General features: G+C 33.5%; 1 protein-coding gene and 1 long non-coding RNA gene across 4 annotated transcripts; one reads left to right on the top strand and one right to left on the bottom strand.

Moving 5' to 3' along the window:
* Positions 1 to 23,990: 23,990 nt before the first annotated feature.
* On the top strand, positions 23,991 to 26,823 carry LOC107901057 (guanine nucleotide-binding protein subunit gamma 3). Of its 2 annotated transcripts, none has more exons than XM_016826899.2 (5): positions 23,991 to 24,921; positions 25,727 to 25,779; positions 25,906 to 25,950; positions 26,055 to 26,096; positions 26,281 to 26,823. In XM_016826899.2, exons 1-5 carry the CDS (start codon positions 24,775 to 24,777, stop codon positions 26,666 to 26,668), a joined length of 675 nt encoding a protein of 224 aa, XP_016682388.1. In that variant the 5' UTR covers positions 23,991 to 24,774; the 3' UTR covers positions 26,669 to 26,823. The 2 variants fall into 2 exon arrangements, with proteins under 2 accessions (XP_016682388.1, XP_016682389.1); XM_016826900.2 differs by having other exon boundaries at positions 24,005 to 24,921; positions 26,058 to 26,096.
* Positions 26,824 to 53,404: 26,581 nt separating this feature from the next.
* LOC107901058 (uncharacterized) lies at positions 53,405 to 59,353 on the bottom strand. 2 transcript variants are annotated; one of them, XR_005914802.1, is made up of 6 exons: positions 59,147 to 59,350; positions 58,849 to 59,000; positions 58,678 to 58,722; positions 55,891 to 58,570; positions 54,595 to 54,654; positions 53,405 to 53,775 (listed from the first exon to the last, which is right to left on the bottom strand). It is a non-coding gene; the product is annotated as an uncharacterized lncRNA (long non-coding RNA). The 2 variants fall into 2 exon arrangements; XR_001685107.2 differs by having other exon boundaries at positions 53,478 to 53,775; positions 58,504 to 58,570; positions 59,147 to 59,353.
* Between the last annotated feature and the right edge of the window lie 3,509 nt (positions 59,354 to 62,862).

Below are 62,862 nucleotides of genomic sequence, written 5' to 3'. Positions count from 1 at the left end.
ATAGGATTCCCGAATTGGTTGTGGTCCTGCATGTGTTGCGAGCACATCACAGCTCAAAAGGGCGTCCCGTTATTTTCTCTCATGAGCATCCCAATATTTGGCTCTCACGAGTTTCCTATTTTATGGTTCTTGCGAGCTTCTCATTTATGGCTCTTCGGAGCTTCTCGATAATAAAGGTTCTTTCATGAGCTTCCCAATTAATGGCTCTTCGAAGGTTCCTAATATTTGCTCATTTGAACTTCCCGATTACAGCTTTTATGAGCTTCTCGTTGTATAGCTCGAAAGAGAGCTTCCCATTTAAGTGCTCGTATGAGTATTCCGAAATATGAATTGATAGATTACAGATTTGTACACTTCGTGTGTACTACCCGTTATTTTCTCTCATGAGCATCTCGATATTTTGCTCTCACGAGCTTCCTGTTATATGGTTCTTGCGAGCTTCTCGATAATAAAGCTCTTTCATGAGCTTCCCGATTAATGGCTCTTCGGAGCTTCTAGACATTGGCTCGCTTGAACTTCCCGATTACAGCTCTTATGAGCTTTCCGTTACATGGCTCACATGGACTTCTTGTTACATGGCTCACATGAGATTCCCGTTATATAGCTCGAAAGAGAGCTTCCCGTTTAAGTGCTCGTATGAGCATTCTTGAATATGAATTGATAGATTACAGATTTGTACACTTCGTCTGTACTACCCGTGTATCCATCGATATTTTAAATAATTCAATGGGCAAAGTTTTGACATGAGATAATATGAAATTGAAATGAATTATACCAGTATATACCTGAAATATATGGAATTGATGTATGAACACAAGATGTGGAAAGTTTATGAACATGGAAATTTGATATTTGATGAACTCATATATGTTTCTTGAAATTCATGTGAAATACATGACTAATATGTTTGATGAAGATATGTGTATAGGCTATTAGTCAAATTGCTTTGGATGAATTTTGTATGCTTAACTTAAATGTAAATGAATGGTAAGTTAGTTTCCCGTTATACGAACTTACTAGGCTTTAAAGCTTACTCTGTTTTATTTTCCTCTTTTCTATAGTAATTCAGAAGCTCGTTGGGTTGGAAGCTTGGTGAAGATATCATCACACTATCCATCGACTCATTTCGGTACATATAGAAAACTAATTTTGGTTATAATGACATGTATAGGGTAAATTGGCCAATGTTGGCTTAATAACATTTTGTTGTAAATAGTCATTGGAATGACTTAAGTTGAACATATTTTGATATATATATGTGTGTGTGTGTGTGTGTGTGTGTGTGTGTGTATGTGGCTTTATCATGTTGTCGTTTTTGATATGGTTGAGTGATGAATGGTTTGAGATAACATGGATGGTAAAATATGCATATATGTTATATGGTCAATTAGGTAAGGTTGAATACTTGGACATATGGGGTATATTGACATGTATTGAACTTGAGTTTGGCTTGAATTAAAGATTTTATTGTGACTTGTGATTGTGCAAATTGTTGTGTTTGGGTTGATACCAAAATAGGGTGAGAAATAAGACTTGAGAATAGCCTATTTTGTTCACACGGGTAGAGACATGGGCATGTGTCTAAGCCGTGTGTGACACACGGACGTGTGTCTCAGCCGTCTAAACCGTCTGTGACACACGGCCTAGCACATGGGCATGTGGTTTAGCCATGTGTCCTCTGCATCTTTAAAATTTCAAAACAGAATGCCCAAGTATTTTCACACGGCCTAGCACACGGGCGTGTGCCTTGACCGTGTGACCCCTGCTCCTATGTATTGCAAGTTAGTATGTTCACACGGTCTAGCACACGGGTGTGTGGCTTGGTCGTGTGACCCAAGTCAATGAACACATTTGGACACGAGCTGGGACTCGATCGTGTGTCCCTATTTTGAATTCCCACATGGCTTGAGACACGGGCGTGTCTCTTGTCCATGTGAGACATACAGCTTGGCCACATGGGCATGTGTCCCCTACACCATGGAATAAATTTTGAAATTTTACGAAAACTTCTCTGAGTACCTGGTTTTTCCCCGACTTGTTTCTAATGCATATTTTGGGCCTTGAAGGCTCATATAAGGGATAATATGATTAAATATGCTTGATTTCTTATATAAATGTTAAATAGCATGAAATATCTGTATTTGATCTGTAAATTTTGGTAATGCCCTGTAACCTTTTTTTGGCGACGGTTATGGGTTAAGGGTGTTACATTTATTTGTATCAGAGTTACAGTTTAGCCAATTCTCGGGCTAATGTAGCAAGTACGAGTCTAGCTATACATGCCATTATATAACCTGTGATAGTGTGATACCTCTTAACCATTTTAAAACATGTTTTTCATATAGTAATGTCGTCCCACCGAGCTGAATACAAAGAAGCTGAGAACAATGCTTAAGCTTCAATTCAAAGATCAGCCTCAAATAGTAAAAAGCCCGTATTTGAGGACCAGGAGGAGAGGCTAAAGAAGCCTTCTTCCAAATGATAAATAAATGGTTTACAAAATTCGTAAGAACAAATCTGGTTGTACAACAACCTCCACCCCTTTCTTTTTCTCAATCGGTTCCTGATATGCCACAAGGTAAAAAACTTGTTAGAACTGGTAAGCCTCCTGTAGATAAAATACGTAAATATAGGGTAGAAGAATTCAGAGCAACAGCCGAAGATGATACCTTGAAATGGCTGAATTTTGGTTAGAAAAAACTATTAGAGTTCTTGATGAACTATCATGCACACTGGCTAAATGTTTAAAAAGTGCGGTGTCTCTGTTAAAAGACTCAGCTTATCAATGGTGGAACACGCTAATTTCTGTTGTACCGAAAGAAAGGGTCTGTAACATCCTTATTTTGGACCTAGTCAGAACAGTGGTTTTGGGACCACAAATTCGATGAGAAAAAATTTATTTTTCTTATATTTTTATGGTCTATGATTTCACGGAATGATTTTGTGAAAATTTCGTTCAAAAATTTCGACGTTTGGGCACTCAATTTAGTCAAAAGGACTAAATTGTAAAAAGCGCAAAAGTTGAGTTCTACATGTTAGAGGTGTCCAATTGTTATGAAACTTTAAATTGGAGGTCCTTATATGGTAATTAGACTATTGGTTAAACTGGTAGACAAAAATGGACATGAGATAAGTGAAATAGGAAATTTTTAAGTTAGGGGCAATTTGGTAATCTAGTAATTAAAATGAATTAAAAGGGAAAAAGATGGAAAATTGTTCTCATCTTCTTCATTTGGACGAAATCAGCAAGGGGGGAAGCCATAGTTAGGGTTTTCAAGCTTCCAAGATCCATAATAAGTGATCCCAGCCCCGTTTTTAATGTTCTTTACGTTTTTGAGATCCCGGTAGCTTAATTTAGCTTATTCTAGCAATAATTTAACCTAGGGTTTATATTTGGAAAAATACCCATAGGTTAAAAGTGTTTGTTTTGATGTTTTATGATAGAATATTAAGCTAGAAATTATGTTCAACACCTTTTGCTAGCCGATTTTAAGCGAAAACGAGTAAGTTGACATAATCGGTAAAAATACCTAATGTTCATAAGTACATGTTAGAGTGAGAATTTGTTGTTGCCATAGAAGGGAAAATGTTCAGCATGTCATAAAACATAAGAATATGAGATGAAGTTTAAATTCTGAGCCTTGGGACAAAAATGTAATTATGTAAAAGTTTAGGGGCAAAATCGTAATTTTTCTAAAGTTAGAGTCGAGGGCTGTTTTGATAAATGTGAGTATTAAATAAGTTAAATTTTCTATTTTAGATCAAGAAGAACGAAACTCGAGGTTAGACAAAGGAAAGAATAAAGTTGAAGCTAAGTTGGTGAATTGGGCTATATTTGGTACCGAGGTAAGTTTACAGTAAATAAATGCAATATTTCAATAATTATTATTAATGCTGCTATTTTCCAGAAACTATGAATTTATTTCATGAATTTATTTAATGATGATCCAAGCATGAAATGATAGAGAATTAAAATTAAAAAGTCCCGTTGATACATAAGGATGGTACTGGATACGAATGTCATGACATTTGGGTAAAGGGGTCCCATGTAAGACCATGTCTGGGACATGGCGTTGGCACCGAGATGAGAGGTCCCATGTAAGACCATGTCTGGGACATGGCATTGGCACCGAGATGAGAGGTCCCCCGTAAGACCATGTCTGGGACATGGCATGGGCACCGACATAAGTACATCCCATGTAAGACCATGTCTGGGACATGGCTTTGGCATGTTATTATCAAAAGAGACACGAGTATCCTTATTATTCCAATGTAGCTCAACGGGGCTAGTAAACAAATCATGTTCATGAAAGTTCAGTTAAAAGCGTAAATGGCAAGCTCAGGTAAGTTATAAGAGTTAAGAACTTATTATATTATCAAATGATACTCAATGTTTCAGCAATGGAAGAGTAAGATATGATCACGAGTTAACTAAGTAAACAAGCAAGAGAATGAGAATGAGATTAATTAAAGAGTAAACTAGAGACCTTGACATTTGAGTATAATCATTTGTGTTAAATGTTATTTATTTGCTAGCAAACTTACTAAGCTTAATGCTTACTTCTTTTATTTTTCTTTCTCTTATAGTATTGCAAAGCTGCTTCAGGGATCCTAAAGAAGTCGGAGATCGTCTACACTATCAAGAACAACTGCTCGGTATTTTATGATGAAACACGTTTGAGTTATGGCATGTATAGGAACTTAGTTATTTTGCATGTTTGTAATTATGATTTTTCTAAAGAATGGTGTGTGAGAATTTGATGATTAATCATTATTAAAATGGTTAAGTATGAAGATGTTTGATGTTATAAAAGTCTAGGTGATAAATTATGCACGGAAATCATGAAAGGGTAAAATCTTGTAAAGAAACAGAATTCAGGCAGCACAGTGACGTGACTTTGAAAAAATCACCTAAGATGGTATAAAATTAATTAGTGGGTGAATGATATATGGAATGATAGCTTGTTGAGTCTATTTTCATGGAAAAATAACGGTTTAGCAAAAGGAAATTTATATTTTAAGATATGTAAATTTTAGTGAGACAGGGTCAGAACTGTTTTTGGAGTCCTTTGTTCTGAGTTTAGAAAATCACTAAAAATGGTAAAAAAAATAGTTATGAGTTTTATTTTATATTTATATAATCCTTATTGATTCTATTTTCTGTAGAAATAAGTGGTAACACCATATGAAAATCCCGCAATGAGAAATTTTATTTTTAGTAACAAGAGGTCAGGGCAGTCGATTGGTGAAACAGGGGATACTTTAACTAATAAACTGTACTAATCTGCTGAATGAAAAATTCTGAAAATTTTATGAGAAAAATATATATGAGTCTAGTTTCAGGAAAAATTTACAAATTTAGATTTCGAGTTCCGTAGCTCAAGTTATAAATGATTTAGTAACTGCTGCGCGAGTGGACAGTTTTGCTGTAAATGTGGAAATTGATTTCAAAAGTAACTTTTATGTCCCAAACTAGTAAGACAAGTAAAGTAATGTTTGGAGCTCGACTCCGGTAGCGGTCTCGGGTAAGGGGTGTTACAGGGTCACATGGGAAGTTTTTTCAAACTGAGATAAAAAAGAAATATATCAGTCAGAGATTCTTTGATCAGAAATAAAAGGAATTTTTAAAGCTTAAACAGGGCCATATGATAGTATCTAGGTATGAATGAGAATTTTTCCGACTGAGTAAATATGCCAGAGAGTGTATCCCAACTGAAATCGCCATGTGTAAAAGGTTTGAAGATGGTTTAAATGAAGACATAAAGGTGCTAGTTGGGATTATTGAATTAATAGAATTTGTTGTACTGGTTGATCGAGTTCATAAAGCTGAAGAGCTGAGTAAAAAAAAAGAGACAAGCTGAGATGGAAACCAGAACTTCAAGTAAAAGATTTATGGGAAAGTCATATCAATTGGCCTTAAAGAAATGAAAGAAAAATTTTGACTGTTCTACCACCTCTGTGGGGTATCCTGGGAGAGATAGAGGTATTCAACGTTCCAGTCCAAGATCCCAGGCTACATCTGTAGCAAGTGTGGGTAGTGTTAGAAGCACTAAACCCAGATACAGACACTGTAATAAATTGCATTTTGGAGAGTACTGCATGAAAAGCCGAGCCTGTTTTAGATGTGGTTCCTTTGATCACTATCTCTGAGAATTCCTGGAAAAGCCTAAAAAAGATACTGTTCAAACTTCAAGGCCGAGCAACCCTGCTACAAGAGCTAGACCTCCTAGTAATCCTTGCAATGTGAGTGGTAGCCAGGGTACAACAAAATATTCAACCGTCAAATCTAAAGCACGAGCACCAGCTAGAACATATGTTATTCATGCACATGAGGATGCTTCTGCACCTGATGTTATTACTAATGAGTTACCCAGATTATCACCGGTTAGAAAAGTTAAATTTTCTATAGATCTTTTTCCAGGAACAACACCGATATCAATAGCACCCTACAAAATGGCTCCTAAAGAATTAAAAGAGTTGAAATCACAGTTTAAGAGTTGACTGACAAGGGTTTCACTCGACCCAGTTTTTCATCTAGGGGTGCACCAGTTCTGTTTGTTAAGAAAAATGATGGATCCTTGAGATTATATATTGATTACCGGCAGCTCAATAAAGTCACAATCAAGAATAAGAATCCACTGCCTCATATTGATGACTTGATTGATCAGGTGAAAGGTGTCACTATGTTCTCAAATATAGATATTTGTTCTTGTTACTATCAGTTACGAGTGAAAGACTCGGATGTATAAAAAACAACCTTCAAAACTTGGTACGGACATTATGAATTCCTTGTGATGTCGCTTGGCTTGACAAATGCACATGCGGTATTTCTGGATTTAATAAATAGAATTTTTAGACCGTATCTGGATAGATTTGTGGTGGTATTTATTGATGATATTCTGTTATATTCCCAAGATAAAAATAAACATGTTGATCATTTGAGAATCGTTCTGTAAACTCTGCGTGAGAAACAACTGTATGCTAAATTTAGCAAATGTGAATTTTGGCTTCAGAAAGTTGGTTTTCTTGGACATATAGTATCTACTGAAAGCATTAGAGTGAATCCGAATAAAATATCAGCTATTGTTAACTGGAAACCCCTGAAAAATGTATCTAAAATTAGAAGTTTTTTGGGATTAGCTGGTTACTATCGGAGATTTGTGAAAAGGTTCTCGATGATAGCTTCGCCGCTGACACGGCTATTGCAAAAAGATGTGAAATTTGAATGGACCGACAAATGTCAACAAAGTTTTGACCGGTTGAAAGCCCAGTTGACTGAAGCACCAATTTTAGTTCAGCCTGAATCGGGTAAGAAATTTGTGATTTACAGTGATGCATCACTGAATGATTTAGGCTGTGTTTTTATGCAAGAAGGTAAAGTGATAACCTATGCTTCCAGATAGCTAAAACTACATGAAAAGAATTACCTGATACATGATTTAGAATCGACAACTATTGTTTTTGCACTGAAAATCTGGCGACACTATTTGTTCAGTGAAAAGTGTCATATATTCACTGATCATAAAAGCTTAAAGTATTTAATGTCGCAGAAAGTTTTGAATTTGAGATAGTGTATGTGGCTTAAATTGTTGAAAGATTATGATTCGGTTATCGATTATCATTCGGAAAAAGCAAAGGTGGTTACAGATGCTCTGAGTAGAAAGTCTTTGCTTGCTTTGAAAGTAATGAATACCCATTTCTTATTGTCTGATGATGGTTCAATTGTAGCCGAGTTAAATGCTAAACCAACATTTCTACAGCAGATTTGCGAAGCCCAAAAAAATGATGATGAGTTACAGGCTCAACGAGTACAATGGGAGTCGACTTCCTATTCAGAATTTCAGATTGGACCCGATGATTGTCTAATATTCTAAGGCAGAGTTTGTGTACCGAAGAAATCAGAGCTTGTACAGAAAATTTTGCATGAAACCCATAATGGTACTATGTCCGTGCATCCGGGGAGTAATAAAATGTACAATGATCTGAAACAGATGTACCGGTGGTCGGGAATGAAACGTGATATTTCTGAATTTGTATCTAAATGTTTAATATGTCAGTAAGTTAAAGCTGAACATCAGGTACCTTCAGGATTGCTACAGCCAGTCACGATACCGAAATGGAAGTGGGATAGGGTTACCATGGATTTTGGGTTAGGGCTACCTCTATCTCTGAAAAAGAAAGATGCCATTTGGGTAATCGTTGATCGTTTAACAAAGTTTGCACATTTTATTCTGGTACATATGGATTTCTCACTTGAAAGATTGGCTGAATTATATATTTTTGAGATTGTTAGGCTACATGGAGTGACAGTCTCTATTATTTCAGATAGAGATCTACAGTTCATATCCTGATTCTGGAATAAGTTACAAGCGGCACTGGGTACGTAATTACATTTCAGTACTGCATTTCATCCTCAGAGTGATGGTCAATCTGAACGTGTGATACAGATTCTAGAAGATATGCTTCGGTGTTGTGTTTTAGAATTTGAAGGCAATTGGGAGAAGTATTTGCCGTTGATCGAATTCGCATATAATAATAGCTATCAGTCAAGCATTAAAATGGCACCGTATGAAGCTTTATATGGATGTAAATGTCAAACTCCATTGTATTAGAATGAGCTCAGTGAAAAGAAGATACATGAAGTTGATTTGATCCGTGAGACTGAAGAAAAGGTGAAGGTGATCCAAAATAGCTTGAAAGCAGCTTTTGATCGTCAAAAATCCTATGCGGATATTAAATGTAAAGACATAGAGTTTCAAGTTGGTGACAAAGTATTTTTGAAAGTTTCACCTTAGAAGAAAGTTCTTCAATTTGTTCGTAAAGTAAAACTGAGTCCAAGATTTATTGGACCATATGAGATCACTGAAAAAATTAGACATGTTGCATACCGATTGGCACTACCACCAGAACTTGACAGGATTCACCGTGTCTTTCACGTGTCTATGTTACACTGATATCGGTCAGACCCTTTACATGTTATTTCTCCGACAGATGTTGAAATTCAGCCTAACATGACTTACAGTGAAGAACCAATTAGGATTCTTGCACTTGAGACAAAAGAATTGAGAAATAAAAAGGTAGCTTTAGTAAAAGTCCTCTAGCAACGACACGTTATAGAAAAAGCTACTTGGGAACCTGAGGATACCATGAGAGAACAATATTCAAACCTCTTTACTGGTAAGATTTTCGAGGACAAAATTTTTTTAAGGGAGAATGTTGTAATAGTCCATTTTTAGTGAAATCGGAGCAATAGTTTTGGGACCACAAATTTGAGTCCAGAAGAAATTTTATATTAATATTATTTTATGGTCTACTATACGACAAGAATATCGTATAAAAATTTTGCTAAGAAAATTTTACCGATTACATGCTTAATTGATAAAAGGACCAAATTGCATAACATGCAAAAGTTGAATTCTAATAGCTAAAAAAATCAAATAGCTAGGGTTTTTCCATGGATGAATATAGTTGAATTATGACGTTTTATGGTAGAAAATGAAAGGTTCTTGATAGATAAACAACTTTTGTAAAGTGAATTTTGATGAAATTATGATTTAGGGACTAAATTGTAAAGATGGAAAATTCATGGAAAAGTTCTAAATTTTATGAAATACATGGATTTTTATTGTTACATGTAAAAATTTGTTAGGCTTGGAATAAAGATTAAATTGCATGAACTTCATTTCCCAAGTCAAGGGATGAAATTGTAATTAATCAAAAGTATAGGGACAAAATGGTAATTTTACCTAAGATATGAATTTGAATTGAATATAAATTGTATTAAATTGATGTTAAATTTATTCGTATAGATTCGGATAGATCAAATACGGAGATAGATCATGGAAAAGAGAAAGTAACGGATTAATAGATTTCGCGTACATGAACACTTGTTGAGGTAAGTTCGTGTAACTAAATTGTATATTTATATATTTTGAATTGAATGTTTTGCATATGAAATATATAAGTGCCATGTATATGAAAACAGTCACATATCGGACAATATCTAACAAATATTAAGTCCCATTCTAATAAATGAAATTATGTGGATACAGGGTTCACGAATTGGTTGTGGTCCTGCATGTGTTGCGGACACATCACAGCTTGAAAGAGCGTCCCGTTATTTTCTCTCAGGAGCATCTCGATATTTTTCTCTCACGAGCTTCCCGTTATATGGTTCTTGCGAGCTTCCTGATAATAAAGGCTATTTCATGAGCTTCCCAATTAATGGCTCTTCGGAGCTTCTCAACATTGGCTCGCTTGAACTTCCCGATTACAGCTCTTATGAGCTTCCCGTTACATGGCTCACATGAGCTTCCCGTTATATGGCTCGAAAGAGAGCTTCCCATTTAAGTGCTCATATGAGCATTCCCTAATATGAATTGACGGATTACAGATTTGTACACTTCGTGTGTACTACCCGTGTATCCATCGATATTTTAAATGATTCAACAGGAAAAGTTCTGACATGAGATAACATGAAATTGAAATGAATTATACTAGTATATACCTGAAATATATGGAATTGGTGTATGAACACAAGATGTGGAAAGTTTATGAACATGGAAATTTGATATTTAATGAACTCATATGTTTCTTGAAATTCATGTGAAATACATGACTAATATGTTTGATGAAGATATGTGTATAGGCTATTGGTCAAATTGCTTGGGATGAATTTTGTATGCTTAACTTAAATGTAAATGAATGGTAAGTTAGTTTCCCGTTATACGAACTTACTAGGATTTAAAGCTTACTCTGTTTTATTTTCCTCTTTTCTATAGTAATTCAGAAGCTCGTTGGGTTGGAAGCTTGGCGAAGATATCATCACACTATCCATCGGCTCATTTCGGTACATATAGAAAACTAATTTTGGTTATAATGACATGTATAGGGTAAATTGGCCAATGTTGCCTTTATAGCATTTTGTTGTAAATAGTCATTTGAAATGGCTTGAGTTGAACATATTTTGATATATATATGTGTTTGTGTGTGTGTGTGGCTTTATCATGTTGTCGTTTTTGATATGGTTGAGTGATGAATAAATTGTGGATATGTTGATGAATGGTTTAAGATAACAAGGATGGTAAAATATGCATATATGTTATATGGTCAATTAGGTAAGATTGAATACTGGACATATAGGGTGTATTGACATGTATTGAACTTGAGTTTGACTTGAATTGAAGATTTTATCGTGACTTGTGATTGTGCAAATTGCTGTGTTTGGGCTGATACAAAAATGGGGTGAGAAATAAGGCTTGAAAATAGCCTATTTTTTATACACGAGCAGAGACACGGGCGTGTGTCTCAGCCGTGTGTGACACACAACCTAGCACATGGGTGTGTGGCTTGGTCGTGTGTCCGTTGCATCTTTAAAATTTCAAAACAAAATGCCCAAGTATTTTTACACGGCCTAACACACGGGCATGTGACTTGACCGTGTGACCCCTACACCTATTTATTGCAATTCAGCATGCTTACACGGCCTAGCACACGGGCGTGTGTCCCCTGGACCACGGAAAAATTGTAAAATTTTGTGAAAAAATCTTTGAGTACTTGGTTTAGTCCCGACTTGTTTCTAATGCATATTTTGGGCCTTGAGGGCTCATATAAGGGACAATATGATTGAATATGATTTATTTCTAATATAAATGTTAAATAGTATGAAATATCTTTATTTGATTTGTACATTCTGGTAATGCCTTGTAACCCTGTTTTGGCGACGGATATGGGTTAGGGGTGTTACACACTTAACACGTTCCGCAAGTTGGGAATCTATAAGGAAAAGGGGAAAATAATGGGGTAAGCATATCGAATGCTTAGTAAATTCATAGACATTAAACAACAACTTGCCTCAGTTTACAATTTAATACGATAAGCTACTGGCTTGACAAAGTTTGCCTAAACATGGAAACCACATATCAACAAGGTGAGTTCAACATATAATCATATCATAAAGTAATTCAAACATATAATAATATAATTCACTTATAATCAACATTACAATGCCATTCATATAATTAATCAACATTTAATCAATTCAATATCATATTCATATCACTTTCCAGATTGAATTGATTGATTCATCACGTTCTCGTATCAATCCTCTAGACTTGTATATCCAGTTTGCATAATTATTTGTATACTATTGAAATTCATGTATTATAACTATTTTTTAAGTATTATTTCACAACATTAATTCAATTGATATACCATTATCAACTTTACATTTTATATCCCCATTAACATGACTCAGACTCGAACGAATACCTGGATCCTTCACCCCGGGTTACTTGACAATGATGATGCTATATCGATAATTAATACCACATCAGATTGCCTGACATTAATGGTTTTCTCAACTCAATCAATCTATTATGCCGAGTTGCCTGAAAATGATGATTTAATACTTAATGTATACCACCCCGAATTGCCCAGCAACGATGGTTTTATTTAGTACTCTGACCCTATGACATACCAACTATATCTAATTCTACTCGAACAATTAATAGGGTAACTAATCCAATTTCATTATAAGTTCGATTCTCATTCTATCGATCTCAATATTATCAATTCCTCAATCAAGATATCATTTCATTCATAATATAGCATGATTTATCTTAATTCCAAGCCAATATTACCATTTCACCAAGTTATATTATTTTTAATTTTATTCAATTTAATCTTCTATCTCGATAATCAGTCAAATTCACACAAATATGATCCTATTAGTCATAAGTAACTATCAATTCATTAAATATATCAAGTTGCAATTAATTATAATGAATTTATCATTTTTTACGATTTAGTCCATATTTCACCTTTTGTGCCAAATTGTAAACAATTCAAATTACTATAAAATATACAAAAATTCATAATTCAAATATAAAACAATTTAAATACAATCATATCATATGAACTTACCTAGTCAAAACAGTAAACAAGTTGAATTATAATGACTAATCGATAATTTTGCCTTTTTCCCAATTATCCTCGATTTAGATCATTTCCCAATCTAAACAATAATTTAATTTAATTTAATTTAATTTAATTTATTAATTCCAAACAATTTATAATACCCTATTTTATACACATATCAGTTTAGTTTCACTTTTTGAGTGCCCCTAAAATTTTCTATTTTATTCAATTTAGTCCTTAAAACCGAAATTGTCATATCTTTCAATTTTGAGCTTTAATTTTGAAACTGATCCCAATTAAATCCTTCTATGAGCCTCTAATATCTATAATTCATAATTTTCACATCAATTTTTAAAAATTTAAACCCTTTAGTCCTTATGTTCAAAAACTAGCAATTACACTATACAATCTAGTCTTTTTTTCACATCTAAGCTTAAAGTCTAACCATTTAACATCAATTTCATCAAGAATTAATCAATGACAACTTTTAGAGACTTCAACAGTTTTACAAATTGCTACATGGACTAGCTAAATCAAGCTCCCATGATCTCAAGAACATACAAATTACAAAAAAATGACTTTAAATTGCTTACCAATTGAGGGACTAAGGTTGAAAGCTCCCAAAGGGTTTTCTTTCATCCAAAATTCAGCAAGAACAATATGAGGAAGAAGATGTCACTTTTTCTTCTTTATTTTAACTTATATACTTAGTTTAACATTTAATTAATTTAGTTTAAAATTGATTAGCTTAATTTAATCCATCATTAAGCCAACTTAGTGAAGGATGTCTTCATTATCCACCAACATTCATTATAAAATGGTTTATTTACCATTTTAAACTTTTAACTAATTAAAAATCTATAGTGATAAGACTTTTATAATTTAGCCCCTATATCTTAATTAACTGTCAAATAAACGAAATTACTAGACCAAAATTTAATATATTTCTATATTAACCCCATAAATATTAATATTTACGGGCTCGAACATCGAAAATAGAGTTTTGAAGCCACCATTTCTAACACAACTAAAAATTAGGTTGTTACACTCGAAATAGGAAGACGAGTGATTTTTGATGTTAAATTAAAGGCTTATGGGAATATAGTTGTTTCAAGTAATGAAAGAGATGAAATTATCGTTAAAGTTTCTTTAATCCCTTGCAAACCATGTTTGGAAACTAGTTGGTTATTGGGCATGCCATAGGATATAACAATATTGTGTCTTTACAGCGATTTGTTATACGGGTTACGTAGTATTTCCAGGAGTACCATACTGTTTGCACTTTGCGCATTGGTATTAGGATGGTTACAGTTTGTGCTTTGCACACCCCAAAGTACATTTTATAGACTTTATAGTTAGTGCTTTGTGCATATTTGGTATGGTGGTTAGATACCCACATATTCGACTTAGATTTGTGATAGTGTTTACTGAGGGCAAAATCAAAATAAAATATTAATTATCATACTATAATAGTTAAAATAGAATTATAATTATTTTATTCGTATAAATGACACTAGACCGTATAATATAAGGTTAATTCATTATACAAGTAGTTTTAAAGTGATCATATGTTTTACTATATTAAAGATATAGTATTGGTTTTACCGAATTACATTATTATATCGTATTGTCATCATTATAGAAATTTGTTGATACAAAGTTTCAACAAGAGAGGAGATAAGGAGGAGAAGGTATTGGAGATAGGATGGTTGGTTCACCTATGACATGCGAAAAGCTGGAGTAGGATTTTGAAAAAGGAGAGAAAGAGAAAAGGAGAAGAAAGTAAGGAGAAGGCTGGAGAAGGATACCTAGGTTTTGCTTCTTAGAGAATGAGAGGTCTTGTCTCTCATGCTCTAGGGTATATATAGGGGTAACTCTTTGTTTGTTTGTGCCACGTAACTGACAATATAGAGGGTAGGCCTACTCGTGTGATCGGTTAAATGGCAAAGTCGTTACATGTCAATTGTTGTTATATGTGGTACTATGTGGTCCTTGTCTAAATAAGGGCATAAAAAATTTAAATTTTATAATAATGAAATGATATAGTAAAGAATAGTGTAATAGATACCTTGATTCATAGCAGACATGGTTATATGTTAACATAGCTAATAGATAAAAGTATAATCGGTAAGAATCTTTTAAATTCTCTAGAGTTTGTTAATAATTTAAAGACCATGTTGTAATCATAAAATAATATCGTAAACAAATGAACAAAAAATTTTAGCTTCATAGTGAATGGTGTAATAGGCCTAATTTGCCCGGCCCGTTAGTAAAATAAAACCACTATAAAAGCAAAAATTAAAAGCCCAAATGTCCAAAATTACAGACTAAAATCAAACTTATACTAAGCCCGAATGGCCCAATTACAATGGCCCGATATCTAGCCCAATTTGCCCGGGCCCAAAAGCACAAACACAAATAATAAAAAAACACAAAGTCCATTAACAGTCCATAGTTAACCAAAACCCCTAGCCCAAACCTAACCTAAGCCTAATTAGCCCAATCTCCAAACCCGGTTACAAACCCAAATACAATCCTTAGCCCAATCGCGTTACAAGCCCAAACAGCCTATTTTTTTACATTTTCAGAAACCCTAAAGGGTTCTAGAAACTAAGCCGCCGCAAGCCTCCAGCGCCACAGCCAAGCGTCTACACGTGACGTTCGCTTCTCCCACGAGTGTCTGCCTCCTCACGCACGTAGCGCCACCACGAGCCTCCAGCTGGCCTCCGTACGGCCGTACCTGCAGCAAACAAAAACAAACACACAGCAACAACGAATAATAGAAAACAAGCAAAAAAGAGAAAATTTTTAGGATTTTCTGTATTTTTCTTTTTTATTGTTATTCTTTTATTTTTGGCTATAAAAAGCCAATTGTAAGACTGAATTTGGGGGGCTTTTACACGGATACGAAATCAATACAAAAAAAATTGAAAAGAAGGTTTTCTTCTTTCTCTTTACCGTTCTGTTCTTTTCCCGGTTGCTTTTCTTTCTTTTTCTGTTTTGCTATTAATCCTATATATAAGAATATATATATATAAATAAAAAAGAGAAAAGGGTTCAAAAACCTTACCTGGATCGATGCGTCGCCGAATCCCTCCTCCGTTCAGGCCAAGATTGAATAGGCGAGCGGGCTTTCGGTGTTGAAGCGGCACAGAGGGACAGAGGTTGGTGTCTGTTTGTTAACAGATTGGTTTTAGGGTTATGACGGGTCTTATATAGTGCGAAAAACGACACCGTTTAGGGCCTATTTCAGTGGCCCTAAAACGGTGCCGTATTGGTCTATTAACCCCAGCAACCCGCGCGGTGACCCGACCCGGGGAAGGATCCGCGTGTTTTCCAACACTTGGGTATATTGCGAAAAAGGTCCTTCTGATCTTTCAGGGTTTTTAAATTGGTCCTTTTTATTTTTTTAATTTTTTCCTTGTATTTTGATATTGTCTCATTTCGGTCCCCATCACTGTGCTACGTTTTGGGGAAGCGGGATATTTCCCAATCGGCCCTCCATGTAATTCGCGCATTGCAGTATAGTCCTCTACTTTATTTTAATTCTATTATTTCCTTGTTAATTTAGGTTTAATTGCGATTTAATCCCTTCTTTTTTACATTTGTTTTTTATTAATTTATTAATTATTAATATTGGTATATTCGGTCATATTTTCACCTATATTTTTATATATTATCTTATTATATATCATCATTTTGAGCTTTATTTATATTATTATTATAATTTTATAATGTGTTATTTTATTCTATAATATATTCTCTCTAAATTCACTCATTACATATTTTTAGATTTGTGAATATACCTTTTTATATTATGCTATTATATAATACTATTATATGTATACATATTTCATATTAAATTATTTTCATTATACATTCATAGATAATCTATTGTTAATTTCATATTATTATATAGATATTTTATTTCTTCCAAATATTTCAACATCTTTAATCTATTTCAACTTATTTCAATATTGTTAATTTATTCAAATTTATTTTAACCTTTTAATTTATATATATTATATTTATTTCTTAAATTTTTTTTAAATTTGTATATTTCATTAGTGTTATTTTTTCTTGATTTTCAATTAGTTTCCTCTTATTAGCTAATGTTGATATTTACATAATGTATGAAGTTATTATTGCTATGCTCGTTTAAATTTATTTATTGATTGTTTGTATTCATTAATGTATATTTAAATTTATGAATAATCAATTCACGTTGTACATCATCATTCTATCGCATTTTATTTACTTAAAGGGTTACGTTTCATATTATCTAAATATCAAAATCATTTTATACAAAAGTCTTTTAAAATAACGCAACACTCGGAATTTGGGATCCTCGAAAAGATTGTGTCCTAACTTATTGGATTCCAATCTTTCTTGGGATCTAAGAGACCGAATATCCTTTTTAATTAAAATATAAATAAAAATCTCATTCTCGAGAATTTGATACGTGGTGTCCTAACGCATTGGATATGACATATTGTTTTCTCGAGACGAGGATTCTTCTAACAAATGAAAATAAAGACAATATTCAATATTTAGGAATTTTGTGAAGTCGAACCCTAACTTACTGGGTTTTGATTTTCTCATTTAACCCAAATAATCAGATATCCTTCTCAAAATGCATAGGTTTTAAAAGTCAAAAGATGAACTTAATTTTGAGGATTTAAAATATTGCACTCTAACTTACTGAGTGTGACAATTTATTTCTTTGAAATGGGTGAGCCTCATCATCCAATTTATTTCATTCAAATTTCCTTTTCAAAGGATCGTATTTTAAAATCGTTTCAAATTCTCGACACTAAGACATTAAACAATCAATTCAGTACCAATTTTAGGCGTTACGAGGGTGCTAACCGTTCCTCGTGCGTAACCGACTCCCGAACCTATTTTCTCAAAATTCGTAGACCTAAAATCGTTTTCAAGGTGATCCGATCACACCTCATTAAAGATCGGTGGCGACTCCAATTTTCATTTTTAATAAGTTGATAACTAAATTTTTGTTTTCAAAAAATGGTTTCGACAAATGAGTTATACTTTATTAATATAATCAAAGACAGTAATTGATAAAGAGTTAAAAGAAACTATGAAAATTTGGTAGATACAATTACACCATGTTTGGTTCACTTGAATGGCTAAGCCATTCCGGGTGTATTCACCTCGCCATAGTGAAACAGGCGTTTGGTTGGCTGAATGACCATTCGGTGGCTGAATGACCATTCAACCGAATGGTCATTCTGGGATTAAGCAACAAAGTCCCATAAACACCATTACGCACACCTACCTCTGAATGGGTTATTCGGTGATTTCTAGAATAGATTTCCTTTTTTACCCAATTTACCCACGCAGAAAATCATCTAAAACTCTAAAATTAAACAAAGAAAATCGATCAAAAATAGCAACACATTAATTTAAACAGTGCAGCAAGTAAACCATGGCAAAAAAAATAACAAAATTTTATAACATTTATTTTTAAAAAAAGAGACTCAATCATCTCAATTTCAAACACTCAAATAAAATACAAAGAAAAGAACAACAACCCATCTACAGGAACACCTAAAGGAACCAAATTTGCTTAAATTTTTAAGTAAGTAGCTTGCATGTTTCTTCATCTTTGTTACTGTTTGGTCTTTAAGGCAGAAAAGTAAGCCACGGCTGGTTGCTCTTTGGGAATTTTGGGATCCAAAATTTCTAACCACAAGTAAATAAGAATGGAAGGATAAATATTTTATCATTTTAGATAAAATAAAAATGTTGGAATGGTGTTGCCCATCTGTTGGCTGTTGAAGGATTAAAACGAGGGATACATCAATGGCTACAAGATGGAGTTCCTGATTTTGCCAAAGAAGAAGTGGAAAAAGATCGAAAGGGGTAGGCTCTCTAAACATATGTTTTCTGATTTAAGGGAGGGGAGTCTTGGGTGGATGTAGGTTCTGAAAAGGGCATTTTTGCAGGAATGAAAGGTTGAAGAAGCTTGGGAAGGGGACTATTTAGATAACCGAAGGAAATTAATTGTTGATTGTTGCTTTTTAGGACTGTTTACTGCTTTTGTTTTCATTGGCTGAAGCATCAGTGCCTTTTAGAGCTTTTTCCTAGATTAGGTTGTTGGGCCTTAGTTTGTTCTTGTTGATGAAAAATTTGGGTGAAAGGGAAAATTAATGAGGGAAGAAAGTGATAATGCCCGGTGCATTTTAGGATTTTGGTGGGTGGGCTTGGGTATTTGGTGAGATTTTATGGGTAAATTACACTCAAGTCATTAAATTAGTAGTAAGTTTATATTTTGGTCATTCAATTCTAAAAATTTACAAAATGATCACTAAATTTAATTAAAGGATATATTTTAGTTTTATAACATTTTTAGAAAAATGAAAACAAAATTATATTAACAATGTTTAAATTATATCTTATTAAATTATATTTAATAATAATTATATTAAAATACGAGTAAATTGTTTATTATTATTTTTATTAAAATTTAATAATAATAACAATAATCATCTATTTAAAAAAAAATTCTACTAAAGGTGTTCTGGTCATTTAAGCTTTTTTCCTATGCTATTATAACCTCTGTTCCATTCAACCAAACACAAAAATACTATTACAACTATATTCCATTCTATTCAACCAAATAATTGAATTACTGATTACAGCTCAATTTTATTATAATTTTATTCCATTACAGTTATATTCTATTACAACTCTATTTCATTCTAGTGAACCAAACGTGGTGTTAGTGTAGATTCTTGGTAGTATAATACATTAGAGAAGAGTATGTCTATAAAAGAAAATTCTTTCACATTTAGAAAATTTTCAAACTCGTCCCTAGAATCGATGTCAAAAACATAATCCAACAGTTTGTCATCTTGAAAGCCAGATGTTATTACCTGCCAGTATTCTTGCCAAAGCACTCATGATCGCGTTTTCCACACCACGTCAAACATTTCAAGTCACGTGCAATGGCTATGTCAGTATCCAACTTCACATGCCAGCATTGATCTATTGCCACATGTTTTGACAACATCATCAGAATATTCTGCCACATCAGCTTCATGTGCCACGTACTTCATCATATCATGTCAGCTTCTTGTGTTAGGTATCATATTTCCCACCACGCTAATCCTTTCATTTCTCCTAATTTCCTTACTTGAAAATTCAATGTAAAGCTGTGCACTGTTCTAGGACATAAAGTCAGCGATTGTACCGCAAAGAATGGACATAATGTAAAAAGTAATTATTTCCCAGTGATTGTGCCCAAGCATAAAGTCTGAAACTTTCACTCCAAAAGATATAGTTGAATACTTTTCACACCCTAAAAAATAATAGTTGAATATTTACTTTACATCACTATTCTAACTTTTGGTTTTGTTATAAACAAATAAGGTGGATTTTAAATTATTTAGTAAATTCACATAAGGATAAGGATGACACATTATAATCTATTTTCTTTTTGAAAAATAAAATATAACACGGGCCCTCCTTTTGATTTCCAATTACTCGATAATTTCCACAAGCGCAAATTCCACTTTTTATAGGTCCAAAAATTCTTTTACAAAATAATCCATTCTTTTTCGATTTATTGGTTTTGTAATGAAAAGGATAGGACTTTGTCACCTCTCCAACGGTTTCTCCATTAGGTAAGATTTTCTTGGCCCAATCGCTTATTTGTTGGGGAGAAACTGATCCAATTCGGAGTTGTTGATGTTTATATCGGTCGATCATAGAAGAAAAATTCTGATTCATTCCTATTAAGCTTCCTTTCTATTAATCTGGAAGTTCTTCTCAAATGCAAGGAAACGATTCAGTTCTAGAGCCAAAGATTGTAATTCTCGGACGAGCAATCGAAAAGATTTTGGAGCATCTTCGGGTTTAGGTATTGTTCCTCCAATGATCGTAGTCCCAAGTACGTGTCACACACACATAATAAACTCATCATCTTACGTGATGAGATCATTGTTGAAAAGAGAAAAATTATTTTCTAAATAATTATATTATAAATCTTGGAAAATTATATTATAAAAATAGTTTATGTGTATTTTATAAAGTTATAACAAAAATTATATTATTTTAATTTTAATTTTTTTTAAATTATGGCAAAAATTTTTATTATAAAAAATAATTTATATGTTATAAAGATGTTATGATATATTTATTTATAAATTTATTATAAAAAAAGTACAAACTTAACTTATTATGTATCTATGCTATATATTATAAAAATAATATGTTAATTCATAAAAAAATTATAGTTTTTTTATCATAATTTATTTGTAAAAAAGTAACTTTCTAAAGTTATGGAAAATTTTATATTATTTATAAGAAATATTATGAAAGTTGTTGGACACTTTATAATTTATTTTTTGGTAAAGGTTATATATTATAAATGTCATATTATTATTTTTACTTAATTTACATATTATAAAAAAGTTATAACCTAGCATATTTCTTTCTCCGAATTAAGTCTATATAAGTTTTTATGATTAAAGTTATAGACTATTTGCACCGTGAACCCAAGTATTGTATGATAGATGTTAATTATGCAAATATATAAAGTTTTCTTGCATCGTATCGTGAGATATGATATCATTTGAGAGAATGGAGCTAGACGCAAGCACTAGAGATAGCTCAAGAACTCTTTAAATTGAGACATTTAAAGTTTCGAATGTGGTTGAGAGGATATTTTTTGTTCTAAAAAAATATTTCTCATACTAATAACATCACCTTAGTATAACATATAAAAGATAAAGTTGGGTTGTACGAGCATGTTGCATACTTCATAACTTCATTCATATGTACATTTGGGATGATCCATACTTTGAAAAGGATATGAAGAAAGAGATATTGATAATCTTAATGATATAGATTCAAATTCAGACAATGATGAATTCGGTTAAGGACCAATATTTGACGAAAAGGAGTTTATGCTTACTATTTTTATTAGTAAAATCAACTACTTTTTTATTATGAACCCACGTCCTCCTGTATTGACAACAATGCCCATACTGATCAAGCTAAGACTCCATCGACATATCCAAATAAACACTTAATTTACTATATTTCATAATAAACCCCACGTAATTACCATTTTTTACCTTTTCTATTTCGATTGTACGGTTTGGTTCAATTCGATTATTACCTAAACCGATTTGATTTAATATTTTATTCACAAGATACAAAAAATGCTATTATCACCGTTCAAAAACAAAATGCTATTAACCTCACTCAAACCAAATTTAATTAAATTTAGGGTAAATTGCATTAATTATCCTAAGCTTTATTTAAAAATACATTTTAGTTACTTAACTTTCAAAAATTACAGAATAGCCATTAACATTATTAAATTGTTACATTTTTCTCACTTAGTTGTTAACTTATGTTAAAAAGGTAATGTTCAGCTTAATTCAAAAGGTTAATAGCTAATTTGGTCCCTGAGCTAGAGTTAAAAAATCATTTTCATATTTTTAAACCTTTCTTAACAATAATTGTAAAAAAATTTTTAAAAAATCTTTAAAATACATAAAAACTCATATAAAAAATCAATTGTAGCAAAAAAAATCAAGAATTTTATAATTAATTTTTTCGCATCCAAACTCATAAAAACTTGCAGTCGTTGAACTTTCATAAAAAAGAACAGTAATTAAATATCCATTCACTTTTATCCAACTAGTTTTTTTATTTGATTTGTTGTTTTACACTCTCTTCATTTTCATCTTTTTTTTTTCTTTTTCTCTTTTCTCATGCAGATTGGCGTTAGCTCCACTCTTCTTAGATCATTAAAAATAAGATATTGTCTTGAAATTCGAAAGAAGAATGGTTTGGAGAAGAAGAAGAGCACTTTTGTATTATAAATTTAAAAAGTCCAAAATTTCAAAACAGAAAGTTATTAGGAAAATCCTGCAAAGAAATATTGATGGTAGAAGTTTTTACGATTCTCAAGAGTGAAAGCAGTGTTGCAAGCGTAAATTTTGTTTCTTGCAAACTTGCGCAACAATAATTGGTCAAATAGTGGAATCCAAATATTGCATTGAGAAATTGACTTTTACGGCTTGGAGAAAAAAAATAAAACAAAACAATTACTGGGTAAAACAATATGAAGTTGTTGATGTGATAAAATGTGTTCATCAACGATGGAAAACAAATGGAATTTAGGCCTTTGAGATATTTTATATAAACTTTTTAATTATTTTTAAGATTTTTTTCAACTTTTTACAATTATTGTTAATAAAATATTAAAAATATCAAAATAATTTTTTAACTATAACTCAAGGACCAAATTAGCTATTAACCCTTTAAATTAATGTGCAATGTTAATTATTTAACAGAAGTTAACAGTCGAGTGACAGAAAAATAACGATTTGATAATGTTAGTGCCTATTATCTAACTTTTAAAGTTGAGTGACTGAAATATAATTTTAAACAAAGTTTAAAGACAGTTGGTGTAGTTTACTCTTAATTTTAAAATTTTATAACTTTTTTTAATATAAAAATAAATATTTGAAAAAAATAGTGAAAAAATTATCTATTTTTTTAAATGGATGAATTAAAATGATACAAATTACTTGAATTTGATTATCTTCGTTTTTAGTTTAATTTTTTTTTAGAAAAAACTAAATATTCTTTTCAATCAGCGAATTTACTACCCTAAATTGAAGCAATTGAAAGGTGTAAAATTTCCCAAATTTCAACATCTTTAGCAAAAGGTAAATTTTCTTTCCGATGAATGAAAAAATATTAATATGATTATTTTAGGTTTGTAAATAGTGGAGTAAATTAGTTTTTGTTCCCCACTCAGTTTAAATTTTCTTTTCCAAAGTAAGGGCTGATTAGCCGTTGAAGGATGCAATAGCACAAAAAAGGACACTTCTTTTATACATTAAAAAAAGACTGAATTTCAACTCATTTCTCACTCCTACGCAGATGTCACGTGCGATCTGAGGTACAACATCGTGCTTTCCGCTTCTCTGCCTTCTGCACTTCTGCAATCCCCCCCCCCCCCTACCCACTTGAGGGACCGATCAGACCTATCTACACCAGCTGAGACATTGTTTTAAGTAATCTAACTCATTTCTTTATTTTTAATATTTTTAGCAGAAGTTATGGTAAAGCACATTTTCACCACCCCAAATCCATCCGAGAATGAAAGACTGAAACTTTAGCTTTTATAAAGAAATGGGTTCGTACCAAAAGCTGCAGGCTTTTGTCACTGCCGTCTTTACCTTTACTATTATTATTCATTACCATGCACAAAGGTTGTGTCTAGATGAAAGATCACATCTTTGTTCATCTAACAATGATGACCCCCTTTTCACCCTCTCATTATCTTTATCTCTCCCCTTTAAATCCTCATTTAATCTCTTCTTCTGCAACTTTAAATATTTCGGTTTGGGTTTTTAAAACTTAAAAGCCAACTCTCTTCACCCTCACAAGTCACCACCATAAGCCTTCATTTACATTCATTTCTTGTACAGCTTCTGCTTGGTCGTTTTAGCTCTGGGTCGTAACTATCCTTGTCAGAAACGTTAATTACTGCATCTGCATCTGCTACTGTCACTGTCACACCCCAAACAAAATAACCTTTTTTTTTCTTTCTTTCTTTTGCATTAGCTTTCACACCCAACATTACTTGCCGCTTCTTGTTCGTCTCTTATTTAACTCTTTTGCTATACATAAAATGTGACTACTTTCCTTCTTGTGTTTTACTTGCTACTTCTAGTACTACTTTGTTTTGTTTTATTGGGGAGTGAAAAAGGGGGTGGGTGATATTGTGAAAAAAAAAAAAAAACAAAGCCGACATTTTCTTTGTACTCCGGCTGTGACCGGAGAATCTGAGTTTGCACCAGGAAATTAATGGCTGCAAGGTCAGGTGGTTCTTCCTTTGTTCAGCCTCTGCATCCACCATCTCCGAAATCACCTCCAAAGTATCCGGATTTGTATGGGAAGCGAATGGAAAGGGCAAAAGTTCAGATGCTTGAGAGAGAGATTAGTTTTCTTGAGGTGTGTTTTAAAATTTAATCTGGGATTGCTCTCTGTTTAGCTCTAAATTAGTATATGCATAAATTGCTTAATATTATTGTTGTTGTAGTTGTGAATTGTTTAGGATGAAAACACGAATTTGAAATGTTATAATTTGCTAAGATTTCAACACAGAAATTAACAATCTCATTTCCAAGTTCCATAAAAAGGAAGTGTTGCACTTTGCGGGTCAATGACATTGTATATCTTTGGTTATAGTGATTAAAATTAAATTTAAAACATGAAAAAAATATAAACAAACCTAGTATAGTTGTGTTCATTCAGCTAGGAAAATGTTTTTTTCTCTAACATGGTAAATTTTGGCGGAGACTGCTGTTCCTGACAAATTAAACTGTTGGCTGAATGTTTAAGTTTAGAAAGCTACCAGGTTGAGGTCACCAATCCACTTGGATGGTGGAGCTTGCCTCTGGATCCGCACATAAATCTAGAGGATTATGTATTGGTTATTTGATAAAAACATAACATGATTGCCATCAATTTCCCTGTTTAGAAACAGAATAGTTTGATGATTCATCAAACACCCTAATCTACCAAAATGTTGCTCATGTATAAATGTTAATCTTTGAATTAGCTTAAAACTAGCAGTTTTAGATTGTTAGTTCATTTTTGATAGAAGCATAGTGGGTTGCAGCAGACCTGTGACATTTTGTCAAATAAATTTTTATCTTGGTATGTAAATAAACCCCATATATATATTTGTATATTAGCAAAATTTTCTTATGAATGTCTTTAAATTGTTGCTAATTAGGGTTTCACTTTTGAACAGGAGGAGTTAAAATCTATTGAAGGTTTCCAACCTGCTTCAAGATACTGCAAAGAGTATGCACAGTTTGCAATTACCTTGAATGGTTATCTATGCATTTTGGATATTTTGCTTAGTTATTGATAGTCTTGTGTGGTAGCCAGATAATGTATTTTATATTTATTTATTTTTTCTTTTCTCAGGGTTACAGATTTTGTAATGGCAAACTCGGATCCTCTTATACAGCTGTAACTACTAAAACCATCGTCATTTCTTAATTATGTAAGGTTTAGAAGATAATTTAAGCTTACCCTTCTTCTTCTTCTTTTTTTATATATTTTGTCCATACAAGCAGGAAGAATCAAAAATCATGTGGCTTTTGGAAATGGCTTTGGTACCAATTTCTTGTGCTTTTCTCCGTTATACATATACCTGAAAATTACATTCTATCTCCAAAGGCTTGGTTGCATGTTTATAGTTATTATATGGACATGTAATTGCATGTATATGTTTGAATCAAATTATTTTACTTTTCCTATACGTCTCGCTTAATGACATGAATTTCATTCTTTTTGCAGTGGATTACCCTGCTTTAACATGGCGTGCACCAGCTGTTGCTGTAATTCTGGGTGCTGTTGCTATCTGAAATGCCCAGAGTGCTGGAAATGTAGTCTATGTGACTGCAGCTCGTGCAACTGCATGTCCTGCAAATGCTGCACCTCATCTGATTGCAATGCATGTAAATGCAGTTCGTGCGACTGCAGCTCTTGTAACTGCGGTTCATGTTTTAGCTGCTGCAAAGTTCCAAAATGGCAGTGTTGCTGCAGAAAGATGTGCTGTTGCAATTTTCAACCCCATTCATGCACAAACTGCTGTTCTTGCAAGTGGAAATGCTATTGTCCTAAATGTCCAAAGCTATGCAATTGCTTCAGTTGTACAAAAACCTGTTGTAACCCATGTTGCTAATTGTTCTAAAATGTCATTCAATTTTCTGCAAGGAATTAATTAGTTTTTATCAAGTGATAAAGTGGTGATTTTTTTTTCTTTCAATAGTTACATTAAGAAAAGCAGATCCAAACTTGGAACCTCCTTCATTAATGGAAATATCTATCCAATCATTCCAAGAATAGTGTTTTTGTTTTTTCAAAATGGTGGACCTACTGCCTGACAGTCATGGATGCAAATAAATAAATAAATAAAAACCATTGAAACGATGCAGTTGGTGAATTTGGTTGGACTTGCAAAGATCTGATATGGGTCAACACCATGGATGTATTTGTCAGTGGTGGCTCCATGTGAGGGAATCTATTGGGCTAAGAAGGAACCATTTTTTATACCATCAAACAATGAGAGTAACAAATACTACAACGACCAAATAAGAAGACCAAGGCCCTTCTTAAAATTGGTATTATGAAATTCTATTAAAAGCAACAAGTGAAATTTGCATACTTCCAAACTTCAGAACTCCACCATTTCTTCATCCCTGAATGCACTAGGGTTTGCCGTGTGGGCTTTCCTACAATGGATGACTGCCCTTTGCACTGTCTCCGCCTGCCCACCATGGTAGTCAATACATACACTTTTGGTACCCAATCGATATAAAGTAACGTAAGTATTGTTCCATTCAAGATTTTAGTGTGTTTTGACATGTTTCGATTATTATTGATTTAAGGCAGAGCAAAACTCGATTCGATTTGAAAAAATCAAAAAAAAAATTTAAATTTCGCGTTAATCCAATCGAGTTATTCGAGTTTCGAGTTTGAATCGAGTTGAATTTTACAATTCAAATAAATCGAATAATTTAAATAACAGATTGATATAAATATCCTTTTAGTCACTGTCAAGTTTGAAAATGAGTAAATTGGTCTCTCTCTCAATAAAAGTTACAAAATAATTCAAAATAATTTTCAAAAATTAAAAATATTTATAAAAATTCCAAAATTTATATTTTTAAAAAAATTATAAAAATTTCAAAAAAACTAAAAAATATATAAAGTTAAAAAATTTAAAACTTTCTAAAATAATAATTTTGGAGACCTAAATAAGTTAATTAATAATTCAAGTTTATCATATTAAAGTATTTTTTTTATTTTACTTTTAAAAAGTTTTCAAATATGGTTTTTTAACTTTTTCAACAGGTAAGAGTCTGCTTATTAGCATGATTAGGTTTTTTTCTCTGTCTGCCCAGGTAGCACGAATTGGAGTTGTTCTCCGTTACAAAAAATTAGGGTTTCACATTAACCAAATAAGGTGAAAGTTCCAACAAAGCAAGAATAATGGAAGACGAACTAGCAAATCTCTATATTGCCGATGAGGGGGAAGAACTAGTTCAATGGCAAGAAGATGAAGATGTGAGTGGAGAAAAATACAACCTATGTCTGGTAGGAAGGGTATTAATAGACACCGTTGTCTACTTTCCATCAATGAGAAACATTCTAGCAGAATTATGGCATCCATTAGAAGGGGTCTCCATCACGGAGATTGAATAAAAAAGAATTATGTTTCGATTTTACAATGAGATAGATCTGAAAAGGTTTATGGACGAAATACCCTCGTTTTTCAACATGCACTTGATTATTTTTCACCGATTGACAAAGGGAGAGGACCTGGTACAAAATCCTCTTTTTCATGCTAATTTTTGGGTGCAAATTCATAGTTTGCCTTTGGGTTTCATGTTTGAAGGGATGGTTTCATATTCTACTCCATGAGACCTTTACAACGGTATATCATACTCTTAAAATGGTTGAGTGATGAATAAAAAATTGATGTTCAAAGTAAGTTACTTGATAATATTGTTGAGGAAAAATAAAAGATTAGATCCCACATTGGTTAAATACCAAGTGTGGGATGTGTTTATATATGTGAACTCTCTTAAAAAATGATTGAATAACTAAGTTTGTAACCTTGTCTCGTGTGCATGGGGTGCGCTTGCACGACGTGGGCTACGTGAAACGTCCGAATTGATTGGGCCAAATGGACCTGTGGATATTTTAATCCCAACACGGATTTATTTTTTCTCAGACAAAATCTGCTTATATATGGAAATTTATCTTATTGCTTTGATTCCAATAAATTTGTTTAAAATTTTAATTTAATGGCAGATTTTGAGGATATTTTTTTTCCAAAATTCCAACACTCTCCATACCTATAAAAGGCCATGATTCTAAAGGGCTTTTACACACTTTGATACTCTCTTAGAATTTCTCTTGTCGAAATTCTGTTGTTTTTCCATCATTCGTGTTTTATAAATATTCCGGTGATAGAAAAATGCATTGTTCGTTCGATTGATCGTGGTAGAAGTGCTACTACTTCGATCACCGTTTTTGTTATATCCTGGGAGACTTTCAACCAACGTTACTCCAAGTACCGTAGGAGTAGCCGAATCTGTCTTAGGAAAATCGTGTTTCACGGGCCTCAACATTTCGTAAAATCTCACTTCTCCTTTATTTCAATTGTTTATTATGGTTTTATTTGATTTTCATATTATAAATTAACTATAAATAATTCTATTCATATTTTATTTTTTATGTGTTTATTTATAATTAATTATTTTTGTTCGCTAACGTGTTTTGTCTAACAATCATAAGACATATATGCTTATTTGAAATTTTCTAATCCGACACAATACCAAGGCAAATTTTTTTTTTACATATTTTTCGAAAATCAATTTTTTTATAAAATAAATCTGTTTTAGGATTTCCCCGCCGTTTAACAAATTTCCTTTTTCCTTCTATTATTTTTTATTTTCAAATAAATATTAAAACTAATAAAATCTGTTTCGGGATTTTTCCCGCCATTTAATAAATTTCATTTGATTTTGTTTCCAAATTAAAAATAGGTAAAATCCGTTTTGGGATTGATTCCCGCTGTTTAACGGATTTTATTCCATTAATTTGATTTTATTTCCAAACGGGAAATTAAAAGTAAAATAAAAATTATTTCGGAATTGATTCTCGTTGTTCAAGATTTTATTCCAAAATTGTTTTATTTCCAAAAACGAGTAAAATAAAATTGTTTTGGGATCAATTCCCACCGTTTAACGATTTTATTCTAATTTTTTTTATTTTCAAAAACGAGTAAAATAAAATTGTTTTGGGATTGACTCCTGCCGTTCAACGTTTTTATTCCAAATTTGTTTTATTTCCAAAAACGAGTAAAATAAAATCGTTTCGGGATAGATTCCCGCCGGTCAACAATTTTATTTCAAATTTGTTTTATTTCCAAAAATGAGTAATATAAAAATCGTTTTGGGATTGATTCCCGCCATTCAACAATTTTATTCCAAATTTATTTTATTTCCAAAAATGAGTAAAATAAAAATTGTTTTAGGATTGATTCCCGCCGTTCAACGATTTCATTCCAAATTTGGTTTATTTCCAAAAATGAGAAATTAAATTAAAGAAAATCTATTTTGAGATTTATTCTGCCGTTTAACAAGATTTTATTCGATATTGTTTTATTTCCAAACAAAGACATAATCAAACAATTCTATTTTGGATTTATTCTCACTGTTTAATAGATTTTTATTTTGATTTAATGATATAATTTTGTTTCAGGGTTTAATCCTGGCGTTTAACAAAAAATAATTTTGATTTTGTTTTAGAATTTTATTCTGTCGTTGAACAAATCAAAGAAATTTTTCTGTTTGGTAGCTTTAATTGTTGCTTTAAATTGAATTAAAAGAAATTTATCGATGGTGAATTAAAAATACAATATGAGAATGCATGTCTAGGATTTGTTCCTTGAAAGACTTGGTATTTAAGCGTGCCGAGTGCACCACCTATCTTTTAGGGTTACCTACCTGGTGCACTGTTTTATTGTATTTTTAATTAGATCGTATAAACTTTTGTTTCGGGTTTTATTAGATTCTTACTGTCTAAAAAAAGTTTATAAGTTTTGTAATTCTGGTTTTGTTTCTTAACAGAAAAAATGGAGACTCCCACCAATTCAATCAATTCGCAATTTGAAGCTTTGGTTCAAATGCAATCTTCGATCAAAAACTCAGTATTGCCAGTGGCGGCTGCTGTAAGCCACAACCAAAAACCTGCAAAATTCTCGGGACAGAATTTTAAGACTTGACAACAGAAAATACTCTTTTATTTGACCATGTTGAAATTGACCAAATTTTTGAAAGATTACCCTCCTATTGTTAAAGAATGTGAAGTAGATGAAGTTACCGCTTTCATTGCTGTTGAAGCTTGGAAACATTTAGATTTCCTATGCTGAAACTACATCATAAATGGATTGTCGGATGCACTATACGAAGTGTATAGTGTTAAAAAATAGCTAAAAAACTATGGACATCGTTGGACCATAAATACAAAGCCGATGATGCTGGAACTAAAAAGTTCTTAGTTCCTAAATTCTTGAATTTTGTAATGGTTGATTCTAAATTAGTTGTGAATCAAGTGCAGGAACTTCAGCTGATCATTCACAGAATTTTTGCTAAAGGGATGATAATAGGTGAATCCTAAATGCTATCTCTGTAAAAGTAAAATAATGAATAAGAATGTTGTTCTTTCCTGTTCATATGCTTAAGTCATTTAATTAATGGCATAGTAGGCTCGGATATATTAATTATGGTACTTTACGTACATAAATTAACTTAGAGCACATTCCTTTGTTTCGCAATAATTATAATTATAAATGAGAAACATGTGGTGAGGCAAAATAATAAAGGTAAAAAATCACTTGATCTAATACATAACAATGCTTGTAAAGCTTGGTTAAACAAGAGGAAGGAATAAAATGTTTATTACCTTTCTTACTACGAGCTAAGACGAAGAGAATTTATTCTCTATAAGTAAGAAGTTGAAAACCAACTTAATAAAAGATTAAGTAATCATGGTGGTGGATGTATTGAATCATTTCAATAAAACCACCATACTTTCCTAAAATAGAGTAACCAAGAAGAAAATCAAATTCTAAAGGAAAAGATGAACACACGGCTAAAAAGCTCTAGGTTATCACATGAAATTTGGGGGAAGCGTTTCTATGAGTAAATTACCTTTTAAATAAGGTACCCCACAAGAAAAGGGACAAAACACCACATGAGTTGTGGCAAGGTAGAAAACCATCCTATAACAACTTGAAAGTGTGGGGGTGTCTTGCTAGCGTAACATATAATGGCAAGTCGAGACATATGCGACGTCGACATAATACCGTTAAACAAATGATCTCAAATAGAGTTATCTATATTCAATTGAAAAAAACAAGATAACATTGCGAATCTGCTAACTAAAATTTTAAAATAAGATCATGTTATTAAAACATCAAAAGGAATGTGACTAAAGCCCATGAAAATAAAATGCGCTATGTGAAGAAAAACTTTACCTAGTTGACTGGAGATCCCAATATCTAATCACGATGGGGGTGCCTATCCCAAGTCTATTCCTATGATGTAAACAGTGACTAAAAAGGGGATAGGTTAAGCAATGCTTTTAAGTTGCCTATGTGAGAGTGAAGTGGGGCCGCTTTAAGGAGACTATTGGGGCATAGTTCTCTCAAAATCTTGCAGAACCATGAGATGTTCGTGGATATATGAACATACCAATGAGCACTAAAACCTTACTTGGGAGATAGTTGTGTGAGGTATATCATCATTTACATAAAAGGCAGAACAGTTCAAGGACATCACGTCTACTGGTCAGCTAGTAAAGTAAATATACTTTCACAAGGGAATGTTAAATGGTCGATACCTACCTATCCTATGCACCTATCGATCGTAGATTCTATCACTACATCAAGTCAATATTTTTTGATAAAACTATCAATTTTCATTCATGTGGGAGATTGTTGGAAAAATTGTATTTTATTGCAACTTTGAGGCATATTCTCAATAGGTAAAGGTAGAGAGTTGAATCATAATTTTATGGTTTCATATTCGACTCTATGAGACCTTTATAACGATATATCATATGCTCAAAATGGTTGAGTGGTGAATGAGAAATTGATGCTCAAAGTAAGCTACTTGGAAATATTGTTAAGGAAGAATAAAAGGCTTAGATCCCACATTGGTTAAATACCAAGAGTGGGATGTGTTTATATAAGTGAATTCTCTTGAAAGATAATTGAATGAAGAAGCTTGTAACCCTGCCTAAAATGCAGGGGCGGTGCAGGTCCAAACCCGACTGGGTTGGGGAGCACCCGTACGACGTGGGCGACGCAAAATGTCTGTACCAATCAGGCCCAAATGGACCTGTGGATATTTTAGCCCAACACGAATTTATTTTTCCTCAACAGACAAAATCTGCTTATATATGGAAACTTATCTTATTGATTTGATTCCAATAAATTTGTTTAAAATTTTAATTTAATGGCAGATTTTGGGGATATTTTTCCAAAATTCCAACACTCTCCATGCCTATAAAAGGCCATGATTTGGAAGGGTTTTTACACACTTTGTTACTCTATTAGAATTTCTCTTGTCGAAATTATGCTATTCTCAAAAATCACTTTTTCCATCCTTTGTGTTTTATAAATATTTCGGTGATAGAAAAAGGCATTGTTCGTTCGATTGATCCTGGTAGAGGTGCTACTACTTCGATCACTGCTGTTGTTGTATCCTGTGAGACTTTCGACCAACGTTACTCCAAGTACCGTAGGAGCGGCCGAATCTGTCTTAAGGAAATCGTGTTTCACGAGCCTCAACATTTCGTAAAATATTAATTGGCCTTTATTTCAATTGTTTATTATGGTTTTATTTGATTTTCATATTTGATAAATTAACTATAAATAATTCTCAACATATTTTATTTTATCAGTGTTTATTTATAATTAATTATTTTTGTTCGCTAACGTGTTTTGTCTAACAGTTCATGCGTATTAAAGTACGTCTGGATGTTCAATTTCCACTAAAGAGGAAGAAATGCATCATTTATGGACAAGAAAAATCTACTTACGTGTTGTTCCAATTTTAAAATTATCTCTATTTTGTTTCTTATGTGGGATATTGAGGCATGGAAAGAGTTTTTGCCCATTACAATTAACCTTGGGATCACAAGAAGTGAAATTTGGGTTGGATATTTCGTTGGGAGCTTCACCAAAACAGGCGGCGCCGATTGTATGTAAATGGCTGAGGGAAAAATCTAAAGAGATAGGTAGGACAGGAATGGACATGGACAAAAGTAGAGAAGGAAGGTATTTTAGGTATTCACATGTACATCAACCTAATTAGACAAGAGAAAGAGGATTGAAATTTGATCCAAATAGAAGGGTTAAAAAATGAGGTCAAATAAGTGAAGAACTGAGACATGGGACAAGAGGAGGATTAGATTACATCAAGACAAATGAGGTGTAACCGGAATTGGAAGACAGACCGATTGGATTAGTGGATGGAACAAAAAGGCAACATGTGCATCAAATGGGTGACAAAAATAACAATGTTTCAATGGATACATAGTTGGATAATGAAATATTGGAGATCGCTTCTAAGCAGGCTAGCCGGTCACAATGAAAACCTTAAGTTGGAATGTCCGTGGTTTGGGGCAACCACAGACAATTGACGTCTCAAACACATATTGAGACAAATCTAGCCCCAGCTACTGTTTCTTATAGAAACAAAAGTTAGTATGAGAAGTATGGAGAGGATAAGAAGGAAATATGGTTTTGTGAACGAGATTGATGTGGGTGTTGAAGGATCGAAAGGAGGATTATCGTTAGGATTGTAACGACCTGTAAGTCAAGGGTGTCGAGAAACATACTTTTAGGACCCCGCATTCGCGAATTGAGCTTATAAATATTTATTTATTATATTTTTAGAGTTACCTTAAAAGTGAATTAAACAATATTAAATAATTTTAATTACCAGTGTTTAAAGTAAGTACATAGATTAAATTAAATGTGTGATAAAAGTAGTAGTGATATTAAATTTCAAGGTGGGATTAAATTAAAGGACTTATTAGGTAAATAGACTTTTATTAATTAGATGAGTTTTGTTAGTGAAGTATTATGAGGAAATTAAATATGTATATATATTTAATATATGTATGTGTTATTGGTGTCATAATGCTTAATTTAGTAAAAATTTTAAGTTATAATTAATGGAAAATGAAATGAAAATGGGAATAAAATAAGGAAAGCAAATAGATTAGTGGGGGAGGAGAGAAAATAAAATTGAAAGGCTTTATTTTCTTTTCTTCTTCTTTGCATGCCATTGAGGAGTGGAGAGACATAGTATTTCGGCCATTGTTGTTCCTTTGAGAGCTTAAATTAGTTTGTAAGTTTGATTCTTTTTACTTAAATCTTATAGTTTTGGAACCTTAAAGTCATGAACTAACTTACCCAAGTTGGAATTTTTAGATTTAAGGAAGTTTGTGGAGATTGCCATTATGAGAAATTAAGTTTTGGTATTATCTTGTTAGAAATTAAGTTTAGTAATTGAATAGGCATTTTTGTTGAATGATTCTTGATTAGTTTAAATTTAGAGATGTACTTATGAAATTTTGCATTAAGAATTAGATTGTAAAAGAATTAGCTAATTGAAGGATTAATTGGATAAATTATGACAAGTATAGGGACTGTTTTTAAACTATCATTTGGCTGGAAATTTATTGGTTAATGGAAATTTAATGAAGATGTGATTAAGTTAAATGTTAATATTAATGATGGTAGATGGTAGATGGTCAAATTCTATGTTTGGTGTTGGTGACTAGATTGTACAAGTGATAAAATGTTGGGATAATTTTTATAATAAATAATAGAAGGATTTAATTGTATAAATATATTTATTAAAGTGATTGAATAGTATTAATTAAATGAAATTGTAACATAGATCAAGGAACAAACCGGCTAGACGTGAACCATGGAAAGACTAAAGTAATAGAGTAGTTATTAACCTCACTATTACAACTGTTTTGTTAAGGTAAGTTCCTATTCCTTGAACTCAAACTTTATTAATTGTTTTAATTAATCTAGTTACTACTTGATGTCTTATTATATCCCTAATGTAGTTATTAGTTAAATTGAATGGAAGTTTATGGAAGTATATGTACTTATATAAAATGTGATATTGAGTGATGAAAAATAATATTATAGAATTGCGGATAACAACTATCATCAGTTATCCGACTAGCGCTGGGCGCAACAAGTTGTCGATTCATTCAACTAGTGCTGGGCACAACTATCGTCAGTTATTTGACCAGTGCTGGGCGCAATAATTTGTCAATTCGTTCGACTAGTGCTGGGCACAACTACCATCGATTATCCGACTAGCGTTGAGTGCAATAATTTATCAGTTCATTCGACTAGTGTTGGGCACAACTATCGCCAGTTATCTGACTAGCACTGGGCGCAATAATTTTTTGACTTGTTTGACTAGTGCTGCCCACACCAAGGATCTTGTCGAGTTAAATATCTAGTGCTGGGCACAAAACCTTATTCACAGTCTAATCGTTAGGCACCGGGTGCCATTTGTTGGATTATATATTTTGGTAAAGTGACCAAATTCATGAGATGACTTATATATTGTGAAATTTAAACTTCTGGTTAATATTTGAAAGTGGGATCTATTGAGATTATTAGTTGCTTACTGCTTGAATTTTCATTTGACTGCAGGTTAGGTATTAATGTTGTTCTACGTCTTAACATCCACGACAATTCCCGCACTCAAAGTTGGTGATGTATTTCTTTTTGAGTCTTGGCATGTACCTAGGATGTCAATATTAAGATAATATCCTTTTGTTTAGTTATCCTAGAGAATGTAGTCCTATAAGTACTAAATAATTGTAAGTGAATCTTTGAAGTGGTTATGTAAATGTTTCCACTCGGTGTTTGCCTTAACTTTTTGGTCATTTAAATGAAGAAATCTTGTTCATTGAGCCTTTTTGGTTGATAATTGGTTGGTAATGATTGGTATAGATTATGCATTTACCATATTCAATTATTTAAGTGTTTGAATTTTATTTGAGGTACCTATAAATGGTATATTGGTTGTTGATGAATGAATTAAATGTGGTGTCAATAAGGGCACATTGGTTAGGCACTTAAGATGTCTGTTTTGATATGTTTTTGAGCATGTTTAATTGTGTTTTGATATTGTTTGAGGTCCTTAAAAAGGTTGAATGATTATGCATGTAATGGATTTGAAATTGCTTGATTAAAGGTAAATTTTAGTTTGCAAGGCCTGGAAACACGACCGTGTGTTCTCTGTAGGTTCTCTTGCATGCAAGCCAGTCAATTACACGGCCTAGCACACAGCTTGGCATATGGGTGTGTGACCCTACTCAGAGAGTTACATGGGTGAGGACATGGGTTGAGAGACGGTCGTGTGTCCCTAGTTCGAATGTTACACGGCCTAAAACACGGGCGTGTGTCTCAGCCGTGTGAGGCATACGGCCGTGTGACCCCTGCAGTCAAATTTTTCTAACTTTTTCTTAGACTTTCCAAATGTTCCCAATTTAGTCTCGGTTCGTTTCTAAGGTAATTTTAAGGCCTTGATGGCTCGAGTTAAGGACAACATGTAAGTGAATGGTTATTTTATAATACATTTATAATGATGTATGAAATGAATGTTTAAATGTTTCGTTTGTACGGTAATGCTCCATAACCCTAATATGGCGATGGATACGATTCACCCATAGATGTTGAAGTGACTGAAGAAAATAGAGAGTCTTGTTGGAGGTTTATTGGATTCTATGGATCCCTAGTGGAACATTTGAGAAAGGACTTGTGGAAAATTCTTAGACAATTGAAGGATAGTAGTCGATTGCCTTGGTTAGTAGTGGGGGATTTCAATGAGGTGATGTTTTTGTTCAAAAAAGGGGAAGACGCTTAAGAGAGGAAAGATAGATGTCAGCTTTCAGAGAAGTGTTGGAGGAATACAATTTAAATGACTCGGTTTTTTCAGGATAATAGTTTACAGAGGAAAGGGGAAGATTACCGAATAAGAAAATAAGAGAAAAACTTGATAATAGGGTTGCAAATTCGGCATGGTGGGAGCTTTTTTCCAGGGTATTCGGTGAATCACCTAAATCATAGTTTTTCGGATCATTTCCTGATATTAATGGATACATTGGGGGCAGGAGGGGAAACTCAATACAAAGAGGATTTTCGTTTTGATTGAACTCAGATTGGGCATTGGAGAAGGATTTGAGGAGCAAGTTAAAACGGGATGGGATTCGAATGAAACCGAGCTTCTGGAAAAGCTAGATGATTTGGGTAACACCTTGAAAGAGTGGGCAAAAGTAAACAAATGACTTCGAAATAAAAGAAGAGGGATTTGAATTCAATACTAAGCAAGTTGAATGAGGAAGACCCATATGAGAATAGTTTGGCAAAAATCACCGAAGCAAAGGTGTCTTTAAATATAAGAGTAAATAAGGAAGAGCTATCTTGGGAACAACAGGCAAGAGCGAATTAGCTTCGAATAGGAGATCGCAATACATTCTTTTTTTCACAATTTTACCTCGTACAGAAAAAGAAGAAATTTTGTGAAAGGGCTGGAAGATGAGAATGAAACATGGATTAAGGGGGAAAAAGAGATTATTGAGTTGGCAAAGAATTATTTCAAAGAACATTTTTCATTAAAACCAGTGCAGAATTGTGAAAGGTTAGTTGTTGAGATTCAACAATGCATAGTAGAAGGGTTGAATGAAGAATTAATGGATGAGTTTAAAGTAGATGAGGTGGTGGAAGCATTGAAATTGATGGCTCCACTTAAGGCTTTAGGTAAGGATGAATTTCTGATATTTTTCTATAAAAAATTTGGCATATCATGGGGAATGATGTAGCTAAATATTGCTTAGAAGTATTGAATGGTCATAGGGATATTGAAGAAGTAAATAGAATGAATATTGTGCTAATCCCTAAAGTGTCTATGTCGAAGAATATGGAACAATTCAGGCCTATTAGTCTTTGTAATGTAATTTACAAACTTATCTCGAAAACCATGGTGAATAGATTTCAGAGAGTACCCAATCTTTGTATTAAGAAAACACAATGAGCGTTTGTACCAAGTAGGCAAATTACCAACATTCTAGTGGCATATGAAATTCTGCATTCTTTTAAAAAGAAAAAAATTAGAGTGTTGTTGGTTCTTTTGCATTAAAACTAGATATGAGTAAAGCTTATGACAAGGTAGAATAAAATTTTATTGAAAAAATGATGAGCCATTTAGGTTTCTGAAATGAATGGATATCTCTAATCATGAGATGTGTTAAGAGTGTTCCCTACTCGGAGTTCAAGGAGTAGAATTTAAACCAACATAAGGTTTAAGGTAAGGGGATCCTCTAAGTCTATATTTATGTATAATTTATGCAAAATGTTTTTCTACTTTATTGAATATAACCAAAATGGAGGGGAGAATTGGTGGAGCGAAAGTGGGAAGAAGCGGGTTATCGATAACACATCTATTCTTTGTTGATGATAGTATTCTATTTGTGGAAGCAACGATGGAAGGAGTTATTGCAATGAAAAGAGTGGTGGCTGAGTATGAGAAGGTATTAGGTTAGCTTGTTAATTTTGATAAATCACTTATCTATTTCATTAACAATGTGGGAAATGGCATATGAGACTAATTATGAAGTGTTTTGGGAGTACGAATTTCTAACAGCCCAGAGAAGTATCCTAGATTACCAACGATGGTGGGGAGATGAAAAGAGAATGCATTTGTAGATATAAAAAATTCATTAAAAGAATGAAAAATTGGAGTGTCCATAATCTATTGATAGGAGGAAAGGATGTACTTATTGAACCATTTTACAAGCCATTCTGATTTATGCAATGCAGTGTTTTATGTTGCCTGTGTCTTTATGCCGAGAGTTAGAAATTTTGATGTGCATATTTTGGTGGTTTAATTTAAAATCTAACAAAGGCATATATTGGTGCAGTTGGAATACTATATGTATCCCAAAAGCGTGAGGGAAAATTGGATTTAAGGAGCTATCAAAGTTTAATATAGCCCTGTTGAAAAATTAGGGATGGAAACTAATCATTAATCCCAATAGCTTATTTTCATGAGTGATGAAAGCAAAATATTATCCTCGGGGAGATTTCATGAGTGCAAATTTAGGGTCTTACCCTTCATTTACCTGGTAAAGTATTTAGGGTGCTCGTAGCCTATTAGAGAAAGGCATAAGTTGGAAGATCAAGAATGGTGTGTCAGTGAACATTTGGAATGATGCGTGGCTATCGAGTCCTGGTGATGAAAGAGTAAAATTTCAAAATATTGATTTAAGATACGCAACTGTTGCAGATCTAATTGATAGTGAATCGATTATCTAGAAAACTAAGGTCATTAAAATTCTATTCAGTGAAGTGCAAGTAGAGAAAATATTGTCAATTTTGCTGGTGAGTAGTAAGCAGACAGATGAAGTAATATAGAAGGGTGACAATATTGGGGTTTATACAACGAAGGGTGGGTACAAGTGGCTCATTGTAGAAGAATTAAATTTCAATACAAAAATACGAAGCCTTAAAATTCCCAGCAAGATTCAGATAAACCTATGGAAAATAGCTAATGAATACATGCCTACTATAGGTAATCTGAAATCACGAAAACTTAGGGAGAATGTACTTTTCCCAATTTGTGAGGTGGAGAAAGAGACTGTAACCCATTTTTTTCGAGATTTCACATTCACAAAATTGGTTATGCATGTAATAGGAGTGGCCCCCTCGAGCACAAATAGGGATCAGAATTGGAAACAATGGTTAGTATTAGAAATCAGAAATAACAGTTTACATTAATGCACAAAACTAGCTATTACTTATTGGCGCTATGATATAATAGGAATAAGTTTTATCACGAGGAGGTAAGGGAGAGGGTGCAAGATGTTGTGGGGTTCATCAAAGCTTATATATTAGAAATCGAGCAGTTGGGAGAGTTATCCAAGTTTAAGCACATAAGAAGTAAAGATAGTTGGGAACCACCAGAGGAGGAAATGGTTAAAGCCAATTTTGACGCGTCTTATCAACAACATTTGAACTGATCTATTTCATGGATAATAGAAATAATGAAGGATTAATAATGGCATCATATATTTACCCGTGGGAGAACATCCGGGATCCGACCATGGCAAAAGTAAGGGCGTGCCTATAAGTAGTTATGTTTGCAGAAGATCTAGGTTTTAGAGAGGTATGTGTGGAAGGGGACGCACTAACTATGATAAGGAAGCTAAGATTTGCAAAAAATGACAGATTGATTATTGGAAATATAATCAAAGAAATAAAAAATAGAGTACCCAGATTTAGAAGCTTAACTTTTCGGAATGTATCAAGGACAGCTAATGAAGCGACACATATGTTGGCAACGAACGAATGTCGATAGGACTCCCTTGGATACTGGATGGAAGAAGTCCCAGTAGAGGTGGAAAATCTTATCTCCAGCAATAGGAGGGGATTTTGAAGAGGGTAGGCTGATGCTGACGTTTATTTTTTTTTTAAATCAAGTTTCTTTGAAAACAAACAACATATGAGAATTCTTTAAATTAAAGAATCTTATGGTTCTTTAACAAATGTTCATGTGAATTCTCAATAATTTTTAACATAACTATTGAACAGGATGGTCTAACTAATCATGCCAAGTAATAGATAAATTTGGACTAGTAAACTTTTGGTTTACTATAGCATATGATCCAATTATACTAATATATTTGTACAACAAGTAAGAGAAAAGTAGATAAATTTTCCAATATAAACTTCTTACTTGATAGAATACGAAGATATTAAATGTAGTCCTCGTAAGCAATTTTAATATGATTTATGTCATGACGAATATCTTTGTAACTTAATAAATTATTTAAGACTAACTAGAACAAAATATATTACCTATCACAAATTTTGCTCATCCAAGTAATAATGTATTAGCTTTTCTGGAGCATTCAACCAAATTTTCTACTAACACATGTTATATTAAAAGTTATCTCGTTATCACATTGATAACATAAGTTATCTAAACTCTTTGAAGTGGTATCTTAAGCACTCTTGTTGTTCTCTTGTTTATCTCTATATTTCCACATTTTATGGTATCTTTGTGACCATTATTATTTGTTTACCACATTCACAATTGTATCTTTTAAATTTACTATGCATTGTTCATTCACTTCAGGGAAAGTAACATATTCAATGGGATAAGATTTATAATTTTTCATTAGCAATTTGTTATTTTATTTCATCGTAAATAATTTTGAGATCAATTTAAAATATTTATTAAAACCATTTTCACAATATTGATACCATAAGAACATATTTGAATCATATATGTTGAATAAATAATAAAATACTTGCAATTAAAAATAACTTCTTGATGTATCCATTTCTATGAAGTTTTGTTCACTGCTCATTTATTCATTAAGCTCTCATATTAGAATAACAATATACTATTGCTCAGAAATGTTAAAGTCCAATTTGGAATCTTTCAATCAATTTCTTGTTCATATGTAAACATATGATTGAATAATATTTGTTTCAACATGTTTAAATTCCACAAGGAATAAAACATACCAAATAACAAATTTATATTAACAAAATCGAAATACATCACAAAAGAACTTTAGCCACTAAAATACATCAAAAGAAAATATAAATCATAATTATTGTCATAAACAAATCATTGAAACATAAAATTTATAGATATATCCAAAAATTGACTAACCCTTATGAAATGCGTTTTGACATTTGCAATTGAGAAAGAATTGTAAGAAACAGGGGTGTCATGTCATCCTGTATCTATTTCAACAGTTTTTTTCCATGTCATTAATATATAATTTTGCTAATTTTTTTAACCTGAACCCAGAACCAAGAATCTCAAACCCGAAACCTCGAACCTCAAATGTAACACCCTGTATATTTTAAGCATGTTTTCTAAAAATTATCACAAATATGTCTCTGCTTCAGTGGTTAAATGTTTTGGGTGTGTGTGTGAGGTCTTGAGTTCAATTCCTACTTTTGGCAAAAAATATTATTTTAGATCCAAGCCTTATCCTTTTTGAGTGGGCTTATATAAAATTATTTGTTAATCCATATTAGAATGAGCATGTTGGTTCGAGTGGTAAGAAGTTACTGTGTTGGAGGTCTTATGTTTGAATCCTTATGTGAGCGTGGGTGATAAATTTTTTATTTTAGTGTTTGTTAGAGGTTGGGTGGAACTAAATTTCTGAGATAGTAGAGTTTTAGCAGGTTAGTAGGGAGGAATTTGGGGGATATGTTGTTATATATTTTTTATTTTATTATATTCTCTCTATTCCAAATTCCCAAAATTTAACGTTCTTTTCTTGTTGACTGGAAGAAACCCTTTGTTTTCTTGTTTTTAAAATTTTGTGGCAATCTTGCCATTCAATCTCGGTATTTTAATTTTTCGGTGTTTTTGTGCAGTTTGGTAAGTGTAAGGGGTGAATTTTGTGTGGGTTAGGGAATTTTTTTTAAACTAAATCGATTCTATTCTTTTTACCCGTTAGTTGATTTTGGGTTTTGGCAGCTGTGAATCGTGAAGAACGGGGCTCTCCTCTTGTGGAATCATAGTCAGAATCTTTCAAGGTTTTGAGGTAAGTGATGAACGCTTGAATTGAACTATTTTCACTTTCGTGGGTTCGGTTTAATTGTGAATTAAGACTTATTTTTGAGTTCGTATTATTGATTTCTAGGTTCTGGTGTTCTTAGGAGTGGTTTCGCATCAAAGCCGTACCAGCTGTGTACTCTTAACATAAAAAACCTGAGTTTCAGTGAAAGCCGAAAAAGTATTCTATCGATGCCACACGGGCATGTACCTGATCGTGTGGTTGGCCGTGTGCGAGACACGACCGTGTGTTTGACGAAGGCGTGGCCATGCGCAGGACATGGCCGTGTGATGGTGTCAGTGTGGGTGTGTGGGCTACAGGGTGTGTGGGTTTTGGGCCAAGCCATGTAGGCCATACGGGCAAGGCCAATCTAGGTGTGTGGGCCACACGGACATGTGGGCCCATAATTCTGTAATTTTCTCTAGGGTCATACGAGTTGTTTTGATCAACTATGGGCCTACTGTAGGGTCAGTAAGGGCTAACCAAACCTTATTTTGTGTACTATGATATTCTGATATAAAACTTGGATGATTTATCGATCAACTATACAAGGGTTCATCGGAATAACATTGTTTTCAAAATCCTTCCTTGTAACACTCTTGGATTCAGCCATAACATATAGGTCGAATTTGGAGTGTTAAATTTAGTGGTATCAGAGCTAGGTTACAAAACTCGGGCTGTGAATTTTGAGTTTCAAAATTGTGTTTTGAAAAAAAAATTGGTTTTTAAATGATTTGGATGATTCTAAGTAATTATGTGGTACACCTAGTCTCCAGCGTCGATCCTATAAATATTCTGAACTTAGATGGAACTTTCTGCAAACATTGTAGTTAGTACTTTCTAAAACTGTACTGAGTTAAGTTAGAGATTGAAACCTCTTAAATACTTCTGAACTTCTGATAATTTAAGCATAAAATATCTATTAATAAACACTGGAACTAATGCAAAAAAATTTATAATATAGATAAAACTGAAAATACGATGAGCGCTCGTGGAACTCACGATCCTAGTATTCGTGGGCGCGACAGGCACCGTACGGGGGCTTGAGCTGAGTCTTCCTCTCTAGGTAGTATGCCAAATTTAGACATGAGTGAGACACCGGTTTCACTTGCTACTGGGACTTGGTCTTAAAGCCGTTCGGCTGGGGATGACGCACTGTCTCAAGCCATGTTGGGGGTGTTGGAGAGGGTCACTGGTCCCTATTCCAGATCTGGGGGCCGTGGGTCCGCAACTGAACGACTCTGGTCCAATAAAACTGAGTTGTTTAGGGGTTTCACTAGAGTCGCCCCTACTGTGGCCGAATATTGGTTGGAGGCCACCGAAAGGATTATGAACGACATTGATTGTACTCCTGAGCAGAAATTAAAGGGTACAATCTCTTTGCTTCAAGATGAGGCATATCAGTGGTGGTTGACGGTTGAGGAGGGTACTCAATAGGATTGTCTGAACTGGGATTATTTTAAGATTGCCTTCTAGGGGAAGTATGTGGGCACAAGCTATGTTGACGCTCGTAGGCGTGAGTTCATGAATCTCACGCAATGTGATAAATCTGTGGTTGAATATTAGGTCAAGTTTTTAAGGTTGAGCCACTACGCTCGAGGCATAGTGACATCTAAGTATGATAAATGTATCTGTTTTGAGGATGGTTTTAGGGATAGTTTGAGGGTTTTGATTGCTCCATAGAGGGAACGAGAGTTTGCAGTTCTTGTGGATAAGGTAAAGATCGCCATGGAGGTTAAGCGCATAGAACGCCAATTAGGGATCGAAAGAGAGGCAAGAATAAGAGGGATTCGAAGCCCTCTAGTTCAGTTCAGAGGCTTAAGAAACGGGCCAGACCTGATGGGCATGTTAGAGTAGGGGTTGTTGTTGCTCATACTAGGGTTTAGCCTTGTGGTGACTGTGGTAGGCGCCATCCAGGCGAGTGTTGGAGGAGATTAGGGGCTTGTCTGCAGTGTACATTTTTAGAGAATCGAATTAGAGAGTTTCCACATCATGCTGGTCAAATGCAAGCTTTAGGACTGAGTTCTATTCAACCTAAGAGGGTAGTACAACAGCCACCTAGAGGTCGTAGACTGGCTAAGGGTGGGAATGGTATGGGCCAAGAGCACCGGGCAGAGGTGCTAATCAGACGGAGGTGAGACGATCTGCACTGGTTTATGCTGCTCGACGTCAAAAGGATAGAGACACTCCTGACGTGATCACGGGTATATTCTTAATTTTTGATGCTCCATATACTGCTTTGATAGACATAGGTTCTACTCATTCTTATGTAACTAGTACTATTTTCGAGAACTTAAGAATTTATGTTGTGTGCACTTCTAGTGAGATTACTGTATTGAGTCCGTTGGGGCAGTTTGTTCGAGTTAACAGACTATATAGGAATGTTCCGTTAGAAGTACAAGGGACTGTATTTCTGAAAAATTTGATGGAGCTACCGTTTAGGGAGTTTGACTTAATTCTGGGTATGAATTGGTTGGTTGAGCATTGAGTTAGTCTGGACTGTGCGACTAAAAGGGTTGTGCTGAGGACCGTGATTGATAAAGAAATAATTGTGATCGGTGAGCGGCGAGATTATCTGTCTAATGTGATCTCCGCTCTTGTGGCTGAGACATTGGTTCGAAAATGATGTGAGACGTATTTGGCTTATGTTAGTGTTTCAGTTTCTGGGGATTCTTTTGTCAGGTATATCAAAACAGTGAGAGAATTTTTGGTTGTGTTTCCTAAGGAGTTACCGGGTTTACCTTTGAGTCGAGAAGTTGAGTTCGGTATTGAGCTTCTACTGGGTACAACTCCGATGTCTATCACTCCATACCGTATGTCACTGAAGGAGCATACAGAGCTTAAGGCTTAACTTCAAAAGCATTTAGATCGTGGTTTCATCCGTCCTAGTGTGTCTTCGTGGAGGGCACTAGTTTTGTTTGTAAAGAAAAAGGATGGTACCATGTGGATGTGCATTGACTATCGACAGTTGAATAAACTGACTGTGAAAAATAAGTATCCACTTTCGAGGATCGGCGATTTGTTTGATCAGTTCTGAGGGGCTGCAGTGTTCTTGAAAATAGATCTCCGATCTGGGTATCATCAGCTTAGAGTTAAGGAAGTTGATATTCATAATACGACATTTAGGACTCGTTATGGGCACTACAAGTTCCAATTTAATCCCTTTAGTCTAACAAATGCTCCGGTTGCATTCATTAATCTGATGAACTGAGTTTTTTAGCCGTATCTGGATCAGTTCATTGTCTTCTTAATTGATGACATTTTGGTGTACTCTAAGACTGAGGATGAGCGTGATGGGCATATTAGAGTAGTGCTTCAGATACTCCGAGAGAAATAACTCTACGCTAAGTTGAGCAAGTGTGAGTTCTGGTTGCGAGAGGTAACTTTTCTTGGGCACGTGGTTTCTGTCATGGGGATCCGAGTTGATTCTAGAAAGATTAAGGCTATGTTTGATTGGAAATAGTCTAAGAACATATCTGAAATCTGTAATTTTCTAGGTCTTACGGGTTATTATCGATGTTTTGTTGAGGGGTTCTATCTGATTGCAACTCCTCTAACTAAGCTTCTGCGCAAAGGTGTTCTTTTTGTCTGGACTAATGCACAACAATCGAGCTTCATGAAAATCAAGTCTATTTTGACTCAGACTCTTATTCTGATACAACTTGAATCTGGTAAAAATTTTGTGGTGTACTGTGATGCCTCGCACGTCGATTTGAGATGTGTACTGATGCAAGATGGTAAGGTTGTGGCTTATGTGTCCCATCTTCTTAAGTTATACGAGGGGAATTATCTGACGTATGATCTCAAGTTAGTTGTTGTGGTATTTACGTTAAAGATCTAGAGGCACTATATATATGGTGAGAGGTGTATTATCTACACCAATCACAAAAGCCTCAAGTACCTCATTACTTAGAAGGAGTTGAATCTAAGGTAGTGCGATAGATTGAGCTGCTCAAAGATTATGACTGCACGATAGAGTATCATTCTGGTAAGGCCAATGTGGTGGCCGATGCTCTCAGTCGTAGAGCGATGACTGATTTGAGAGCGATGTTCGCTCATCTTAGTCTGTTCGATGATGGGGGTCTATTAGCCAAGTTGCAAGTTAAGCTGACTTGGATTGGGAAGATTCGAGAAAAGCAGTTAAGGGATGAGTTTTTGGTTCTGTGATTTCGTCAGGTTGAGAGTGGCAGTATTTCTAATTTTGGACTGAATAAGGATAGAGTTTTATGCTTCCGAGGTCGAGTTTATGTACCGAATGATTCTGATATAAGACAGTCGATTCTAAAATAGGTGCATAGTAGTCCATATGTTATGTATCCTGGTGGTAATAAGATGTGTCAGGATCTCTGTGAACTGTACTGGTGGTCGGGTTTGAAACGAGAGGTAACGGATTTTGTTGCTCGTTGTCTAATATGCCAGCAAGTTAAGGCTAAGCACCAGTTACCTTCGGGTTTACTACAACCCGTTAAGATTCCTTTATGGAAATGAGAACGAGTGATGATGGACTTCGTTAGTGGGTTGCCCTTGACATCCAATAAGAAGGATTCTGTTTGGGTTATTGTGGATCAACTGACCAAGTCCGCTCATTTTATTTCGGTTCAGACAGACTACTCTTTGCAAAAGTTAGTGAAGCTCTATATCTTCGAGATTGTAAGATTGCATGGGGTTTCGGTTTCAATAATCTCTGATAGGGATCCTCATTTCACTTCTCAGTTCTGGAAGAAATTACATGAGGCTCTGGGTTTGAGATTGGACTTCAATATTGCGTTCCATCCTCAGATCGATGGTCAATCTGAGAAGGTGATTTAGATACTGAAGGATATGTTTCAGAGTTGTGTGATTGATTTTCGAGGTAGTTGGGAGGATTTTCTACCGTTAGCTGAGTTCGCCTATAATAACACTTTTAAGTCTAGTATCTAGATGACACCTTACGAGGCTTTGTATGGTCATAAGTGTCGTACTCTGCTATGTTGGACTGAGTTGGGTGAGCGACGGGTTTTGGCTCCTGGGTTGGTTTTTGAAACTGAAGATAAGGTTAGGCTGATTCGGGACATTTGAAAGCGGCTTCTGACAGACAGAAGTCCTATGCGGATTTGAAAAGGAGAGATAACAAATACTCTGTGGGGTGACTTCGTATTTCTTAAGGTATTTTCGTGGAAGAAAGTTCTGAGGTTCGATTGTAAGGGTAAGTTGAGCCCTAGGTTCATTGGGCCGTATCAGATTGTGAAGCGTGTGAGACCGGTCGCTTATCAGTTGGAGCTACCTCTAGATTTGGACCATATCCATGATGTGTTTCACATCTCAATGTTGAGGCAGTGTCAGTTTGATCCATCTCACGCTGTCTCTGTTGATGAGATTGAGGTTAGACTGAATTTGACTTTTGAGGATGAGCTGGTTCAGATTTTGGATTGAGATATTAAGGTCCTGAGGAGGAAGTTCATACCGTTAGTGAAGGTTCTGTGGCAAAATCATGGCACTAAAGAAGCCACGTGGGAACCTGAGCACTTGATGCGTCAGCAGCATTTTCATTTGTTCGGATCAAGTAAATTTCGAGCTGAAATTTCTTTTAGGGAGTAGAGTTGTAACGACCTGTATATTTTAAGTCTGTTTTGTAAAAAATGTCACAAATGTGTATCTACTTCAGTGGTTAAGTGTTCTAGGTGTGTGTGTGTGTGAGGTCTTGGGTTCAATTCCCACTTTTGGCAAAATTTTGTTATTTTAGATCCAAGCCTTATCCTTGTTAAGTGGGCTTATATAAAATCGTCTGTTAATTCATATCAGAATGAGCCTGCTGGTTCGAGTGGTAAGGAGTTAGTGTGTTGGAGATCTTGTGTTCGAATCCTTGTATGAGCGTGGGTGATAAATTTTTAATTCGAGTGTTTGTTAGAGGTTGGGTGGAACTAAAATTCTGAGATAGTTGAGTGTTAATGGGTTAGTAGGGAGGAATTTGGGGGATATGTTGTTATATTTTTTTATTATATTATTTTTTCTCCCTTCCAAATTCCCAAAATTTGACGTTCTTTTCTTGTTGACTGAAAAAATCCTCTGTTTTCTTGTTTTTGAAATTTTGTGGCAATCCTGTCATTCAATCTCGGTATTTCAATTTTTCGGTATTTTTGTGCGATTTGGTAAGTGTAATGGGTGAATTTCATGTGGGTTAGGGAATCGTTTTTAAGTTATTCTAAATCGATTATATTATTTTTTTGTCCGTTAGTTGATTTTTAGTTTTGGCAGCCGTGAGTCGTGAAGAACGGGGCTCTCCTCTTACGAAATCATAGTTGGAATCGTTCGGGGTTTTGGGGTAAGTGATGAACGCTTGAATTGAACTGTTGTCGATTTTGTGAGTTCAGTTTAATTGTGAATTAAGACTTATGTTGGGGGTTCGTATTATTGATTTTTAGGTTTTGGTTATCTAGGGAGTGGTTTCGCATCAAAGTCGTACCAAGTGTGTACTCCTAACATGAAAAATCGAGCTTCGACGAAAGTTAAAAAAGTATTTTGTCGATGCCACACGAGCGTGTGCCTGGCCGTGTGCGAGACATGGCCGTGTGTTTAACAAAGGCGTGGCCATGCGCAGGACATGGCCGTGTGATGGTGTGAGTGCGGCCGTGTGAGCCACACGGGTAGGCTAGATTTGGTGTGTGGGCCACACGGGCATGGCATAGCGTGTGGGTTTTGGGACAGGTTGTGTGAGCCACACGGGTACGTGGGCCCACATGTCAATTCTGTAATTTTCCCTAAGGTCGCACTGGTCGTTCCGATCGACTGTGGGTCTACTGTAAGGTCGGTAAGGGCTAACCAAACCTTATTTTGTGTGCTATGATATTCTGATAGACTAATCTGAGTAGGATATTAAATGTATTTCTGACTGTACTATTTAAGTATGTATGTTAACTGTATACAAGCATGTTAAGCATGTTAAATCTGTTATTTCTATATCTGTATTATGTATCTGTGTTTGGGGTGGGGCTTGTATATGTGGAGGAAGTGATCTGTATGGCGACACTTTGCCTATATTCTGGTAACTTGACTACATATTATATGTGATGTGTCGCATCGACACTATATGGTGTGTAGGGATGGGTGGGTGTTTTGAACCTCACATGGTGTGATAGGATGGTCGGAGATGGTGTGTAGAGGATGGGGGTAAGGCTCACTATATCTATTCTGATTATCTGATTCTGATAGCTGTATCTGTTATAGACTTAGGTCCAAATCTGTATCTGACTGAACATGAAATTCTGTTTATGTTGCATGTCTATTTCTGTTGGCTTACACACCGAGTTTACGAAAATTCACATCTGTTTGTCTATTATGTTCAGATAATCTACAGACTTAGATGGATTGGTGCGGCGGAGTCTCACGGTGACCACGAGTTCGTGAACTATTCTAAATAATGGTTTTTATTTGATTTAAGGATTATTTTCTAAGAGTTTTCTAATTATTAGACTCTCCGGACTGTTTGATTTTTATTTTGGTTTTGGATGCGTTTTAACTCGTATTGCGACGTTTAACTAAAATCACAGTTTTACGAAAATAAAGGTTTTTCTGAAAATACGAACTGAATTTCCAAAATATAACGGTTTCTAATATTTCCGCTATAAATTATGTTTTGGCAAATTAATTAATTAAATAACGCTTTCAGTAATAGTTATATAAAACATGGATGATTTATCGATCAACTATACAAAGCTTTATCGGAATAACATTGTTTTCAAAACCCTTCCTTGTAACACTCCTGGATTCGACCATAACGTCTAGGCTGAGTTTGGGGTGTTATATCAAACAATAAACCATAAACCCTAAACTTAACATGAACCTCGAACCCTAAACTCTTAATTTGAACCTTGAACCATAAACCCTAAACCTCAAACATTGAACCCTAAACTAAAAGGACAAATTTAAGGTTTAGGGTTTAAGGTTTAGGGTTCAAGGTTTGTGTTTGGAAGTCAGGGCTTAAGATTTGAGGTTTGAGATTCAAGTGAAAAAAATACAAAAATTATGTATCAATGACATTAAAAATTTTCTAAAAATATTATTAAATAATTAAAAAGGATACAGGATGATGTAATGCCCCCATTTCATATAATCCGACTAATATGAAAATCAATAACACCCTAATACTATTTGTTGAGTTACATGTAATCCATTAATAAACTTAGAATGATTGCTTAGATAACAATGTCAAAAGCTTGAAGAAATACATGCACTAACATGTTAGAGTATGCCCAAAGACCAATCATGAGATGAATGTAATCACATACTCGTTTTACCTTATTTGTTAATATAAGACATTGCCATTGTTATTTCAGTTTCTTTTTCTGTGTGTACAAATAAACTAATTAATAGTAAAGTCTTGAGAATAATATGATTATTCTTAAAAGGTCCTTAGTCAAGTATTATTTTGGGTTTGGTCAATGATAATGCATTGAGACTAATGTCTAGTTGATTGAGGTCAAAATGTTTTCATTGACATAAGGATGTCAAAATTGATACACGAGTATGTGTTAGAGAACAACATACTAGACTGACCCGCTATAAGTATGGTTCTTAGATTATTATGTAATAGTCATAACATTACTCATAGTGATAACTATGTATGTGATCCTCAGACTTGAGATCATCATTGTCCCAACATAGTAAGTTTTATATTTTGACACAGTCAAACATCTACCATAACAAGTTATACTATTTGATGTTTGGTATGTCGCAATCTATGTAGAGAGATATGGTTGATCAAGATAGGATTTGTCCCTCCTACATAATGGGAGCAATATCTTAGGCCTCTTGATGGAGTGAGACTAGAAATGCATGGTCATGCTCGAATAAGTTGATATGAGATATCACATATCAACTAAAAAACTAAATTAATTTAATTTGATAGTTAAATATTGAACACGTTATATGTACAAACTTGTTGTACACAAATAGAGAACATAGATAAAATTAATATATGAATTTGATTCATTCAAAATATTAATTGCATATAGTGTACTGAAATTATTAATATAAAAAATTATAATAATTAATTTCGGTCAAAATATAAAAGGCATGAAAATTGATATTCTTTAGGAAAGAATAAAATTTATTTTTCTGACTTCATTTGTTTCTCTAATAATAAGGGAATAATCCTATTTTATTTCTGATATGTGATATCAAAGAAAATAAAAGGAATATAATCCATTAGTGTGTTAGGTTTACCAAGAAAACAATATCAAAAGGACTAACACCCGTTTTTGATTTCTCTCTCTGAAAAGTTTAAGAGAATTTTGTTGTTTTTTTTTTTTTTGATTGGGGAGATTACGTAGAGGCAGAGACGTTATTGTTGTGGCTTGGGATTGACATCGTTCAAAGGAGTCATATCAACAACGTTGTTCGTCACTTTTCCAGTTTCAAAAAAGTATACTTAATTTCGACCATTGTTTCAACTCAGTTCGTTCCTTATACATGAACCCATAGTTGATGATTGTTAGAAATAATTTTTTCGCTCCACCACGAGGTATAGATCTAACATAACAACCTTATAGTTGAACATATGAACCTTATAAGCAAGAACTAAAAGTGGAACTTTTTTTTTCCTCTTTATCATTTGACATCTTGTCTTAATAGAAACAGAAATTTTTTTAATAATTGTAATAGATAAATTAAAACTTAAAACTTTATAAATGAAAGGTAGTTAAAAGGCATACATTGGTGTCTTTAGCACTCAATTAAAATATTTCAGTAATGACTCAAATATACGCTCACTTCTACAAGATCGATTCTAATTTCTTAATTTTTAAAAAAATATATATATCTATAAATTTTAATGGTTGATGACTTATTAAAACACTAAAAAAGACAAAATTCCATCGACCCATTCATGATTATAGCATAAAATTTAAATTATAATTGAAAGGATCATCCTCCATGATTAATCATGAAAATGAATACAAATGCATGTAAGTTTAAAAATCTTTATAAGATTACAAACCCGGAGAACATTTATATATATTTAAACTTACAACATTAAATTTTTTTTTAATTTTATATATCAGTAAATTCGAATATTTTCTATATAACTTTTCTCGGCAAATAAAAATTTTATTTAAAGAGGCACAAAAGCCTTAAAGAATATTTTTTTTTTATACCTTTAACCTCCTTACCAATCAAACAAGGAATGAAAGATAGACTAAAACTTGAAAATTTAATGAATACCTTTTGAGTAGCATTATAGAAAAATAACTATGAAATTCTTAATTAACATGTCATAAAACAATAAAATGAAAAAGTATGCTAACCAAACAAAAAGAAACATGAAAACTTGTCATACATATTGAATTAATTATACATTAACTACAAATAAATGAAAACTTATTTAAGAGCACTTTGAAAGATTATTGTTAACTGCTATAATGTATTCGTCCCTTTGGCCGAGTGGTTAAGGCGGGTGCCTGCTAAGTACATGGGGTTTCCCCGCGAGAGACGAATTATTAAAATTTTCATGTTACCAAAACACACAGCTCGCAAAGCCAAATCTTCTGCCACAAAAGGAACTGCTAACATCCAAAAAGATCTGGTCGCCATACTTGTGCTCACTATTATCTGCAAAACCAGACATTACTGCTATGAAGTAGGGAAAGTGGACTTACACAGAAAGCTATTAAATATTGGACCAAGCATGGTGCAGGTTAAGAAATATTATAGGGATTTTTGTTGTTGTCAAAAACACACATTAAAGCACACATTTATATGTAAGTTAAGGAACAATTGTTACAGCTGAGGCCATAAAATCTTAAGACAATTGACAAGCAAATATATTCATGCTGATAAAGCCATCTATTGTCCTCATCTTTATGTTCTCATCCACATGCTTCAATGGTTTCTCCAAAAACTATATTATGAATCTTAAGAACACTAGAGCAAACAAGTAAAAATCAACAGCAGTTTTAACAACTAATTTCTTCAGCACCTCAAGCAGTTTAGTCATGGAATTACACTCACATTAGCTTCTAATAAAAGGTTGGGATCAATCATTTTGGATAACATTTAGCTAAAATTGCTCAGGCCCCTAAAGCAATTAAGCAGAGCACCCCACAGGTTAAAAATTGCTCAAGTTGATCCTATAACAGCAGAACCTACAAATTTATGTATATGGATAACATTAGCTGTAAATTATCCAAGGCAAATCATTAGAAAACCAAAATTGGATTAGCCTCCACCAATCTAATTTATCCATAGCTGTAGTTATCAGATAATGTTGTTAGTTAAAATATTTAAGTTCATAATAATTTCTCCAAAATATATTAATAGTTCGCTTTCTTCCATACCCAGAAAAGAGCAGTCACTCATTTACTTCACATTACGTTACCGTACCGTATAATTAGGGAAGCATAACGTTTCCAAGAGTGAAGAAAACCATACCCTAAACAACAGTGCATTTCTCACCGGTGGCACTGGCTTGGTTGGCTTGGCATTTGATACCTGAACAATCAAATTTAAGTAAACAATCGGAATTACTAAACCAACAGAAAAGGAAAAAAAAAATCACAGAACGAATAAAAACATAAATTCAAGATGACAGATTCACAGAGGTGCATGATGTGATTCCTACAAATTGCACAATTATCCACGACAATATTTGCCTGCCCATTAACCAAATCAGCATAAAAAGAATGCGTTTTTTTCTTTTAAAAAATAGAACTTATCTATGGGGAGATAGAGGAAGTGGATAGAGACTTAGATTAAGCACCCCAAGACCAGAGAGAAACAGCATTCCACTTTCCGCTTGGGCTTCTTAGTGGAGGAGGAAGAAGCACTGCTGCTTGAAGCCTCGCCGAACGGGACCATCACAACATCGGAGGTCTCTTCTCCCTCCACTAACAACCATCAAAACGGGAGCGGAGATCGCCAAACCTCCACCGTCAATGGCCCTTACCCCTCCCAATGTTCAATAAGAATAGTCACGTAGAAAACTTAAGGGAAAATTAAAAAAATTTAAACTTTAAACATTTAAATAATTCATTAAAACATACTTGAAGTTAATTTGGAGTTAAAAGAATAATTTTAAAATCATATTGAAACATTTCTCAATAATTTAAATAAGCTTAAAACATAAAATAGGTTTATGGAGATCTAAAATAATTAACAATTAAGTTGCATACGATACGTACGGGGGTTGCAAGTCTCGAGGCTAGACTTGCAAGTTTTACTATAGAAATTTAATTTTGATGTTTGTAAATCTCAAGATTTAAAGAATAAATGTCAAAACCTTGAGTCCCTAGAACAAAAACTGAGTTTTAAAACAAGTAAATCTTAAGACTAATGTGTGATGTCTTGAGACTTAAAATAGGGGTCCTTAAAAACAAGTTAAAAACACTTCAAAATAATTACAAATCATTCCATATTCATTTAAACACATCACAAGACTTAACATTTAAATATTTATACCTGAACATAGAAATAACATAAAAATTTCTCAATATCACTTCAAAGGAATTGTGATGACTTTAAACCATTATGAACCACCTCAATCCACATTCATCATCCTCAAAAGAAAAGTAAGCATGCATGTCTTCAAATGATCAAAAGAATAATAATATAGTGAAATACCAAGTAGAGTTTCCAAGCTCAATTTTAAATAACATTCATATGAAATTAACATATTTAAATGTAAACACCCTAGTATCTGTCATAAACTAAAATATGCAACTTTCATACCCTTGAAGGTCTCAATAAAAGTATGATGTCTAGAATTTTACTTGGCTTCAAGAATCCACGAATAAAACATCTACGCACAAAAACTGCAACGTGTACTCGTATCCATATATCGTTCATCAGCATCGTTTTATGGGCCTCTGAATGTTATTGAAATGTAGATAAATGATTTGTACTATTGTTGAGTATTACTCACTTGTTGTGAGTTGTGATTGACATGAATCCTATTATTCTTTGTTGACAGTAACTTTGTTCTGTTAAAACCATTTGGCATGTCAATCGTACCCTATCCTACATTCATCAGTTCATTTATTTATTCCATAACAACACTCAATATGATTCCTATTACAAATCAATCCACTTTATCCAATTCATAAATAATTAAATGTTTAAATTATACTAAAATAAAATCATACGAACTTACCAGGGCTAAAATGTAGAAACAAAAAAAGTTCAGGGAGTAATGCACAACCTTCTATTTTTCACTATTATCAACTTGATCTTGATCTAAAATATAATTTATTTCGATTAATAATGATGATTTCATATATTATTCAATTCAGTATATATAATGCCTTATTTTCAAATTTATACATTTACCCTTAATCATTTACATTTTTTTCAATTTAGTCCTCAACATTAAAACGAGCTTAATTTCACAATCAATTATCAAACCTTTGTGCAGAATTTATCAAACCATACAAGCTAAAATTTCTCAAGAAAAACATGTTTAATTTAATTTAATTCCAATTAAATCCCTAATCTCAAAATAACTCAAATTCAGTTTATAAAATAGTTCAAATATCTCATTTAACTTCAAACTAAAGCATAAACATCAAGAACTTCAATGGTAACTTTTCTAAACTTTGACAATTCCTCTAAATAATCCTTGAGCTAATTAGATTAAACTATAACTAACTCAAAAATACTAAATTTACAAGAAACAATTAATAAAATCACTTAGATGCATGAACCATAAAGAACCGAACAACCAAGCTCCATCAATGACAATTTCTTTTTCTACTTTCAGTAAGAGCACCCATGAAGATGTCAATTTCTTTTGTTTTACTTTTACGTTTTATTATCATTTAATTAATATAATTACTTAATTACCCTTATTTTATAACTTAGCAATCAACTAAACTTATCCCATATTGTTCTATATCGTTTAATTACCACATAGATTCATCAAATTACATTATACCATCCTTTTAATACTTTTAGCTATTGGAACTAATTTTCCAAGCTTTTACAATTTAATCCTTTTTAATTAATTAACTATCTAAACAATAAAATTTCATAACCAAAATTTAATGTCATTAATGACTTTGTAAATATTAAATAATTAATATTTATGAACTCACACGTCGAAATTGTGGTCTCGAAACCACTATTTTTTTACACCATTGGAAATTGGGCTGTTACAACTCTCCCCCTTAAAAATTTTGTGCTCGAAATTGTTACTTGAGAATAAATTTGGATACCGCAATCTCATTAATTCTTCAGTTTTCCAAGTAGCTCCCTCTACACCATGTCGTTGCTACAGAACTTTTACTAACGGTACTCGTTTATTTTAAAGTTCTTTCACCTTACGAGCTAAAATCTTCACTGGTTCTTCAGAATACGACATATCCGATTATAACTCAATTTCACTGGAAGTAATCACATGCGAAGGATCTGATCTTGTACCACCTCAACATCAAAACATTAAAAATATTATGAATTTTCTCAAGTTCGGGAGGTAAAGCTAACATATAAGCTACTAGACCAATTCTTTCAATGATCTCATACGGTCCGATAAATCTGGGACTCAATTTCCCTTTTTTACTAAATCGAAGCACTTTTCTCCACGGTGAAACTTTTAAAAACACACGATCACCAACAACATATTCTATATCATTTCTTTTCAAATCTGCATACAAATTCTGACTATCAGATGCAACTTTTAAACAATCTCGAATAATTCAGACCTTATCTTCAGTTTCACGAATTAAATGCCAACTAGATTAGATTCACTCAGCTCATACCAATAAAGTGGTGTTCTATATTTTCCTTCGTACAAAGGTTCAAACAGTGCCATTTTAATACTAGACAGATAGTTGTTATTATAAGCAAATTCAACTAACGACAAATATTTTTCCCAGTTACCTTCAAACTCAAGATTACAACATTGTAACATGTCCTCTAGAATCTGAAACACCTATTCTGATTGTTCGTCTAACTATGGATGAATTATAAGTATATGTCATTTTTAAAGATATTTAAAAAATAAGCTAACTTTTTTTATATATTCAAGAGAATAGGCCATTTTTTGTTTTACAAAGTGAAAACGTGACCTATAGGACGTGCTTTCACTTCGTAAAAAATTGTTTTTTTTTTGTTTTTGCAATTGGAAATTAGAGTTTATAGATTTATTTTTGTCTGTGTTTAAGATAGACATTGTTATAGTTTTAAAGTATGTTTGCGGTCAATTTTTCTTTCTTTTCACTTGTTAAAAATCATAACTTTAGTATTTTTATTCATCTATCTTGCTTTCATTGTTGTGCTTTCCAAGCTTTTGCAAGAAAGCATGGGTTTTTATTCACTTCTCTTTAAGTTAATGGTTTATCTCTTTACCTGTTTTTTTTAAATAGCTCTGTTTGTCAATATCGATTATTTGATGTGCGATCTGGGCATTATGGACCTACAAGAACAAGTGGGTACATGAAAAGTAAAGGAAGTTCGGGTTAGAAATAGCAAATTTTGTTAGAAGCTATATCAGTGAATTGGATGGTCTGAACAAAGTCTTACCTATTAACTTGTTGGGGGATGCGAGATGGAAGCCACCGGAAAATCCTTTTGCCAGAATCAATTTCGACGCAACATACAAAACGTTAGGAAAAAGATCATGTTTAGGGCTGGTGGTTAGGGGTTCAGATGGAAGAGTTTTCGATTCAAGAATTGTTATCAATGAAAACATACCTTTGGCTTTTATAGCGGATGCCCTGGCTTGTGCTCAAGGGATTCAACTAGGACTAGATCTAGGTGTTACTATCTTGGAAATAGAAGGAAATGCCTTATCTATAATAAAAAAAAGCATAGCGGATGGTTGAAGATAAATCGAAAATCCATGCCTACAATAGAGATTATTAATGGCTTAGTAGAGGGTTGTAGATATGCAAGTTTAAATATGGGGATCGATCTAAAAATGGAGCTGCTCATCTACTTGCTACAGAAGGTTTGAGAAGAAGGGAACAATAAGATATTAGTAGAGGAGTACCTGTTTTCACAGAATGGGAGGTGGAGTGAGATCAGTTGTGAAGCTTATCTTTATGATGATTAGCGGGACTGCTATGCAAATCTAAGAGTTGAGGGGTCTGGAGAGAAGAAATGAGTAGATGAATAATTATCTAGAGCTTTGGAAAAAGAAACGATTAATGTTGAAAAATTTTTCTTTATTGTTTTTGAAGAGTCGTGCCATATTAAATTGTAGCCGATGCAATTAGGAGGCTTCTAGAGCAACTCTTGTTTTTTCTGGGTTAGGCTATGTTTTATTGGGCCTATTTATTTTGTTATGTTTTATTTTGGGCTGTACTCTATTTTGGGGTTTTTTTAATAAAACTCAGCTAATTATATTAAAAAAGAGAGAGAGAAATGAATAGAATTAGCTAAACCTTAGGTGGTTGGTTGATGGAAGTGTTGTTTGGTTAGTTTTTGGTATAGGGACTAAATCATAAAAAGTGGACTAAATTGAATATACTTAAAAATTTAGGATTGATGCTCCTAAAGAAAAATTTAGGTAAGTGAGACCGAGAGGATATCTTATTGGGTACCAATTTGTTAGTCATGAATTAGTTGGTGAGGTTGAGAGATAAACCAGACTAATTTGTTTGAGTTGGTAAAGTTGAGGCTGAGAGGTAAAATGGAACCAATTTAGGAGTTTAAGTGGTTTAGATCCATAATCCAAAGATTAATTAGCAACGTGCAAGTCAATTGGCCGCTATTTGCTATTTAATTACTGTTTGTTTAATTTATTTCTTTTCCAATTTAGTCTCTTTTTTTGTTTTAGGTAACTAATTAGTTTAATTAAACCTCAAATTATGCATTATTGTAATATAAAAAGTTGTGAGTAGCTAGCTAGATTCCTTCATTGCATACTTGTCAAGTAAGAATCATAAAATCGCTGAATCCTTTGGGTCCGATCCTTGAAATTCTCTGTTGTTCCATTGTAACACTATAAATATTACAACCGACCTGTTACACTTGCAGATACTGCTATATTATTGATTGTTGTAGTGTTGATTCTCAGCCCGATGCACGCATGCTGGGGTGTGTTGTCATGAAGCCTGATAATGTGAGTAAGTCATTGTGTGTAATATGTGTATGATGATACATATGCATGATGGGATTTGAAAATGAACTTGATTAGTGACTATTTGCATATGTGTCCTTAATGCAAGCCTGCTTAAGGGAATGTGTAAATTTAGAAGTGATAATGTGCATGTGAAATTTATTATTATTGTTGAGTATGAAATTGAATAAGTGCCCTTGAATACATGTGGAAACCATTAGATATAGTTGGCATGCCATAAGACATATGGAAGTGCCTTAGAAGTGAAGTTTTGAACACAATGTGCTAGGTTGGTTCACCAATCATTTTGTAGTTCATCACTAAAGTCATTAACTCACCTTTTTTGTGTGGAAATTCGGTTCATTATGTGGTGTGTTCATGGTGGAGTGCTGCAGCTCAACATTTGGTGACTTTAGGATGGTGCCTGAATATTGAATGTGTGTCTGTAACGGCCCGAGTTTTAGTAGTGACAGAACAGTGGTTTTGGGACCATAAATTTCCATTGTGTCGACTTGTAATTATTACTTTTAGATTATCTATGGATTCATTAGAGTCATATTAAAATTTGGTTCAAAAATATTGACGTTTAGATAGTTAATTAAGTAAAAAGGACTAAATTGTAAAAGGTACAAAACTAATTAATTAAAGCACTACAATGATTTAATGGCCTAATTAATAAATGTGGGAGGACCAATAGAGGAATTAGTCCTTATTTTTCATAGTGGATGATAATTAGGTTTAAATTAAAGAAAAAAATTGAATAAAAATTAAGAATAATGACAAATTTGCAATTAAAACAAAATCAAAACAAAATTTAGTAAGAAATTAAGTCTTTCTTCTTCATTTTGTTTTCTTTCATTACCGAAAAAACTAAAACCTAGCTTGGGTGAATCAGCCAAACTATTAGCTTTGCATCTAAGTGAAATTCATACTCGTTTCTTGTAATTTTTATATTTTTGAGATCGTTGCAACTAGGTCCAGCTAGCTCGTACCTTCGTTTTTGAATCTATTAAAAATTTTAGAAGTTTTCATTGATGGATCTTGAATTTTTTTTGATGATAATCATGTATTTGAAGCTTTGGTTGTGTTGTTTGATGATTTTGTGAAGTTATTATTGTTAGATTTTGATTTTAGGATTAAATTATGAAAATGTAAAAATTTAAAGGTTTGATAGTGAATTTGATCTTTATTAGGGACTGTTTAAGGGCCTAGTATATTCAGCTAGAATATTTACTTGAGAAAAAAGTTAATTTGATGATTTTTAGGTTAAGGGACTAAATTGCAAAAGTTGTAAAATTTAGGGGTAATTGTATAAATTTGAAAAATAAAAGGGTATAAAATGTAAATTGAATTGGAAGGTGAAATGTAAGCTAATAATTGAAGAATTTTACATTTTATATCAAGACCCAGTTAAAACCCGTGTAAAAGGAAAAATTGTGGAATAGTCCCTAAACTTTTACAACTACTACAATTCAATCCAGGTAAGTTCGTACAATTTATAATTTAACATCTATATAAAATGTTTAATGATATAATGTGATATAATATTTATATATGATTATAAAATGATGAAAGTTATTTGAGAAAAGTTGTTAAAATTTAATACTTGGATCGAATTGAACACGAGATAGAGTACAATCGAGATATAGTGTGTTATAGGAAATTGGAGTGGAGAATTTTGTGGAGTGATATATATGTATGTTCTCGAGTTGACCAAGGTTCAGCATTTGTTGTGAACTCTTGTGTTATGCTCTCTGTTTTGGTGTGTTTCAGTTGGACTAGCTCTTACGAGCACTAGTGTGTTTTGGATGGATTAGCTCTAACGGGCATTGGAGTGTTTTGGATGGATTAGCTCTAACGAGCACTGGTGTGTTTTGGATGGATTAGCTCTTATGAGCATCTGGTGTGTTTCGGATGGAATACCAATGTACTCATATTCGTAAGTCATTCATCAGATTGTAAATTTCAGTAAGGTAACTTGTTTAGTAATTTTGATGGTTTTGTCATGTATTTGAGTTTGGAATTGAATTTTACGATTCACTGGTTGAGATTGTGGATGTAACACCCCCTAACCCATATCCGTCACTAGAACAGGGTTATGGAGCATTATTGGAATTCACAGATCAAGTATAGACATTTTCATATCATTTAACATTCATATCAGAAACCAATCATATTGTCCCTTATATGAGCCCTCGAGGCCCAAAAGACACATTAGAAACAAGTTGGGACTAAACCGAGTACTTAGAAAATTTTTCAAAAATCATCAAAAAAAATTTTCAAGGTGCAGGAGACACACGCCTGTGTCTCAGGTCGTATGCTTCAAAATAAAGGCACACGGCTGTGTCCCAGCCCATGTCCAAACTTGTTAGCTTACTGAGTTGGGTCACACGGCCAAGCCACACGCCCATGTGCTAGGCCATGTGAGCATACTGACTTGCATTAAATACGTGCAAGGGTCACACGGGCGAGCCACATGCCCATGTGCTAGACTGTGTGAATAATTTTAAGTATTCTATTTTGCAATTTAAAGGATGCAAGGGACACACGGCCAAACCACACGCCCGTGTGGACGAAAATAGGCTATTTTTCAAGCCACATTTCTCACTCAATTTATTTTCCACCTACATTAACACTTTAACACA

The sequence above is a fragment of the Gossypium hirsutum genome, chromosome D06 (assembly GCF_007990345.1).
Source record: "Gossypium hirsutum isolate 1008001.06 chromosome D06, Gossypium_hirsutum_v2.1, whole genome shotgun sequence".
NCBI classification, from domain to species: Eukaryota; Viridiplantae; Streptophyta; class Magnoliopsida; order Malvales; family Malvaceae; genus Gossypium; species Gossypium hirsutum.
Note: the sequence above shows the minus strand (reverse complement) of the source record. Positions and strands in the feature narration are given on the sequence as shown.

Bases quoted from the DNA above. Each gene is read 5' to 3' on its own strand.
- LOC107901057 (XM_016826899.2), top strand. From the start codon at position 24,775: ATGGCTGCAAGGTCAGGTGGTTCTTCCTTTGTTCAGCCTCTGCATCCA. The intron at 24,922-25,726 runs GTGTGTTTTAAA...ACTTTTGAACAG, and splicing joins GAGAGATTAGTTTTCTTGAG to GAGGAGTTAAAATCTATTGA. The intron at 25,780-25,905 runs GTATGCACAGTT...TTCTTTTCTCAG, and splicing joins GCTTCAAGATACTGCAAAGA to GGTTACAGATTTTGTAATGG.